Raw genomic sequence first — 72,089 nt, 5'->3', positions numbered from 1 at the left:
AGACAATCTCTTCAGGTTTAAGAAGATTGAATAGGGGCAACTGTTATACCCCAAAATTTGCCCGCATCTTTTTTCAAGAAAACTCCAATCTGAAAATTAAGAGTCTCATATAATCATGGATTTTTATTTCAACAAATATCCTGACATATGAAATACTTAGTTTTTAGAATTTTTCTTATACAGTAATTTGGCTTGCAGTTGAATTTATTCTTACGCAAACGCCAAATACTGTTTATTACTTCACACATGCTATTTATTTATTTACAGATAAATAGCACTCACACAATTGGTACAGAGTTAAATCTTTTTGCAGGCGCAGAATCAGGAAACTCAGACTGTACTGGTAACAGTCAGTCGACAGTCAAACTGCTGGCAGTACAATTCTCAGTGTTTTGTACCATCAATCAAATCAATCTTTTACAATTCAAAATTCCAAGATTTTTGTTCTAGAAGTCTTCTGAATATCACGCGATTAGCAGAGACTCAACACTGCACAAAAATCAGGTACGCTTAACTATCTCCTACACAAACAGTCCCTGACTAGGGTTTTCTTGTTTTAACAGGAGAAACAAGTTTTTGAGACCTCAAATGGATTTCATGCACATCCATATATCTCAAAGTACCATCATTCAAATTTTCAAACTTCAATTCACTTAGACGCACCGTCAGCAGCTCAAACAGTCAACAGACGACCCGTTTGACCAAAAAGTCAACAGACAGTCAAAAATGAATTTTTTTGTCAAAGTCCATATTTTGTCAAAGGATTCATCATTTGATCATTGGATGATCATAATTCATCAAGGAAAGATCAAAAATCAACAAAACCCTAAGATTCAAAATTAGGGTTTTTGCCTGAAAAGTCAACTCAACTTTGACTGGTCATAACTCTCTCATCCTTCATCCAAAAAATTCAAACCAAAGCTCATTTTGAAGGAAATTCAATTATCTTTCAAATGCAATTGATCCCATGGTCATTGCATTCACCATTTGAAAAATATGACCAAAGACATTACAGGTCATTTTCAAAGTCAACAAAAAGACACTTTTATCAAAAGGACACACAAGGAGCATCAAAAATCATTTTGACATGAGACCAAAGACATTGGTTAGAGGACTCTTTGAGGTTTCCAAAAAGTGCAAGAACTCCTTCAAATGACAAAAATTGAGGGATTTACACCTTGTTGAAGTTGGCTAAATTTTAGAAAATGCATAAAAACAACATTGCTCAAAAATGCATTTTTTCCAAATGGGGCCAAGTTTTCATGGTTCAAACATCATTACCATAATATTATGGGCCTCCCACGACCAAGACAAGGCCCACTCCATTTTTTATTCATTTTTGGTTTAATTTTATCACATATAAGATTAAATTAAAAAAGAAAAATGGATGGATAAAGAATAGCTTACAAACCAAGCATGACTCATCAAGAGAATCATTCAACTCTGCCCCAAGCCAAGTACAAACAGAAGGAGGGTGGAAAATCAAGCCATGGTGGCTTAAATGCAAAGCTACTCATGTTGAAAAAGTCAAGATTTCACAAAGCTAATGAATGCTTCTTAGCTTCAATTCTAAGCAGCTCTTGGCCTATAAAAGAGCTATCATACTTCAGCAATAAAAGGAGACACGAGTTCATAGTCAGTAGAATGCTTGTAACATATTTGTAACAACTTGAATTTTTCAAAGAAATTTAAAATTCGAATTTTAATTTCTAGCTTGTTTCAGTTCAAACTAAACACTTAAATACAATCCTCAATCATCATTGAACATATCCCAATCAGTTTCAAGCCTTGAAGCACTCAGAATCATCTATTATACCTCACGGTTTGTTCAAACTAAGACCAACTTATATCTCATAACACACGCATATCTAGCAAGATGTAGATATATATTTGAACTTAGTGTGGTGTGTACATCGTTTCTGGAAGTTTAATTGAGCTTTGGATGCTTGTATACGAATCTACCATTTTAGGGTTTTCCAGCTCAAATTTAGGGTTTTTAGTTAGAGCCAAAATCAGAACAAATTAAGAGCATGGTTGAATTCAGTGGAACAAGACGAATCGAATGGACATATCGCGCCAAATTTCTTTTCAGGTTTACCCCTATTCGCTATTTTGCAGGTCTGAAGCTCATCAATTACAGCGCTTTTTTCATAAAAGCGCTATTAAAGGTCCTGGAGAGAGGTTGAAGACGATGAGGTGTCCTCACCTCATTGGACAGCACGCGCGCGTTTTTTTTAAATTAACCTTTGGTTTCAGTGTTTGCAGGCGTGTCACAAGTGGTGGACCCTCACAATCTGAGCCATCAGATCTCATTTATTAATTCATCCAACGCATCAGAATGAAGCCCTATACCATGGACTATTTAAATACCACACTGGATCATTAATTATATATTTCTATTTTTATTTTAATTTCTTTGCAAAATTAATTAAAAATAGTTTCAAAAATCCAAAAAATACACAAAAAATATTTTTAAGTTTCTAAAATAATATTTTGTTTTCTGAAATAAAAATATTTTATTTTTCTTCATAATTTCAATATTTTGCATAATTAATTAATATAGATATTAATATATTTGCTTTTTAATTATTCTAACCAATCAAAAAAATCATAAAAAAAATTGTTCTTTATATTAAATATTGTTTATATATTATAAACTAATTTTGTACATATTTAGGATACTTTTCTCTTTAAGTTTTAATTATTTGTATAATTATTTGCATAATTATGTCTTAATTAACTTAATAAACTTCAAATCAATTTCAAAAAATTCCAAAAAAATTAGTTTTGTTTTAAAATTAATTAACAAGCACATTTGAACATATTTTTAAGCTTAATTTCTAGGTTTAAATTTATTTTCTTTTTCTCATTTTAATTTAATTAATTATGCATTAATTTTAAATTAAAATCAATCATAAAAAAAAACCAAAAAACATGCATTTCTCTATTTATCTTATTGCAATTTAAATTCCTAGATAAATGTATAGGTTGTCCAAATCATGTAAATAGGCTTAGTTTACATTTCCTGCATAATCGATGTAATAGCGTAGATTTACTTCCGCACTTTACATTTCCGCATTTTAATTTCCAGCAAATATAAACTGCGTGTATGTCAAAGATAAAATTGAACCGTTAGATCACTAACTTCAAAGATAAAATATCTGAATCCAATCACAATCACACTTGCACCTTTTAAGGTAATCCCTTCTCACTCTTTTCAAAATCAAAAATCAAAATTCTACTGTTTCGAGTACAAAATCGAACCTTTTGTTTGTATCCGGTGAAAGGATAGATTTTTAAAGGAAATAGGATAAAGACCTTACAACTCAGGGTAGACCTCCTAGTTTGCTTGCTCAAATCAAAACAAACAAAATTCTCATACACTGTTGTTTTTCAAAACAAAACTTTCCAAAAAGACAATATTTTGTATACATCCAAACACGGATCATTACAAAGTTAACGTTCTCTTCAAAACATCTTTCGAAAGATAAACAAACATTTTGTATACATCCGCACAAGGATCATTACAAATTCAATTTACAAAGGTATTTGAAACCACATATGAGCATTCTAAAGCAATTGAAAAGTGATCGAAAAACAAGTGAGCTAAGCAAACTTAAGAGCCCATGGATAACCATGGATACAAAGGGTGCTAACACCTTCCCTTTGTATAACCTACCCCCTTACCCAGAATTTCTTAAAGGTCTTTTTTCTGTTTCTTTTATAAACCTTTCCTTAATTGGATAAAATAAAAGGTCGGTGGCGACTCTGTGAATTTTCAAAAATGCGAAAGCATAAGCGATAAAAAAGAGTCAGTTCACGTATCTCTCCCGCTCAGAGGTATGGCCCGAAAAACGGAGGTCCACAGAACTGGCGACTCTGCTGGGGAGATACCTTCAAAAAACAAAATGTTTTCAAAAGGGGTTACCTTAAGAGAATAGATCACTTCGATGTTTTCAATGATTTGACTTGATTGCTCTATTTTTCAAAGGTTTGTTTGGGTATTTTGCTTGTGTGAAAGATTCTAACCCGAATCTCGAGATACCTTAAGTATATGACAATAGACCAAGGAAACTGTACGGCATGTACCGATACGGTTGATCTGGTAGTCATCGTTAGTGCGATACTTTGGTTTATACTGATGTCCCTTGAAAACGATCAAGGAGTATATTAGGCTTCCGAAATGTCATTAAAAACTAATTTGTCTTAGAACCTTTTTAGTTGAACTTGACTTATGGCCTATTAAGTGGCTAGCTTTGAAATTGATCGAAGTTAGTTATCCTCGAGGAATATTTTGATCGGCCGCTCGAGCGCCGTATTGAGATGTTACTTCCAAGGATCATAGAACCCGAATACTATTCTAGGACAGGTTTTAACCAACTCAACTTCAGTGGGGAGGGTATCACCTATCAGCTCCATGAAAGCCTTTAAACCTAAGGCTATTGTTTGATTTGTTTTTGTGTGCCACATGTTTGCATCATAAGCATATCATTTTCTCACAAAACACTTCAAGGATCAAAGAGTTTACCTTTGTTTTTGCAGGTAATGGCTCCCGCCACCCGAGATTACATCCGAATCAACATCTCAACGGTACCATCTGAACTAAAAGACTTAGTGTCAGAATTCCCCAGGAATGTTCAATTCACCGAAAGGCATGGTCACCTACTCCATTTGGTTACCTCAAAATTTGAAGAAGACATGATACGGGTCCTGTTCCAGTTCTTTGACCCTGAACATCATTGCTTTACCTTTCCTGATTACCAGTTAGTACCCACTTTGGAAGAATTCTCTGAACTTATCGGATTACCTGTTCGAAATCAATTACCTTTCACTGGTTTAGAAAGGATTCCAAAACCTGAAGTCATTGCTACTGCTTTACATCTGCGAAAATCAGAAATCGAGTCCAATTGGGAAACAAAGAGTGGAGTTAAGGGTTTGCTTGCCAAGTTCTTATTGGAAAAGGCTCGACTACTGCTAGAAAACAAAAGTTATCCAGCTTTTGAGGAGGTTATGGCCCTTTTGATCTATGGGTTGGTTTTATTCCCAAATCCCGACCAGTTCATAAGTGTACACATCATCAACCTTTTCCTAATCCGTAACCCGGTACCAACATTGCTGGGAGACATTCTACATTCTCTACACACTCGTACCATGAAGAAACGAGGAACTCTCATGTGTTGTATACCACTACTGGCTAGGTGGTTTACATTTCATCTTCCCCGATCAATGTTGAGAAATGAACAAAGAATGCAATGGTCTCGCAGGATTATGTCTTTGTCTCATTCAGATATCCGGTGGAACAACTTCTTTCAAAGAGACATTACTATCATTGATCATTGTGGAGAGTACCCTAATGTACCACTCCTTGGCATCAAAGGAGGCATCACTTACAATCCCTCTTTAGCTCTACGCCAATTCGGATATGCAAGGAGCAACGGTCCTCATGACATGATTATCCGTGGCATTGTGTTTGATTACGAGAATGATTCTCATAGACACTGACGAAGGTTCATACATGCATGGGACAGTGTCTATAGAATAGAAAGCAAAACTTTGGGGCAATGGAATTCTATCCCTATGGAACCTTACCTTAGATGGGTCCGCACTCATGCTCAGAAACTCATTATGCCATATCACGCCATTCTACCTGTGACTATTGAGCCAGAGGTCGAAGGAGACGAACCCCAAGTTATTCTACACCCGGATATACCAACTGACCTAGAAGAGTTGCAAAAATCTTTGGTTCAACTAAAAGAGGAAAGAGACACCTTCAAAGCACACTGTCAAGACTATGAGAGAAGGATATTGGAGCTCACCGGACAGCTTCAAGAAGAACAGCAGATCAACACATTCCTGGGGGCAAAGAGAAAGCGTCCATGGGAGACCTGAGGGATCATTCATTTCCTTTATTTCTGTTTTGTAAGCCCAAATGAGGCAAAGAAAAAAAAAGCAAAAAAAAAAAAGAAATAAATTGTTTAACTAATGTTTGTTTCTTCTTTGTTTTAACAAATCTAAACTCTAAGATCCTTGAAAACATTGCACACACATTGCATTCATATACATTGCATTCATTACATTGCATATACATTGCATCCATTCATACACATTGCATAACAGGTTCACATGACGGATTTCTCATCTTCTCGCTGTTTATTTCAGTCAGAAGAGATGGAATCTGAAATGAGCATCAAGAATCTCGAAGCACAGAATGCCCAAGTTCAAGTGGCAATTCTGGAACTGGCAAAGGGGCAACAAGAACTGAAAGCCCTGATAATCAAGAAGAAAAAGAAGCCCAAAGGATCTGTAGGCTTGAGTCACCTGAAAAGGAAGATCAAAATCCCAGTCAAAAAGTTCAAAAAGCCACCGATCCCTGAAACAGTCGGCGATGATGAACAAGGAGACAATCAAAGCAACCAGGGTTCTGCTAAACCCTCTCTCTCTTCAAATGAAGAAGATGATCATTCTGGGGACGAATCGGATGATGACAAGTACCAACAGCTGGAAGACCGTATGAAAGCTATGGAGATACAAAAAATACCTGGCTTAGATTTCAATGATCTGGGACTCATCTCGGATGTTGTCATCCCTCCAAAATTCAAAGTTCCTGTCTTTGCAAAATATGATGGAGTTTCTTGCCCGAAACTAAATCTGAGATCCTATGTGAGGAAGATACAACCTCATACAACAGATAACAAATTGTGGATTCACTTCTTCCAAGAAGTATGTCGGGTACACAACTCGAGTGGTACTACCAGCTGGAAAATACCAAGGTTCATACTTGGGAAGAATTAGCTGCTGCTTTTTACAAACAGTACCAATACAATGCTAATCTTGCGCCAACCCGTACTCAACTAAGGGGCATGTCTATGGGACCAAAAGAAAGTTTCAAAGGATATGCACAAAAGTGGAGAGATATGGCTGGAAGGGTTCACCCACCCTTATCTGATCGCGAACTAGTCGACATGTTCACGGGCACTTTAACTGGCCCTTTCTATAGCCATTTGCTGGGAAGCTCATCATCAGGTTTCACTGACCTGATACTGACCGGAGAACGTGTCGAAAGTGGCATTCAAAATGGAAAAATTCAAATAGGTTCCTCCTCTGGTACTACAAAAAGGCCCATCAGCGGGAGAAATGAGGTCAATGCAACACAAATTCAGAAAAGTCGCAAAAGTGAGCAGCATCAATCTGTAGGGGCAGTTCTGATCTCCGCATCTGCACCTCAAAAAGATCAGCAGCCAAAATATACGCATCGACCAGATGCACCAAGAAGAAATTTCACCAGAATCAACATGCCAATCTCACAGGCATTGCAGCACTTGCTAAAAGCAGATCTGATCACATTAAAAGGTCCTCCAAAGAATGTCAACACTTCCTCTCCGAATTATCGCCCTGATGCGACATGTGCCTATCACTCAAACTGTCCAGGACATGACGCAGATCACTGCTGGGCCTTGAAAAATAAAATACAAGATATGATAGATGCTGGGGAAATTGAGTTCGATCCTCCAGAAACTCCAAATGTCATCACTGCACCTATGCCAAAGCATGACAAAACTGTTAACGCTATCCTGGACACTGTTTACATCTATGATGTGAACGAATTATCAACTCCACTCTGCGAAGTCAAAGGAAAGCTAATCCAAGCCGGTTACTTTCCAGGGTGTGACCCCGACTGCTTTTATTGCTCATACCTGCCCAATGGTTGTGAAAATATGAGGATGGGAATTCAAAAGTGGATGGATCGCCGTATCATTATGTTTGAGAGGCTCCCTTCTATGGACGTGCTGTGCGAAGTCTTTGCAAACGGGATGAGAATAGAGGATGCCTCAGTGATATCCAGCTTACCATTCAAAATCTCTGCCAAGGCTCCATTCAAAATTTCTGCTACACTCAAAGTGGCATCAGTAGTCATTGCTAGTCCAACTCCATTTCCATACTCCTCAGACAAAGCTGTCCCATGGGGATACGACACTAATGTTTATGTTCATAGAGTTAAGCAGGGTACCTCAACTAAAGAGGCCGCAAAGTTAACTACTCCAACTGTGGGTAATATTGTGGGTACCAGCAAGATCACGAGAAGTGGAAGAATCTTTTCACCAGAAATTTCTCCAAATGTTGTTGCTGGTCCAGTCCGAGTCCCAGTTCCTAATCAAGATAACAGCGCTCGAGGAAAAGAGCCACAAGTTGAACAAGTTCAAACCCCGGTGGAGATCACTGCTGAGGATCCATCAAAGCAAGAAATGGAGGAAATATTGAAAATCATCTACAAGAGTGATTACAATATTGTTGAGCAACTAGGGCACACCGCTTCAAAAATCTCAATGCTATCTCTGCTAAAATATTCAGAAGCTCACGCCAAAGCTCTGATGAAGTTCCTTAAAGCTGCGCATGTGCCTCAAGAGATCTCAGTCGACCAATTTGAGAATTGTGTTGCCAATCTAACCGTGAACAATGGTCTCGGTTTCTCTGATGTGGATCTAACCCCTGCTGGAAAAAATCACAACAAAGCCCTACATATCTCCATTGAATGTAATGGCACCACTTTATCTCATGTGCTAGTAGATAACGGTTCTTCTTTGAACGTGTTATCGAAAACAGTACTAGAAAAGCTTGACTTCGAAGGAATTGTGTTACAACCAAGTGATGTTGTGGTAAGAGCCTTTGACGGGTCAACAAGAACGGTATACGGAAAAGTGAATCTCCCAATCAGGGTGGGTTCTCAAATCTTCGATTCTATCTTTTACGTAATGGAAATTCACCCAGCCTACTCCTGTTTACTTGGACGCCCTTGGATACATGGGGCAAACGCTGTAACTTCTACCCTGCATCAGAAGTTAAAATATCCAGTAAAAGGAAAGATTGTCACAGTTTATGGCGAAGAGGAATATGTGGTTAGTCACCTAAGCAATTCCAAATATGTTGAGTTGGAGGATGAATTCATCGAAACTCCATGCCAATCATTTGAGGTGGTCTCCCCAGATGTCTCTACCACCAAGCATATTCCTGCTACTCCAACTACAACTATGGCTTCTCTCAAAGATGCCAAAGCCATGATTGAACAGGGTGATTGCACAGTATGGGGACAGCTTCCCGATATACCCTACAAGTCTGACAAGCTAGGCCTGGGCTATGATAGTGAAGATCAAAAGAATGATCAAGGTCCTCGTTCTGGAGGATTAATGTCACACTTCGTCAGCCAAGAAGTAAACGCTATTGAAGATGAAGGAGTGTTCTTGAACCATATCATTCAGCCATATCCAGATGAGATTCCACCCATTTCCATGGGAATGTGGGATGTTGTGGGAGAACCAAGTGACGGGTATAATTATCAGTATACCGCACCTCAGAATTCTTATGTTGCTATGGAAGACATTACCCTGACTGGATGGGGTGATCAAATTGAAAATGACAAGTCCCGTCACTGAGCAATATCAAAATCCACCCAAAGAAGTATGGGACACGCTAGGAGAACCCAGCGGCAAATATGACTATATGGTGAAATATTCCGCTCCTCCAAGCTCACAAATTGCTATGAAGGACATTGTCCCAACTGGATGGGATGAACATTACGATGACAATTTCACTTTTGAAGAAGCCAGGGAAATACCAAATAACGAGGGTTGCTTTCTGTCAGCATACACTCCTCATCAGGATGCACAATTCTCTATTCAAAACATCATCCCGACTGCATGGGACGGCCTTATTGAGCATCTTGCTCAGCCAGCAGAGATATCTCAGCCTGGGCTCTCGTATCCAGCAGAGTATATCACTTACCCGAAGGATCACCGGCTCATTTTCCCACTAATGAAATCAATGTTGTTGAAGATGAAGAAGACAACTGCAACTGGAACAGCTGGATACTCCCTGCTCACAACAGTGGATTGAACAACTGGAAAGCTGAGGATGTGATCTCCTTTGACCAGGAGTAAATGCCATTTCCTGTTTTCTTTGTGTATATTGTGCAAAGATAAAAATGGTTCCTGAACAATCGAACCATGAGCCTGAAAGCCGTGTGCCTTGCCCAAAGCACACTGGCCCTTCTATAAGGGCTTATCATATCATGATCATGTGCATTCAATAAAATCATGGGACGCTTGCATATTTAAAATTTTGTGATCCTTTTTCTTTCTTTCTTCGCTTTCAAATAGCTATGTTTTTTCTTCACACACACTCACATAACTAACATGCAGATTCACATACACTCTGGATCCAGTCAACAACGATTCTGCTATTGCCCGTCATGACTTTGAAAGTCCGATCTACCAAACTGAGGACGAAAGTGAGGAAGATTGTGAAGTGCCAAGAGAAATTGCAAGGCTGCTAGAACAAGAAGACAAGGCCATACAGCCTCACGAGGAGCCAATTGAGGTCATCAACTTGGGCAGCAACGAAGAAAAGAAAGAAGTCAAAATAGGGGTTGATTTAGAACACAGCATCAAGCAAAGACTGATTCAAATTCTGCAAGACTACGTCGAGATATTCGCCTGGTCCTATGAAGATATGCCAGGCCTTGACACGGACATTGTAGTTCATCGCCTGCCAATCAAAGAAGGTAGCACTCCAGTCAAACAGAAACTACGAAGGAGTAGGCCTGATATGTCAAAAAAGATCAAAGACGAGGTTGAAAAACAGTTCAATGCTGGATTCCTAAAAGTTGTAAGTTATCCTCCTTGGATAGCTAACATCGTGCTTGTACCTAAAAAAGACGGGAAAGTCAGAATGTGCGTGGACTACAGAGATCTGAACCGGGCAAGCCCCAAAGATGATTTCCCTTTACCACACATCGATGTACTGGTTGACAATACCGCACAATGCAAGGTATTCTCCTTTATGGACGGATTCTCAGGGTACAATCAAATCAAGATGGCACCCGAAGACATGGAAAAAACAACCTTCACAACACCCTGGGGAACCTTTTGTTACAAAGTAATGCCCTTTGGTCTGAAAAACGCAGGAGCAACCTATCAACGTGCAATGGTAGCGCTATTTCATGATATGATTCATCAAGAAATAGAGGTGTATGTCGATGACATGATTGCAAAATCCAACACCGAGGAAGAACATCTGGGTCATTTACATAAGTTGTTTGACAGACTCAAGAAATACAAGTTGCGACTGAACCCAAATAAGTGTACCTTTGGAGTAAGATCCGGCAAACTCTTAGGTTTCATCGTCAGCAGCAAAGGTATTGAGGTTGATCCCGCCAAGGTTAAAGCCATTTAAGAAATGCCTATACCTCGTACCGAGAAACAAGTCAGAGGATTCTTGGGACATCTAAATTACATCGCCCGATTTACTGCCCACATGACTACTACTTGTGTGCCGATCTTCAAACTGTTGAAGAAAGATCAAGTGGAAAGGTGGAATGACAAATGCCATTTAGCCTTTGACAAAGTCAAAGAATATCTCCAAAAACCTCCAATCTTGTTGCCACCTGTGGAAGGCAGACCTCTGATAATGTACCTAACTGTGTTAGAAGACTCAATGGGGTGTGTACTAGGACAACATGACGAATCCGGCCGAAAGGAGCACGCAATCTACTATCTTAGCAAAAAGTTTACCGATTGTGAAACAAGATACTCACTACTCGAAAAAACTTGTTGTGCCTTAGCTTGGGCGGCTCGCCGACTAAGACAGTACATGCTAAATCACACCACTTTCCTAATCTCCAAGATGGATCCCATCAAATACGTGTTCGAAAAACCTGCTCTCTCTGGAAGAATAGCGAGATGGCAAATGATCTTAACAGAAAATGACATTCAATACACTTCACAAAAAGCAATCAAAGGAAGTGTGGTAGCTGATCATCTGGCTCATCAAGCAGTGGATGATTATCAAGCATTGAACTTTGACTTCCCAGACGAAGACATTATGCTAGTCAATGACTACAAACAACCAGGACCAGAAGAAGGACCCGAGCCAGGATCCCGGTGGACTATGGTTTTTGACGGAGCTTCTAATGCACTTGGCAATGGCATCGGAGCTGTGATCATTTCCCCCGCAGGAGGTCATACACCATTCACTGCCAGGTTATGCTTCAATTGCACTAACAATATAGCCGAATACGAAGCATGTATTCTGGGTCTTAAAGCTGCAATCGATCTAAGAATCAAATTCCTGGAAGTCTACGGAGACTCGGCCTTGGTAATCTACCAAGTCAAAGGGGAATGGGACACGAAGCACCCGAATCTAATTCCTTACAAAGAATATGTGCTGAGTTTGATTCCTTACTTCGAAGAAATCACTTTCGAACACATCCCACGCGAGGAAAATCAACTAGCTGATGCTTTAGCTACCATGTCATCCATGTTCAAAGTCAGGTGGGACAACGAGGCGCCTATGATCACCATTTACAGGCAAGATGAACCATCATATTGCAATGAGATCAATACCGAGGGAACAGAAGAAAAACCATGGTTCCATGAAGTAAAAAGATATCTCGAAGCTCAGGAGTACCCTGAAGGGGCATCCATTAACGACAGAAAGTTTCTAAGGAGATTTGCTGCCAAATTCTTTATAAGCAATGGAACCTTATACAAACGCAACCATGACTCGACTTTACTTCGCTGTGTAAACAAGAAGGAAGCAGAACAGATCATGAAAGAAATACACAATGGTGCCTTCGGTACTCATTCCAGTGGACATACAATGGCTAAAAAGATCCTTAGAGCAGGTTATTACTGGTCTACCATGGAAACAGACTGCCATCATCACTCCCGAACATGTCACAAATGCCAGATATACGCTGACAAAGTACATGTACCTCCAGTTCCATTAAGCGTCCTGACGGCTCCTTGGCCTTTTGCAATGTGGGGTATTGATATGATTGGAGAAATCAAACCTACTGCCTCCAACGGACATCGCTTTATCCTGGTCCCTATTGACTACTTCACAAAGTGGGTAGAAGCAGCTTCATTTGCTCCTGTTACCAAGAATGTGGGGGCCCGGTTCATCAAATACAATCTCATTTGTCGGTACGGCATCCCTGAACGGATTATCACGGACAATGGCACAAATCTAAACAACAGAATGATTACTGAACTTTGCACACAGTTCAAGATCAAACATCATAATTCTTCTCCATATCGACCAAAGATGAACGGCGCGGTGGAAGCTGCCAACAAGAACATCAAGAAAATCATACAAAAAATGACAGTAACCTACAAAGACTGGCATGAGATGTTACCTTTTGCTCTTCATGGTTATCCCACATCTGCGCGTACTTCAACAAGGGTAACTCCATTCTCCTTAGTCTATGGTATGGAGGCAGTTCTTCCAATTGAAATTCAGATTCCTTCCCTAAGGATTATGAAAGAAGCCAATCTAGACGAAGACGATTGGATTCAAACACGGTTGGACCAGATAAACTTGATTGATGAGAAAAGGCTCGCAGCTATTTGTCATGATCAACTATACCAAAAGCGTATGATCAAAGCCTTTAACAAAAAAGTCAAAAGTCAAGCATACCAAACTGGTGGCTTGGTTGTCAAACGCATCATCTTACCACAAGATGATCCCAGAGGCAAATGGACTCCCACCTACGAGGGACCATTCATAATCAAGAAAATATTCTCCGGCGGCGCCATGTTGCTTACCACCATGGATGGCGAGGATTTCCCACACCCTGTGAATGCTGACATAGTAAAAAAATACATCGCTTAAAAAGAAAAAAAACAGCTCGCTAAGTTGAAAACCTGAAAGGGCAACTTAGGCAAAAAATGAGCGTCTCGGTGGATTGAAAACCCGAAAGGGCGGTCCAGGCAAAAATTAGAGACTAAACAAATACTATCCCGGTAGGCTGAAAACATGAAAGGGCAGCCTAGGCAAAAGTTAGGGAATGAAGCATACAACTATGTTCCGTTCAGCTGCCTACTCACCATCAAGATTCAACACCTCAAAGACACCGATCAGTCCAATCACTTTCTTCCAACAAGTGAGGGATGAGATGCTCGAAGACAGATTGGCAATAGCGGAATTGAAACTTGACTGGATTGTTTTCACATAGCTATTTATCTTTATAAATATTTTCCAAAACTTTATGATTGTTTCCTACTTCTAGGATTGTTGTCTCCCTGTGCTAATCAGCCTATCATGGCTCTTTTTCAAAAATCAATGCAGCTTAGGCTCAAAAATCACTATTTTCACTTTTTCTGTTTTAAATACGTAAACGTCCCAATGATAATTCTGAATGAACATGTGCATTTGAATATGATTGATGTTTACCAGGAAAAACAGGAATAGCATTCAGGAAATGTCCCAATTATCTGGATATCATTCCATCAGAAGAAAATCCCCAAGAGAAACGCATTTCTCAGCTAATCCCTCAAAAAGATTTTCTCTTCAAAAGAAGTCTTATCCCCCAGCAGGGTTGTTCCAGATTACTATCTTCAGAAGGTGTGATCCCCGCACCCGGACTTGGTCAAATAGTGCATCGGAGGATTATGCATCTTCCTCATTCCCATTTGAAAGGGCATCAGAACTTCCAGCTACCTTTCATTCCCAAGTGATAGTCAAAGATCCTTCAACAGAGTACCATGGTTCTCAAAGAATTTCCCCAGCCGAGGGTACTCAAACAAGACAAAAGATCATCAACAATCACAATATAGTCATATCCAGATGACTGACGGAAATTTATTTTCCCAAATAGAAGCTTGACATCATATTCATACATCACATATTCATATTCATACATCACACATTCATATTCATACATCACACATTCATATTCATATTCATACATCATACATCATACATCATGCATCATGCGCATATTCATACGCATATTCATACACAACATAACATGCCTATTTCTCCTTTAGCTCACATTACATGCATCATAAACATTGCATATCGCTAACTTGATTTTTTCAGGTAGACAGATATCTTCAACAAAGATATTCTCAATCACATGCAGTATTCACCTGAGTTCAATGAACGATTCTCTCAGATATAATCAAGCCGAAGATTCATTCTGATCACTTATCAACTCAAAAACAAGCATCACAGATCTAAGTCGATACCTCAGACGGTTCCAGAACGATCTAACATCGCAGATCTAAAGTTGATACCTCAGATGGTTCCAGAACGATCTAACATCGCAGATCTAAAGTTGATACCTCAGACGGTTCCAGAACGATCTAACATCGAAGATCTAAAGTCGATACCTCAAACGGTTCCAGAACGATCTAACATTGAAGATCTAAAGTCGATACCTCAGACGGTTCAAGAATGATCTAACATCAAAGATCTAAAGCTGATACCTCAGACGGTTCCACAATGATCAACTTTCAAAATCTAAAGCAGAAAAAACTTTGGACAAGTTCCGTAGCAATCATCCTCCTAGACTTAAAGCGGTAACCTTGGACGGTTCCGAAACAGTCAACACAAAGACTTTCAAATCCTTCATCAAGATATAATCAATGGATTCATTCTGATGAACAAACCCTCAACCCATTTACCAGGTGGTGATCGGAAAAATAGCAAGTGTACTATTTTCACCGGTGTAGTTATAATGGGTTTTACCCCAAGTATCGATCACGAGGATTGCGTAGGAAACACAAGTTATTTAAGTCAATTAAACAAAAGAGCAAATAGGTGTTTTGTTATAATGCAATAAGTAAATTTAAATAAAAGAAATAATAAAAATAAGCTGAAATTAAAGTTTGACTTTTAGATATAATTTGAGGTAATGCCAGGGTAGGTGTTTGATCTTCCTTATAATGACGCTGTAAAAAGATCTCTTCAACAAGTTCATAGAATGCAACTATTTGTTCTTAAGGGTGTTTCCCTAAGTCCTTAGTGGAAAACCTTTTGGTTTGCAATCCTATTGCCTAAGTCCTTAGAAACAAAGGTTTGCAAACCAAAGATGTAAATAATCAAGAATGTTCAAATAACCTTTCGGTATCCCTAGTCCTAGGTGATAACTACTAGATCAAATTGTTTAAAAACCTTAACAACCGTAGTCCTACAAATTGTTAACCGTAGATTAATCTTTGTTTTTCCGACAAAGAAGGCATAAAAACATTAAACAATCAAATTGCATAAAACTAATACTTGATTAAAGAAATACGGAATTCAAAAGTCATTACAATTCAAATCAGGGACACCCCCCTGGCATTGGGGGGTTTAGCCTCTCATAATATTCAAAAAACCAAAATCAGAAAGTTTAGACATTTACAAAAGATTAGGAGACTTCTGATCTTCAATGGTTTCCACTGTTGAATCTCTTCGTCTTCCAACACCTTGACGAAGCTATCTTTCTCTGCTCTGGAATTCTATCGTACGAAAAAAAGTCCCTTCCCCTTGTCTCTCAAGCCTCTTTTAATCCCTCTAGGTTTTTAGATTTCAGCCACAATGCCCAAACTGCCCCCGGACTTTAAAAATTGGAAAAACCACAAATTTAGAAATCCTGCCCGCACCGCTGACACGGCCGTGTCCCTTGACACGGCCAGACCGTGTCCGCTTCAGGTCTGGGAGATAAATTCTTCTTGAGGCCTGACACGGCCGTGTCAGGTGACACGGTTAGACCATGTCCGCCTCTGCCCATATGCTTTTTTCTTGCTTTTTGCTTCTTTCTTCACACCTTTTGGCCACGCGATCTTCCATCAATCTGAAGCTAACCTGAAACCATTACCAAACGAGATCAAAAGCACCTAATTGACAATGAAAACGACATAAAAATACATTGCTCATAGAATAACTAGAATTAGATGAATTAAAGAAAAACACTTAAAAACAACCACAAAGAGTTACCAAGTATGGTGATCCTATGCCGAATGTATGACGAAATTAGGTAGAAATGGTGACCGATCACAACCCCAAACTTATCTCATTGCTTGTCCTCAAGTGATGCAAGAGATCAAACAGAGGTCACCTTAAACTTTTCTTTGCCACAACATAGTCGATGTCTTTCGCAACTTACTTCTCTTTCTTGATTAGGCGTTCGGGCTTATCGAACCTTGTTGTCCATCACACTTCACAACAGAGTGTATTTCACCTGCAAACTTTTCACACTTCTCACATTGTCTCTCAGGGTTAGAGTATTTTTTGCTCAACATCACGATATGCAATATCAACCCTTGACTTTGCATGCATCCTACTTTCACTACACAAAGAGAATTCACACACTTTTGAGGACTTTTTAGGTTGTAACGGGGCTGAGGTGAAAGGAAGGATAAACAAGAGATTGATATGCAAATGGTTTATGAACTAGCACTTATGTTATTTTTTCTTGTCTTTGTGTTCGATTTTGTGTGAGGGGGTTTCTTCTTAGACTCTCCTTTTTACCTAATTACCGGGTAATCAACATCGTTCGAGTCTTTCAAATCTTTTTAGGCAAGTGTTTCAAACTTTTTTTTTTCTTGTGCTTTACACACTTTTCTTTTCTTTTTTTTTTCATATCACACTTGCCCTTTATTTTTTTTTAAGCACTACCCCAAACTTACAATTTCACACAGATTCAAAAGAAACAATAATTACACAAGTGCCGAACAAAGATGATAGAATGATGGTTAAGGATGACATGTGTGGGTTGAAACAAACAAGGGGGGATGGCTCAACAGGTTTAACGAGGGATAAAACATAAATAAATGAAGGACGGAAAGGCTCTGGGGAGAACAAACAAGTGCCTTAGTGTGTGATTTCATATTTGTACTGTGTCGGTAGGACAAACGCAAAATTAGAGAGATAAAGTCATACCTGATTTTACTCTCATGATGATCTTTACATGTGTTTGGCTTTTTATGTTCCTCACCATGTAGGCTAAGTTTGCAACTTCAACACACCCTTTATGTCATGTGACTTTCTTTTCCGGCTCGATTTCACCACTTACCTTCTCAGTCCAGTTCTTCAAGTTGCGTCCGACACTTTCGACTATGTCCACTTCCAAAGTACCTCGAGAGATTAAGTTCAGGTTGCACCTTTCATCCACTAACTACCATTCATCATTCATTCAACATCCATCACTCAATCTATAACACAATGTCAACACAACACACAAACAAAAACAAAAAATGGAAATCAACTAAAAGCAACTGAAAAGAACCCCTCCCACACTTGAACTAAACATTGTCCTCAATGTTTTAGAACCAGCCTCGGAGAGGTTGCTTACAGAGGTATTGCATTCCAATGATCATTTCCTAGCTTCCACTGGAGATGCTCTCTTTTATTTCCTGAAAATAAGACAAACAACCAGAAAGATTATTATTAAAACCGTGGGTTGCCTCCCACAAAGCGCTTCGTTTAACGTCGCATGGCTCGACGGTCCATTACCCTCTTTTATGGAGGGTATTTCCTTTTCCAAACCTTGTTGCTTGCCACTTCCGCAACCGCGAACTCATGAAGATGAAAAGCCTGGATAACTTTTCTCTTCAATTTGCTTCCCACATTTTTCTCGATTTCCTTAGCTTTCTTAGGACTTTTGGCGGCTACATAAGTTGGTTCCAACAGAGAGGCTATGCTTGAAACTTTTTCTTGGAGATTTTTAAGATTTTTGTCTTCTTGTTCACCTTCCGTCATACCAGTTGAAGTTTTCTCATTCACATCTGACCTATGTTTCCTGACTCCTAACATCTTCAAGGTTACCTCTTCCTCAAATGATTTCAGCGTTAGCGTCCCTTTTTCAATGTCAAAATTACAGCGGCCTGTCGACAAAAAGGGTCTCCCAAGAAGGATAGGAGTTTCTTCATCTTCCGGAATGTCCATGATGTGGAAGTCAAAAGGGAAAACAAACTTATCAACTTCCACTAGTACATCTTCAGCTACCCCATAGGATTTCTTAACGGTGTGATCGGCGAACCTTAACTGTGTCTTACTTTTATTAATCTTTTCTAATTCAAGCTTTTTGAAAATGGATAAAGGCATTAAACTTACACTAGAACCAGAATCGAGGAGTACCTTTTTAAATGCTATATTCTTGATAGTGCATGGTATCGCCACCGGCCCAGGGTCTTTCCTCCTAATTGGGATCTTTCTTGCTGAAGAGACTATACCACACTTCTCGATTACAATTTTTGGTTCTCCTCCTAGTGATCTCTTTTTCGCCAACACCTCCTTCATAAATTTCTTATACAAAGGCATGTGCTCAAGTGCTTCAAAAAAAGGTAGATTCACCTCTAACCTTTTGAACAATTTAGTGAACTTCTTAAAGTCTTTCTCCTTTGAATTCTTCTTTGTTACTCTTGAAGGGAAGGGTAGTTTAATTTCCGGTTCAACGTCTTTTTTAATTTTTTCTTCAGCTGGTTTAACCGGTGGTATCACCACTTTTGGCTCTCTTGGGTTCTCTCTTATTTCCAAATCTACCTCTATCACCATAGGGTCATCTATCTCTTCTTTTTCCTTTTCCGATTCTAACACCTTTTTACTCCTTGTTGTAACAGCATTGATCTTCTCTAGATTTTTTTGATCTTTCACAGTTTCGTTCGGAAAGTTTCCTTGTGCCTGTAGAGTGAGATGTTGTGCTATTTGACCCATTTGAACTTCAAGATTTTTGATTGAAGCCGTGGTGTTCCTGAGGTTGGCTCTTGCCTCTTCTTGAAACTGAGAGTTTTGGGTTGCCACTTTTTCAAGAGCGATCTCCCAATCTTCTTTCTTTGGTACCTGTTGTTGAAATTGTTGAGGATGATGTTGGAATTGTTGTTGATATGGAAGTTGTTGTTGTGGAGGTCTGTGTTGTTGTGAGTGCGCTGGAGTTTGAAATTGGGTTGATCCTTGCTTTTGGAAGTTTCCTTGTTGGTCCTTCCATGCGAAATTAGGATGATTTTTCCAACCCGGATTATAAGTATTGGCGTATGGATTATTTTGCCTCAACATATGAATCTGTTCCACCTGTTCCTGCGTTTCCACACAATGCGTAGCAAAATGTGGTCCACTACATATTTCACATACAACTGAGGCAGCTGGTTCAATTTGTGCTACCTTTTGTTCACTAAGATTCATCTTTTTCAGTCTTCTTTCTACTTCAGCTGCAATTTGGTCTTCCATTTTAACTACCTGATCAGCAAGCTTCAAATCAATTTTACCTTCCGGTTGGCTCATTTCACGGTCATATAACTCGATATGCTCATTAGCAGCAATAGCTTCTATGATCTTCTTGATACCCGTGGCTGTTGAAAAATTAGTTGAGCCACCGGCAGCCGTATCAATAAGCTGTTTTGTCTTAATTCGGAGACCATTTACGAAAGTCTGCATTTGCTCGGTTGGGTCCATATTATGAGTAGGACATGCAACCAAACATCTCTTGAACCTTTTGTATGCATCCCCCAACGATTCCCCTTCTTTCTACTCGAAGTTTACAATATCATATCTTTTTTGGATGAAAACTGATGCGGGGAAGTATTCGTTCAAGAAAGCGGTTTCCATCTGTTGCCATGTTGTGATGCTTCCAGCTGGAAGTGAGTAAAACCACTCTTCTGCATCTTCAGATAAGGTAAAAGGAAACATTACAAGTCTCTTAGCTTCTTCAGAATGACCTTCAATCTTTAATGACGTCGTCGTGGTGAGGAATCTTTGTAGATGCTTATTTGCATCTTCATTGATTCGTCCCGCAAACGGCTTGCTCTCCAACTGTCGGATAGTTGAAGGATGAAGTTGGAAGTGTGCAACATTGACCGGTTGGTTTACAATGGTCATTCTTCCAAGCGGTGCATTGGCCCTTCCATAATCACCCAAAAGTCTCTCTGGAGGAGGTGGATCAGCTGCCATAGTTTCAGGCTCAGAATCTGACTGCTCGGACTGAATAGATATTACTTCTTCGTCTTCTGATTCTGAAACTACAGGGGAGTCTTCTTTCGATGCCAGTCTTTTTCGCTTGACTTCTCGGAGTCGTGCTCTCAATAGTCTTTCTGGTTCTGCGTTAAAAAGAAGTTCAGCTGAGGCCTTACCTCGCATACAAGATTAGAAATCGATTAGTAGATAAGTAAAAAAAAAAAAATTAAAATAAGCAAATAAAAATTTCAGCAAAAAGAATTTTAATTGCAGAGCAATAAAATTTTAATTGACTGAATAATAACTTATATTTTGGCAATCCCCGGCAACGGCGCCAAAAACTTGATCGGAAAAATAGCAAGTGTACTATTTTCACCGGTGTAGTTATAATGGGTTTTACCCCAAGTATCGATCACGAGGATTGCGTAGGAAACACAAGTTATTTAAGTCAATTAAACAAAAGAGCAAATAGGTGTTTTGTTATAATGCAATAAGTAAATTTAAATAAAAGAAATAATAAAAATAAGCTGAAATTAAAGTTTGACTTTTAGATATAATTTGAGGTAATGCCAGGGTAGGTGTTTGATCTTCCTTATAATGACGCTGTAAAAAGATCTCTTCAACAAGTTCATAGAATGCAACTATTTGTTCTTAAGGGTGTTTCCCTAAGTCCTTAGTGGAAAACCTTTTGGTTTGCAATCCTATTGCCTAAGTCCTTAGAAACAAAGGTTTGCAAACCAAAGATGTAAATAATCAAGAATGTTCAAATAACCTTTCGGTATCCCTAGTCCTAGGTGATAACTACTAGATCAAATTGTTTAAAAACCTTAACAACCGTAGTCCTACAAATTGTTAACCGTAGATTAATCTTTGTTTTTCCGACAAAGAAGGCATAAAAACATTAAACAATCAAATTGCATAAAACTAATACTTGATTAAAGAAATACGGAATTCAAAAGTCATTACAATTCAAATCAGGGACACCCCCCTGGCATTGGGGGGTTTAGCCTCTCATAATATTCAAAAAACCAAAATCAGAAAGTTTAGACATTTACAAAAGATTAGGAGACTTCTGATCTTCAATGGTTTCCACTGTTGAATCTCTTCGTCTTCCAACACCTTGACGAAGCTATCTTTCTCTGCTCTGGAATTCTATCGTACGAAAAAAAGTCCCTTCCCCTTGTCTCTCAAGCCTCTTTTAATCCCTCTAGGTTTTTAGATTTCAGCCACAATGCCCAAACTGCCCCCGGACTTTAAAAATTGGAAAAACCACAAATTTAGAAATCCTGCCCGCACCGCTGACACGGCCGTGTCCCTTGACACGGCCAGACCGTGTCCGCTTCTGGTCTGGGAGATAAATTCTTCTTGAGGCCTGACACGGCCGTGTCAGGTGACACGGTCAGACCATGTCCGCCTCTGCCCATATGCTTTTTCCTTGCTTTTTGCTTCTTTCTTCACACCTTTTGGCCACGCGATCTTCCATCAATCTGAAGCTAACCTGAAACCATTACCAAACGAGATCAAAAGCACCTAATTGACAATGAAAACGACATTAAAATACATTGCTCATAGAATAACTAGAATTAGATGAATTAAAGAAAAACACTTAAAAACAACCACAAAGTGTTACCAAGTATGGTGATCCTATGCCGAATGTATGACGAAATTAGGTAGAAATGGTGACCGATCAGGTGGCATCTGAAAGCCCATCTCAGGTAATGTTTCAATCTGCCAACAACATTTCGCAGACGACATTCAAATGCAACTTCCAACATCTCTTCTGATCAAGGTAAGTGCAAATTTTTAGGGCATCTAAATATTCAATCATCTTCTACCTTCAGATTTCAGACAATCTCTTCAGGTTTAAGAAGATTGAATAGGGGCAACTGTTATACCCCAAAATTTGCCCGCATCTTTTTTCAAGAAAACTCCAATCTGAAAATTAAGAGTCTCATATAATCATGGATTTTTATTTCAACAAATATCCTGACATATGAAATACTTAGTTTTTAGAATTTTTCTTATACAGTAATTTGGCTTGTAGTTGAATTTATTCTTACGCAAACGCCAAATACTGTTTATTACTTCACACATGCTACTTATTTATTTACAGATAAATAGCACTCACACAATTCCAAGATTTTTGTTCTAGAAGTCTTCTGAATATCACGCGATTAGCAGAGACTCAACACTGCACAAAAATCAAGTACGCTTAACTATCTCCTACACAAACAGTCCCTGACTAGGGTTTTCTTGTTTTTACAGGAGAAATAAGTTTTTGAGACCTCAAATGGATTTCATGCACATCCATATATCTCAAAGTACCATCATACAAATTTTCAAACTTCAATTCACTCAGACGCACCGTCAGCAGCTCAAACAGTCAACAGACGACCCGTTTGACCAAAAAGTCAACAGACAGTCAAAAATGAAATTTTTTGTCAAAGTCCATATTTTGTCAAAGGATTCATCATTTTATCATTGGATGATCATAATTCATCAAGGAAAGATCAAAAATCAACAAAACCCTAAGATTCAAAATTAGGGTTTTTGCCTGAAAAGTCAACTCAAATTTGACTGGTCATAACTCTCTCATCCTTCATCCAAAAAATTCAAACCAAAGCTCATTTTGAAGGAAATTCAATTATATTTCAAATGCAATTGATCCCATGGTCATTGCATTCACCATTTGAAAAATATGACCAAAGACATTACAGGTCATTTTCAAAGTCAACAAAAAGACACTTTTTTCAAAAGGACACACAAGGAGCATCAAAAATCATTTTGACATGAGACCAAAGACATTGGTTAGAGGACTCTTTGAGGTTTCCAAAAAGTGCAAGAACTCCTTCATATGACAAAAATTGAGGGATTTACACCTTGTTGAAGTTGGCTAAATTTTGGAAAATGCATAAAAACAACATTGCTCAAAAATGCATTTTTTCCAAATGGGGCAAAGTTTTCATGGTTCAAACATCATTAGCATAATATTATGGGCCTCCCACGACCAAGACAAGGCCCACTCCATTTTTTATTCATTTTTGGTTTAATTTTATCACATATAAGATTAAATTAAAAAAGAAAAATGGATGGATAAAGAATAGCTTACAAACCAAGCATGACTCATCAAGAGAATCATTCAACTCTGCCCCAAGCCAAGTACAAACAGAAGGAGGGTGGAAAATCAAGCCATGGTGGCTTAAATGCAAAGCTACTCATGTTGAAAAAGTCAAGATTCCACAAAGCTAATGAATGCTTCTTAGCTTCAATTATAAGCAGCTCTTGGCCTATAAAAGAGCTATCATACTTCAGCAATAAAAGGAGACACGAGTTCATAGTCAGTAGAATGCTTGTAACATATTTGTAACAACTTGAATTTTTCAAAGAAATTTAAAATTCGAATTTTAATTTCTAGCTTGTTTCAGTTCAAACTAAACACTTAAATACAATCCTCAATCATCATTGAACATATCCCAATCAGTTTCAAGCCTTGAAGCACTCAGAATCATCTATTATACCTCACGGTTTGTTCAAACTAAAACCAACTTATATCTCATAACACACGCATATCTAGCAAGATGTAGATATATATTTGAACTTAGTGTGGTGTGTAGATCGTTTCTGGAAGTTTAATTGAGCTTTGGATGCTTGTATACGAATCTACCATTTTAGGGTTTTCCAGCTCAAATTTAGGGTTTATAGTTAGAGCCAAAATCAGAACAAATTAAGAGCATGGTTGAATTCAGTGGAACAAGACGAATCAAATGGACATATCGCGCCAAATTTCTTTTCAGGTTTACCCCTATTCACTATTTTGCAGGTCTGAAGCTCATCAATTACAGCGCTTTTTTCATAAAAGCGCTATTAAAGGTCCTGGCGAGAGGTTGAAGACGATGAAGTGTCCTCACCTCATTGGACAGCACGCGCGCGTTTTTTTTAAATTAACCTTTGGTTTCAGTGTTTGCAGGCGTGTCACAAGTGGTGGACCCTCACAATCTGAGCCATCAGATCTCATTTATTAATTCATCCAACGCATCAGAATGAAGCCCTATACCATGGACTTTATTTAAATACCACACTGGATCATTAATTATATATTTCTATTTTTATTTTAATTTCTTTGCAAAATTTGAAATTCTGGACTCAGACACATGATGTCTAACAGGATGTCACGACATTACTATCTAAACGTTTTTAAACAAAAGAACAAAGAGTAAACAGAAAAACAACACAGGAAAGTTGTTAACCCAGTTCGGTGCAAACACACCTACATCTGGGGGCTACCAAGCCAGGGAGGAAGTCCATTATAAGTAATATCAATTAAAGGTAATACAAATCAAGATTACGCCTTTCACTTAATATCTACCCAATGCAACTTCAATCTAAACAACTTAGACCAGAGTTCCTACTTACTCCCCCTCAATCACAGCAGTGATGAAAACTAACCAACGAATAACAAAAGAAGACACTCTTCAAGGACACAACTTGATCTTGCTTAAAAGCTTTGATCAAGTACAATAGTACTCTTGCTTAAAAGCTTTGAGTACTTCTTACAACTCAAAACAAAACGCCTAGACCAAGACAATCATCATGATGATTGTTTGGCTTACAAGAAAGCTACAACGAAAGACTTAAAAACAAAGAACTCTAAAAGTTTCTCAAACAAAAACCCTAACGTCAACAGCAGCACCTGCGTGGAATAAATAGCCTTCATACAATACAGCAGCTGGGCCTTGGATCCACAAAATAGTTTTAACCCTAATAAAACTAATCTCCATAAATCAAGGAACTAATAATAATAATCATCCAAGACGTCCTTGAAACAGACCAGAATCCATCATTACCAAATAAAGCGCATAGGATCTTATCAGATCACATAACCATAAATAGTAATAGAAAAGAACGAACAGCTGCGAATGTCATGACATCGGCCTTGACATCAGGTAAAGGCCTGCATAAGGAAAGACTTCACAACAGCAGAATGCATGTCATGACACCAGTTTTGACAAGATAGAACCACAACTAGTTTTACCAAAAATTACAGCCAATCAACAACATCTACAAACTCCCCCTTTGGCAAATTTTTGGCTAAAACACTAATAGATGTAAACAGATATCAGAGCATACACAGCAACCAACAACAGAAAAATAAATTCTGTAACAGAAAAATAAATTCTGACAGCAATTTGATTAATCACCAGAAAACCAGAAAACATCTACTTAATCAACTGTTATGGAAACCACTTGTCATTGTCAGGGAGAACCAGAGAAAACCCAAAATAAAGAAAACCACAAAACAACCATGTCCAAAAAAAACCAAGAGATCACCAAAATAACAGAACAACCATTACAACTACACTACCACTACCAAACCACTACCAAATTACTCCCCCTTTTTAGCCACAAAAGGAGCCAAAACATATTCAGCTCAGCAGAGCTAATCATCAGACCCATCACTGTCTTCATCACTAGAGCCACCAGGATTGTCATCACTTGAGCTACTAGTCCATTCAGCAGCATCACTACTCCCACTCTCAGCACCCTCAGCCTCTTCCTCAGCTTCTTCCTCAGCCTCTTTGTCTTCATCCATATTGTCACCACCCTTTTCACCATCCAGATCATCATCTGTAGACTGCTCAAGACTGTGGATGAGATTTTCAAGTTTCATCTTCCTGTTGTCCAACTCTTGACAAGTCTCTTTTAGCTCAGCAATAAGAAGAGCTTTGTTCACAGATTTGCTGGGTTGTGATGTCCCAGCAGATGTCTTGTCATCAGACCTCTGCAGCAGCTTGTAGTGAAAAGACAAAGCACTCTCCCTCTTACATACAGAATCTTTACTTTTCAGAATTCCAGGGTGTTGCTTGAGGATTATTCCACATATCAGAGATGGGAAAGCAATGGGAAGCTTGGTAGCAAAGGTACCAACATGCCTCATAGTTTGATCAAATATGTAGGTCCCATAGTCAAATTTTTTCTTGGTTCCCACAGCATATATGAATCTTCCTAGGCCAACAGCAATGGTGGAAGTGTGATTGGTAGGCACCCAGTTAGCAGCACCAATTTTGTGCAGCAATGCATACCTGACATTAAGAGAACTAGCAGACAGTTTGCTCTTTATGGGCCACTTCTTAACCTTACCACCAGTGATTACCTTGCAAACCTCATTATCAGTCACTTCAAGCTCAGGTTGAGCCTCAGCATCTCTACCTAGATATAGGTTGATAACAGCAGGGGAAAAATCTATACACTTTCTTCTAACATACACCTTATGAAAATCATCAGTTGTTCCATCACCACAATCTTGAGACAAATTCACAATAAATTCCTTCACCAGCATTTCATAACACTTTGAAAAATGAGTAACAGTTTTAATCAAACCTGCAGCCTTGATGAGCTTCATGACCTCTTGACATTCCAGAGCATCATTTGCTAATTCTCTTTCCAGAGCCAGCCTTCTTTGATAGACAAACTTCCACTGGATAGCATTTGAAGCATAGTGCAAGTAAATGTTATCCAAAGGAACATCACGAACCTTTGTGGAGGACTTTGTGACAGCAATCTTCTTCTTGGATGGGATGTCAGGGACATCACTTAAGACATCATCTTCTGGGACAGAAACACTTCTTTCTTTCCTCTTCTTCACAGTAGCCTTGCTCCCTGTGGTTGAAGGTTCAGCAAGGACCTTCTTGACCTTCTTTATAGTGACCTTCTTTTGAGGAGTAACCTGAGGTTTGGAGAAATCTTGATCACAAGCCTGTTTGCCCTTACGAGTCTTGACTCTATGAGAGATGCTAGAGATGAGTTCATCATCAGCAATGTCAATAGAATCATCCAGATCATTCAGATTCACAACATCATGCACAGTAGGACCTTCATTAGGGGTTTCTTTAGAAGCAGCAACAGGAACCTCTTCAGCTTTCTCAGGCTCAAGAACTTCAGCATCTTTAGTACCAGATGTTTCAACATTAATAGCTTCAGATGTCTCAACTTCTTTGGCACCTGGGTTCTTCTCATCAGTGTTATCAACCGATGTCTCAACATCACCCTGATCTTTGCTAGCATCATCTTGACCATCTTGATCATCTTTGCTGTTCTCAGAGGCAGACATCTGGGCTAGAGGAACAGATATCCCATCAACCTTGTGCCCTTCATTCAAGATTCTTGTGACAATACCTGCGATCGCATTGTGAACATAAGCAGAACCCTCTCTACCTTGAACAGAAAAGGTTTCAGGAACAGGTCCCCCAGTTAATTTTCTTGCATGCATCTTTCTTGGTGGATTACGGACAGTATCGGTAGCAGGAACAGAGTTCAATGGCACAACATCCAGCACAACATCTTGATCACTCACAACATTTGGTGCCCTAGAACCTGATGCTGTTTCAGAGGTAGGAGAAGATTTCTTTGAGGGAGAACTCTGAGACATGGTGAGAGAAAGTGGAAATCTGGGTAAGGGATTGTGAATGCAGCAACACAGAGAGATAGCGTGAGTGTGGAGGAGAGGTTTTGGAGGAATGGAAACCGTTTGTGTAACTTGTAAAAGGGGGGGAAAATACACTTTAATGTGTAATGATATCAAAGATTTGGAGAGAGAAATATTGCTGGCCCCACACCCAATTAATTGCTATAATCCTTCACAAAGACAAATGCCTAGTTTGCTTCTTAGATTTTCAAATTGATTTGCATCCAAGGCTTTTGTGAAAATGTCAGCCAATTGAAGGTTTGTAGCAACATGTTCCAAGGCAATTATTTTATCTTCAACAAGATCTCTAATGTAATGATGTCTAATATCAATGTGCTTGGTCCTGCTATGCTGAATGGGATTCTTTGAAATGTTAATGGTACTTAAGTTGTCACAATATAATGTCATGACATCTTGTGTGACATTGTATTCTATTAACATTTGTTTCATCCAAACAAGCTGAGAGCAACTACTTCCTGCTGCAATGTATTCTGCCTCTGCAGTGCACAAGGACACACAATTTTGTTTCTTGCTGAACCATGAAATAAGATTATTACCCAAGAAGAAACATCCTCCTGAAGTACTTTTTCTGTCATCAGCACTTCCAGCCCAATCTGCATCACAATATCCAGTGAGAATAGGTTCACACCCATGAGAGTAGAGCATTCCATATTCACAAGTACCATTCACATATTTCAGGATCCTCTTGACTTGGTTGATATGGCTGATCTTAGGATTTGCTTGATACCTAGCACACACCCCAACAGCAAAAGCAATATCAGGTCTACTGGCTGTGAGATACAGCAGACTTCCTATCATGCTTCTATATAAACTTTGATCAACACTGGTTCCCTTTTCATCTTTGGACAACTTTAAGTGAGTAGGAGCTGGTGTTCTTTTGTGAGAAGCATTTTCCATTCCAAACTATTTAACAATGTTTTTAGCATACTTACTCTGAGAGAGAAAGATTGAGTCTTCCATCTGTTTAACTTGCAGCCCAAGAAAATAAGTTAATTCTCCAACTAGACTCATTTCAAATTTTGATTGCATCTGATCAACAAAATGTCTAGTCATCTTGTCTGACATCCCCCCAAACACAATATCATCCACATAGATTTGAGCAATCAGGATCTTTCCTCCTTCATCTTTAACAAAGAGAGTTTTATCTATTCCTCCTTTCCTGTACCCATTACCAGTAAGAAACTCAGTTAGTCTCTCATACCAAGCTCTAGGGGCTTGTTTTAGGCCATAAAGAGCTTTTCTTAGTTTGTACACATAGTCAGGATGATTTGGATCAGCAAAACCTTTAGGTTGCTCCACATAAACTTCCTCACTCAGGTATCCATTCAAGAAAGCACTCTTCACATCCATCTGATATAGTTTGAATTTTAGAATATAAGCAACTCCTAGCAGTAATCTAATTGACTCAAGTCTAGCAACTGGAGCAAAGGTTTCATCAAAGTCAATTCCTTCAACTTGAGTGTATCCTTGAGCAACTAGCCTTGCTTTGTTTCTGACAACAGTTCCCAGTTCATCTGACTTGTTCTTGTAAACCCATTTTGTTCCAATGACATTAGTACCTTTAGGTCTTGGTACCAGCTCCCATACTTCATTCCTTTCAAACTGGCCTAGTTCTTCCTGCATGGCATTAATCCAGAACTCGTCTGTTAAGGCTTCCTTGACATTTTTAGGTTCAATTTTTGACACAAAACAAGAGTTTGAAACTACTTCCCTTGACCTTGTAGTAATTCCACTGTTGAAATCACCTATAATAAGTTCACTAGGATGATTTTTTTGAACTCTTATTGATGGACTCTTGTTAGGAAGTTTAGTCTCAGATTCTGTGATAGTAGGACTGCAATCATCTTCTCTTGTAGATCCTTCAGCTGTAATATCCCAGAATGTTCCGACATCTTCTGTGACATCTGCTTGATTGTGGTCATCATCAACCACAACATTTATGGACTCCATTATTATTCTGGTTCTTGAGTTGAACACTCGATAGGCTCTACTGTTCGTAGAGTAGCCCAGAAAGATTCCTTCATCACTCTTGGGATCCATCTTCCTTCTGTGATCTCTATCAGCAAGAATGTAACACTTACTACCAAACACATGGAAGTATTTGACAGTGGGTTTTCTTCCCTTCCAGATCTCATATAGGGTGGTAGAGGTTCCTTTTCTTAAGGTAACTCTATTATGGACATAACATGCAGTATTCATGGCTTCAGCCCAGAAGTAGATAGGAAGATTCTTAGCATGGATCATGGCTCTGGCTGATTCTTGAATAGTTCTATTTTTTCTTTCAACAACCCCATTTTGCTGTGGAGTAATAGGGGAAGAAAATTCATGATGTATTCCTTCAGAGGAGCAGAAATCAGCAAACTTTTGATTCTCAAATTCCTTTCCATGATCACTCCTAATTCTCACAACACCATTTTCTTTTTCTCTTTGAACTCTTTGACATAGGTCCTTGAAAACATCAAACACATCTGATTTTTCTCTGATGAAATTTACCCATGTGTATCTGGAGTAGTCATCTACCACCACATAAGCATATTTCTTTCCTCCAAGACTTTCTATTTGCATTGGTCCCATCAAGTCCATATGTAGCAGTTCAAGAACTCTGGAAGTAGTCAGATGTGTAACCTTTGGATGTGACATCCTGGTTTGTTTTCCTACCTGACATTCACCACATATTCTTCCTTCATCAATTTGTAGCTTAGGAATTCCTCTCACAGCTTCCAGAGAAATAATCCTTTTCATACCTCTTAGATGAAGGTGACCAAGTTTTTGGTGCCACAGCTTTGCTTCTTCTTCCTTAGAGCATACAGTAGAATAGCTGGATTCATGAGACACCCACAAGTAGCAGTTATCTTTGGATCTGACACCCCTCATTACTACTTCCTTTTCTTCATTAGTAACCACACACTCAGCTTTAGTGAAGTTGACTTGGTATCCTTTGTCACAGAGTTGACTGATGCTTATAAGATTAGCAGTCAGGCCTTTGACCAACAAAACACCTTCTAAATTTGGCACTCCTGAACAGTCTAATTTTCCAACTCCTTTGATTTCTCCTTTAGCTCCATCACCAAAGGTTACATAACTAGTAGAATGACTCTTGATATCAACAAGCAGATTCTTGAGTCCAGTCATGTGTCTGGAACATCCACTGTCAAAATACCAGTCTTCTTTGGCTGAAACTCTAAGAGATGTATGGGCTATTAAAGCCATATTTTTAGGCTTCCATTGTTGCTTCTGGATGGGCATGATCTGCTTAGGTTTGTAGTAAGGAGCTTGATCTGGGTATCCATATAATCTGAAGCAAAAAGGCTTAATGTGTCCAAATCTCCCACAGTAATGACATCTCCGTCTTTGAAACTTTCTCTTCATTTCACTTTTCTCGTGATGTTGAGTCACATGTTTTGACATCGGTTTCAACATCTCAGCTTCAGGTTTAGTTCTGCTACTATCTTGGGAATGTTTCTTTGCACCAACAAATCCTATACCAGACATATCTCCTGAACTTTTTCCAACCTGCAAAATCTCCTCCAACATATCCGTGCCACTGTTCAACATTTTTACAGATTTTGACATCTGATCAAGTTTGGATTGTAACATGATAATTTAACTATTCAGTTCAGATATAGTTTCACTAAGCCCTTTGTTATCAGCCTCCAACTGAGCTATGTATTTCTTCTGCTTTTCACCTTGTTGACACACTTCAGCACTTCTGATACACAGCTTTCTGTAGGAGGTTGCCAGCTCTTCAAAGGATAGCTCATCTTCACTAGAATCTTCATCAGAATTGCAAACTCCAGTAAGGGCTGTGACATGTTTGGCTGATTCTTCTTCAAAATCACTCTCAGAATCTTCATCAGACCAGGAGACTGACAATCCTTTCTTTTGTTTCTTGAGATAAGTAGGGCATTAAGCTCTTATATGTCCATACCCTTCACATCCATGACATTGAATCCCTTTGCTGTGATTGTACTTTTCTTCTGGTTTAGCTCTTCTGCCAGAGTCATAAGATCTATTGATGTCTGATGAGATGTTCTTGGCATTAGGTCTTGGCTTCTGATCCATTCTTCTCATAATTTTGTTGAATTGTTTGCCAAGCATAGCTATAGATTCAGATAGATTCTCTTCTCTACTTTCCTCTACTTCTTCTTGAGAGTTGGACACAAAAGCTATGCTTTTGTTCTTCTTTTCATAATTTTCACTGATTCCCATCTCAAAGATTTGAAGAGATCCAATTAACTCTTCTACCTTCATTTTGCTGATGTCCTGTGCCTCTTCTATAGCTGTAACTTTCATATCAAATCTCTTAGGTAGGGATCTAAGAATTTTTCTCACCAGCTTTTCATCAGACATTTTCTCTCCCAAAGCTCCTGAGGTATTAGCAATATCCAGTATATTCATATGAAAATCCTTAATACTTTCATCATCCCTCATCCTTAGATTTTCAAACTTTGTAGTTAGCAGTTGAAGTCTTGACATCTTCACTTTGGAGGTGCCCTCATGAGTAGTCTTGAGGGTATCCCAGACATCTTTGGCTAGTTCACACTGGTGCACCAGTCTGAAAATATTCCTGTCAATTCCATTGAATAAAGCATTTAAGGCTTTAGAATTGCCAAGCGCCAATGCCTCTTCATCTTTGTCCCATTCTTCCTCTGGTTTAAGAGTTTTCTTGCCATCTTTATCAGTAATAACAGGATGTTCCCATCCTTTGTTCACAGCTCTCCATGCTTTACTATCCACGGACTTCAGAAAAGCCACCATGCGAGGTTTCCAATAATCATAATTAGAACCATCCAGAATGGGTGGTCTAATCACAAATCCACCACCTTCTTTGTCCATAGTACCAGAAAATACTGTCCCTAGATCTCACCCAGTAAAAACAGGCAGGGTGCCTGCTCTGATGCCAATTGAAATTCTGGACTCAGACACGTGATGTCTAACAGGATGTCACGACATTACTATCTAAACGTTTTTAAACAAAAGAACAAAGAGTAAACAGAAAAATAACACAGGAAAGTTGTTAACCCAGTTCGGTGCAAACACACCTACATCTGGGGGCTACCAAGCCAGGGAGGAAGTCCACTATAAGTAATATCAATTAAAGGTAATACAAATCAAGATTACGCCTTTCACTTAATATCTACCCAATGCAACTTCAATCTAAACAACTTAGACCAGAGATCCTACTCACTCCCCCTCAATCACAGCAGTGATGAAAACTAACCAACGAATAACAAAAGAAGACACTCTTCAAGGACACAACTTGATCTTGCTTAAAAGCTTTGATCAAGTACAATAGTACTCTTGCTTAAAAGCTTTGAGTACTTCTTACAACTCAAAACAAAACGCCTAGACCAAGACAATCATCATGATGATTGTTTGGCTTACAAGAAAGCTACAACGAAAGACTTAAAAACAAAGAACTCTAAAAGTTTCTCAAACAAAAACCCTAACGTCAACAGCAGCACCTGCGTGGAATAAATAGCCTTCATACAATACAGCAGCTGGGCCTTGGATCCACAAAATAGTTTTAACCCTAATAAAACTAATCTCCATAAATCAAGGAACTAATAATAATAATCATCCAAGACGTCCTTGAAACAGATCAGAATCCATCATTACCAAATAAAGCGCATAGGATCTTATCAGATCACATAACCATAAATAGTAATAGAAAAGAACGAACAGCTGCGAATGTCATGACATCGGCCTTGACATCAGGTAAAGGCCTGCATAAGGAAAGACTTCACAACAGCAGAATGCATGTCATGACACCAGTTTTGACAAGATAGAACCACAACTAGTTTTACCAAAAATTACAGCCAATCAACAACATCTACAAACTCCCCCTTTGGCAAATTTTTGGCAAAAACACTAATAGATGTAAACAGATATCAGAGCATACACAGCAGCCAACAACAGAAAAATAAATTCTGTAACAGAAAAATAAATTCTGACAGCAACTTGATTAATCACCAGAAAACCAGAAAACATCTACTTAATCAACTGTTATGGAAACCACTTGTCATTGTCAGGGAGAACCAGAGAAAACCCAAAATAAAGAAAACCACAAAACAACCATGTCCAAAAAAAACCAAGAGATCACCAAAATAACAGAACAACCATTACAACTACACTACCACTACCAAACCACTACCAAATTACTCCCCCTTTTTAGCCACAAAAGGAGCCAAAACATATTCAGCTCAGCAGAGCTAATCATCAGACCCATCACTGTCTTCATCACTAGAGCCACCAGGATTGTCATCACTTGAGCTACTAGTCCATTCAGCAGCATCACTACTCCCACTCTCAGCACCCTCAGCCTCTTCCTCAGCCTCTTTGTCTTCATCCATATTGTCACCACCCTTTTCACCATCCAGATCATCATCTGTAGACTGCTCAAGACTGTGGATGAGATTTTCAAGTTTCAGCTTCCTGTTGTCCAACTCTTGACAAGTCTCTTTTAGCTCAGCAATAAGAAGAGCTTTGTTCACAGATTTGCTGGGTTGTGATGTCCCAGCAGATGTCTTGTCATCAGACCTCTGCAACAGCTTGTAGTGAAAAGACAAAGCACTCTCCCTCTTACATACAGAATCTTTACTTTTCAGAATTCCAGGGTGTTGCTTGAGGATTATTCCACATATCAGAGATGGGAAAGCAATGGGAAGCTTGGTAGCAGAGGTACCAACATGCCTCATAGTTTGATCAAATATGTAGGTCCCATAGTCAAATTTTGTCTTGGTTCCCACAGCATATATGAATCTTCCTAGGCCAACAGCAATGGTGGAAGTGTGATTGGTAGGCACCCAGTTAGCAGCACCACTTTTGTGCAGCAATGCATACCTGACATTAAGAGAACTAGCAGACAGTTTGCTCTTTATGGGCCACTTCTTAACCTTACCACCAGTGATTACCTTGCAAACCTCATTATCAGTCACTTCAAGCTCAGGTTGAGCCTCAGCATCTCTACCTAGATATAGGTTGATAACAGCAGGGGAAAAATCTATACACTTTCTTCTAACATACACCTTATGAAAATCATCAGTTGTTCCATCACCACAATCTTGAGACAAATTCACAATAAATTCCTTCACCAGCATTTCATAACACTTTGAAAAATGAGTAACAGTTTAAATCAAACCTGCAGCCTTGATGAGCTTCATGACCTCTTGACATTCCAGACAAACAAAATTCTCATACACTGTTGTTTTTCAAAACAAAACTTTCCAAAAAGACAATATTTTGTATACATCCAAACACGGATCATTACAAAGTTAACGTTCTTTTCAAAACATCTTTCGAAAGATAAACAAACATTTTGTATACATCTGCACAAGGATCATTACAAATTCAATTTACAAAGGTATTTGAAACCACATATGAGCATTCTAAAGCAATTGAAAAGTGATCGAAAAACAAGTGAGCTAAGCAAACTTAAGAGTCCATGGATAACCATGGATACAAAGGGTGCTAACACCTTCCCTTTGTATAACCTACCCCCTTACCCAGAATTTCTTAAAGGTCTTTTTTCTGTTTCTTTTATAAACCTTTCCTTAATTGGATAAAATAAAAGGTCGGTGGCGACTCTGTGAATTTTCAAAAATGCGAAAGCATAAGCGATAAAAAAGAGTCAGTTCACGTATCTCTCCCGCTCAGAGGTATGGCCCGAAAAACGGAGGTCCACAGACGCCATATAGGCAATGTCACCGCTGTAACTCATCGCGAATGGGGTGCCACTTAGGACTCATTCGTTCCATCGTGCAGTGTGCCGGTACAAGTTTCTTGATGCGATGCACGGGTGTAACTCATCGAGGGTGTGGATTGCGTAGCCTAATTAGCGGGCTGTAACTTACTCATGAATTCCTCGTACATGGGTACAGGTCTGCATATTTGCTTGTTTGTTGTATGGTTCCAGGCTTATATGTGTTACATTATGAGTAACACTTATCTGGGATGAGCAGTGCCACTAGTAAGACTTGCCTGGGGTAGGCAACGTGGTTCGTCATGTAGTATTGGTGTGTAAGTCTTATCTGGGATAAGCAGCGCGCCTGTAAGACCTACCTGGGGTAAGCAGCATGGGCCGCCATAAGTCATAAGTCGTGGAACTGTACTTGTTTGTTGTTGGCTGTGAGCCTGTTTGTTGTTGTTGCCTCATTGGATAGTTATGGGACTTCCAATGGTGGTGTATCCTTGTTTGTACTTGTACCTGACCGTGAGGAAACCTGGATTCTCGGTGAATCCGTTTGTTTGCATGCACCTTGTAGAACCGAGCGAACCCGTAAGATAGGGGAACTCACTGAGATTTAGTAATCTCACCCCAATCCTCTTAATATTTTTAGGAACAGGTTAGAAGTAGACGGATTGCTTGATAGACTGCTTTGAAGAGTGTGGACAAGTAATTGGCCGGAAGACCTCGTCAGACGTTATCTTTCCGCTGTGCATTGTTGAAGACAAGCCAATCAAATACGTTTTCAGTTGCATATTTGAATTGTATATGATTTTAATTTCTTGTCTTTATCGCTTATGTATGTTTCTTGTACCATTTATAGCATCACCACATATTATTCTAGACATATATGTACGGGGTGTTACAGTTGGTATCAGAGCAGATCGATTCTTGTCCCTGCCATGAGACATCAATAGCAATTCTCTTCTTCCTCACATGTGTGTGTTGCTCGCCCGATTTCTACTATCATAGTATTCATTCGTTGAGCCTGGCCAGCTCACTGACTATATATGCGATAGATAAGATCGCGGTGGAGCCACCACGAGGACGCGTAAGACCTAAGTGACTCGAGCTAGAGTGGTAGAAGCCAGTTAAGTAAAATGATACATTGGGATTGTCAACTATAAGAGGAGTGTTGGTTGAGGAATCATGTACAACCCAACTGTCGTAGTAAGGTTCAGACGACTGGAAGTTCCAAGATTCCGATTGGACGGAGTGAACCTTCTTTGGATCCTTGTAGTAGTGGGGGAAATCCATGAAGCACCAGAGTAGGAATGGAGTAAGGGAATTATGTGATAAAGCTCAGCTTGTGGCAGTTAAGGGATTTGTTACTCGATCATGGTGTCAATAGCATACATGGATAGAGAAACGGTTGAATGGAAGACTTATGGGAGTTTGGACAGGGATATTGGATCTTTTAGTTACTCTGGCCTGGGCAGTACTTGGATGGATAAGGTGCTACACTCTGACTCGTTCTGGTATACTATAAGTAGTATGTAGTTACCTAGTGAAGGGTTGATAGAACAGTGGAAGTGGTGACCTCCATTAGGGAAAGTCTTGGGCATCTATTCTGATGGAAGGAATTACTGCATCTCCATGCCCATTCTGAAATGCGTGAGTCCTAGAACTACGTTCAGAGGCAGCTGAATGAAAATGCAGAGTGCAGTAATCCATGTTCCATACTAGTTGTGATTCATCTAACCCCGAGTGAAGTCGTAGAACTACGCTAGGTGTTGGGTGCTTAGGGGGATTGAACTAGTTGCTATCTATAACAATGGCAAGCTGACCACAGTGTGTGGTTGTTATTGTAGTCATGATTTTCCTATATGATGGGAGTTATCTTTGGAAATTTCTTGTGTGTTCCTTGTGTAAATGAGTACACACCCGACATATGAACTCGAACTGAATTCTTATCAAGTCAGATCTAGCTTGTTACGTTTAGAGGAAGTTAACCCCGAACGTGTAACACTCTTAGGTTTCAGCATCCTAAGAAGTGTGACTGGAAGGACTTGAGGAGCAATAACCCTAGTGGGAGACCTGTCTAGTTATTGTCGGTCGTGGCGATAGGATACGAGTGGAGATCGTTATATGCTACTAGGTAAATTTACTTGAATGCATGGTCTTGGAGTTGGACCACCATGTCAGTACTACCAGACAAGTATGACGCCACATTATCGTTGTCGTACACGGGATGCATGAGTCATCTTTTCCGATAGATATGAGGCAGTGTTGATCTGAAACTCGAGGTAGGATCCTGATTTGGCACTCGTGAGAGAGGAATCCGAAACTCTCATAAGGTTGGTGAGATAAGGATCCATATGTCACGCTCGATGATTCAGGATTATACGAGCGGGTGACAATGAGATGGATTAGATTCTAACGCTATGCTTATAAGGAGACCTTGGGTGGTTGTGGTCACGTGAGAATTTTAGGTTTCTACATCATGGATGTTTTCTAATATGTCAGATAGGTGAACCTTTGTGTGTGTTAGTATCCGAGATAAGATATGTGTAAACAGTGTATCCTAGACAACACAATGCGTGGCTATTCTCTAACCTTGGTGAATAGTGTTGGAGTGGATGAAATGTATCTTGGATTAGCTCGATGTGGGGGTATACCTAGAGGAGTATCTGTAGATCCTCAGTAACATGGACAATGCCGAACTTGGATAAGTAGAGGCACATTAGTTTTGGGAGTGTCGTGGAATTTCGAAAGGAGATGTCCAAGGCACAGAGTATGATCTCTTGTTTTGTAACTACACCTTAGCAGTTAGAAATGTTGCATTAGGGAACACAACCGAATGAATCATCTTTGTTTCAGATTTAGAGACGAAAGGAATTGGAGGACTACGTGATTGAAGTACGACTGAGAAAGGATTATTACATTAGTCAATTCGCGTGGGTTATTATAAGTACTGTCACACCAACGGTATGAGGTCGTATGGTTGGGGAGAGTTATCGTGGAAGATATAAGATGTGGAAGTTGATAAGATAAGGCAAACTCGTAATCAGAGAAAGTATTTGGCTTTAGGAGCTCTGGAACCGAAGCATGTGGACCAAGTTATGTTCACGTAGACCTAGTCCATAGTAATGGAAAAGTTAGTGACTTGATTTTGGGGATTACTCAACCTCGGAGAGTAGTGGGCGATGAGTGTGTTTAAGGTTCTGGCACGTGTTATATTTGGACGAATGCCGAGAAGAAACTGTTGCTACTGAAAGACTAAGTATGGTGTAGTAATGAAACTAAGTGGACCATGGACGAAGTGTGATTCAGAGGATTCCAATGAGTGTGTGACCGGTAGAGATCAGAGTAGCACAACGGATAGGCAGAACCAGATAAGTATGTAGTGGGGTGGACGGACTACTTGTAGGATTTTACGTTGGAATGTGGATATCTTCCTAAGAGAACCCGCTAGAGCAGTGTTTCGTTTGCTCCTATCTCCCAATGATCCACCATAATCTCGAGAGGTATTGTTAATGTAACAACTTAGAGGAGGCTTCATGATTGATGTATGATCAGATGTCCCCCTGGTCGATGGTCGAGCTTGTGAATATAGTGACCATGGGAATGATGAAGTCAAGTAAAAGATGTTGCTTGAAGAAGACTCATGTCTTGTGCACTTATGAGCGTGCGTGAAAACTTGGGCGATGGTTGTAGGACCGCTGTTAGAGTTCACCCTTTGTCTGTTGAGCTACATGCGAAGTTGTCGGATATCAAGATTGTAGTTGCGGGATTCTACTCCCTTGTGGTTTGTAGTGGCAGTTATGTGATCTAAGACTGAATGAAGGATATTTTTGGAAGTGAATATGGAATATCGTCATTGAAGGAAAGTTTTGGTAAGATTTCTTGGAATGACAATGTTTCCAGAAACCAAGGGGGAGAGTGGTAAGTCTGTGGATTATGTTAAGTAAGGATGAGTTCGGCAGATATGAGGTACGATGAATATCCAACTAGGTATGGATTGCCATCAGTTCCAAGGCTACAGGCTCAGTATGATGAGTAGAGGTTGGGGACCTCGAAAGAGATGCGATGTGTAAGGGCTAAGACTCCTAGTCAAGAGTATTTGGACGCGAGTGTATAAGTGAGTTGTTCTCTTGGATGAAATTACCTTCAACGAAAGTCGTGAGGGTATCCAAAGGAGGAATGTAAGGAACATTCATCCCCTCGTTGGAGGAGATGTGAGAAGCTTGTTATCATGGTGATTGGAAGGAATTCGAGGGCGAATTCTATTTAAGGGGGGAGAATGTAATATTCTATATTGTCTAAGCATGTATATTTATATACTATGAAGGATTAAAGAGAATTAGTGGAATCTACGGGCTTAGTTAGAATAGAACTAAGTGGCATTTGTTGTAAATACCACTCAGTTAAAGGGCATTTTGGGCCAAGAAAGAATATATCTTTAATAAGGGTTTGTTTGGCTTAAAGAATCAGAATTGGAAAGAATAAGAGAGAGCTTAGAGGCATGGGAGAGAAGAGGAAGACTCGTGTTCATTATCTTCATCCTCCATTTTCGCAACTATGGTACAACCCTCACTAATCAAGTAATAACTCTTCACTCGTAACTCCGATTGAGCTGATTCTGGTCTTGTTGGAAAGCTTACGAATTTCTCTACAATTTGCATATATGGATCACCTCTTGCATGTTATTTATCATGGAGAAAAACGCGTTTGAAGAAGAGGAGTTGATGCTGACTTTTAGGAAAGTCATGCATGCGGGTTTGACAACATTGGAGGTAGAGTTTTGATCAAAGGAGAACCTTGAGAGCACCATTATCATCCTCTTAACCTCTTCAACTCAGAATCTTCATGGAATAAGGTGAGTTCCATAGTTAGAACTTGGGTAGGAATTGGGATTTTGTGACATGACATGATTAAGGGTTTAGATTGTGATCAATGCCTTGCATGTTAATTTGGTCGGTGAAATATGTGCTCTTTTGATGAAAATATATGCTATGGACTGTTAATATATGATGAAATTCGTATTTGGGTTGTTGGGTAATCTAAGAATGAGTTAGAACACTATTGGAATTGGTTTTATGCAAGAAAAATGTGATTTTTGCTTCTGGTTCAGTAAGTAATCGATTGCAGGGGTCAAGCAATCGATTGCACTGTGAAAAATTGACATTCTACGCTTCTGGTTCAGTGAGCAATCGATTGCACACTGGTGCAAATCGATTGCACCTGACAGAAAATTATCCCTTTATTATTTCGACAATAACTTGAGTTCTACAACTCAAAACGAAGCCCGGTCGGAAGCGTGGGAAAGGTATTTTGATGCTCTATAATAATATGCTTAAATCTAATGCATTTAGTTTAATTATTTAATATGGTAAGTGAATGCTTAATGGTAAGATATGATCACTAATGCTACTAGTATGTATGTATGTATGCAAAGGAGGTGAGTTATGTTGAGAATACATTATATGATGAATGGTAAGATATGACCACTTTATGGTACTAATATATGTATGAAACATGTATTTATATCGATGTTCCTTTATGGAAATTATTATGTTGTGATTATGCATGATTTCTCTTTTGTTCTGGTTGAACATTCAGAGTTATTTTGATTGTATGGCTCTATGAGCATGGTTGTTATGTATGCTAGAGTCGGAGTAGGCCTAGGCTATTAGGGGGTAAATTGCTTAGAACATTGATACCGTTGCGATGTGCTTGTGAGGGCCTATGGGGCCTATCCCACTCGACGTTAACTCATCGGCGTTCTCGGTATGTTCTACACACCTGAGCTACCACTGCGATATGCTTGTGAGGGCCTACGGGGCGTATCCCACTTTACGTTAACATATTGGCGTGCTTGGTATGGTGGAGAAGTAATGACATGTAGGGAATATTACTTTTGATTCACCTCTAGTGATGCCACGTAGGCAAGATCACTAGGCTTTCGCCCGGTGGGCTTGTGTTGTCAAGATCACGTTTTTGTACTGAGCTGGCTGGGTCCTTCATACGTGCATTTTGATGGTTGGCGAGCCTGTGACGCCATATAGGCAGTGTCATCGCTGTAACTCATCGCGAATGGGATGCCACTTAGGACTCATTCGTTCCATCGTGCAGTGTGCCGGTACAAGTTTCTTGATGCGATGCACGGGTGTAACTCACCGAGGGTGTGGATTGCGTAGCCTAATTAGCGGGCTGTAACTTACTCCTGAATTCCTCTTACATGGGTACGGGTCTGCATATTTTCTTGTTTGTTGTATGGTCCCAGGCTTATATGTGTTACATGACGAGTAAGACTTATCTGGGATGAGCAGTGCCACTAGTAAGACTTGCCTGGGGTAAGCAGCGTGGTTCGTCATGTAGTATTGGTGTGTAAGTCTTATCTGGGATAAGCAGCGCGCGCGTAAGACCTGCCTGGGGTAAGCAGCATGGGCCGCCATAAGTCATAAGCCGTGGAACTGTACTTGTTTGTTGTTGGCTGTGAGCCTGTTTGTTGTTGTTGCCTCATTGGATAGTTATGTGACTTCCAATGGTGGTGTATCCTTGTTTGTACTTGTACCTGACCGTGAGGAAACCTGGATTCTCGGTGAATCCGTTTGTTTGCATGCACCTTGTAGAACCGAGCGAACCCGTAAGATAGGGGAACTCACTGAGATTTAGTAATCTCACCCCAATCCTCTTAATATTTTTAGGAACAGGTTAGAAGTAGACGGATTGCTTGATGGACTGCTTTGAAGAGTGTGGACAAGTAATTGGCAGGAAGACCTCGTCAGACGTTATCTTTCCGCTGTGCATTGTTGAAGGCAAGCCGATCATATACGTTTTCAGTTGCATATTTGAATTGTATATGATTTTAATTTCTTGTCTTTATCACTTATGTATGTTTCTTGTACCATTTATAGCATCACCGCATATTATTCTAGACATATATGTACGGGGTGTTACATATGTTGAAAAGTGTGCTATGAAGACCTGTAAAATAAGAACCGGTTAGATAATCTGAGACGCGCTGATCGCGCTGTCCTTAAGGATTTTTCGCGTAATTCGCTAATCCCCCAGGATTTAACAGATTCTTCTCGGTAAGCCGAGGATTCAGAACTTGCAAGACCAATCTTTTTGAGCTACTAAATATTAACCCAGCATATAAAAAATCAAAAAATAAAAAAGTTAAGAAAACATTTCTTTTTAATACGTGCAGAATATATTTTTTCTCTGTTCATCAAATTCAATAGTAACCCATATTATACTAATCAAATCCATATAGTCTTAGTCAATAAAATCTAAACATTAATGTCATTACTATCCCATTAATTAGAATATCACATTGCTTTGAATCAATATTTTGTAACGTACATAAAACGGCATGCACAGTAAAACAGTAATAATAAGTAATAATAGTAATAACGATAACATGCACAATATTTTTGAAAGCTTAATTTAAAAACTGAAAGATGTTATACACATTAAATGATAATTCAATTTTAATTACATCTTAGTCAAAATAATATTTTAATGGTGACTAATAAATTAATTTTAAAATAAATAAATAAAATATAATTTGTTTGTTAAAATATTTTAAATTATAATAATAATTATTTTTTAAATAAATAACTACAACAACATATTCAATACAATATGAGAGAGCTGTATATCTAAAAAATGATAGTACGCTGTTAATGTAAAGAAGTATTACCCAAATATTCAATTATATAATTTTAAAGTGATAAATCATACAAGAAACATACATATTTCTTTCATAGATATTATGGATTTTATGGATTTTATAGATATTTCTTTCAATCCTAATACATCATTATTTTTAAAGCCAACGATCCGAATACATTTGGGGGGTAAAAATTGTTGTTTTGCTCACGTACCATTTTGCGTACCATTTTGCTTGAATGTATGAAGAAAGTATACGTCAATGAGCCACCCAAAGTTCCTAATATAGGCCACTCCAAATCTTTATATTCATGGTGCACAATAGTTGAGCTTAATCTTTCTGTTGGATTCATTGATGCTCTTATAGCTGCTCTTGTAAACGGTCTGTCAAAAATATTTTCCCTCATTAGCTTAACATCTTTCATAAAAATATGTAACATATTTAATGATATATAATATTAATGAGGTTTTAATATTAATACCCAACAAATAACATGCTTAGAATAATTGTCGCCCCAACTGCAAATCCAACCAATTCACTAATCTGCATAAATAAACAAATTTACAAAAATTAAAATTAAAAAAAAAACATTTGCATGATCAATTAAATATTTAAACATAATAATCATTAATTTAATTATAATTATTAGAATAATTTATAATAATACATAAAGGCAACACCTTATTTTGGTGTAGCTTATTTTCTTGTCTATTTTACCCTTTAATTTTGTATAAATATTACTAAAAAATAATAAAAGGTGACAAGTAAAAATTGATTATCTTATTTTTAAATGAATAACAATTAACATTTCAATTACACAATTAATAACTTTTTAATTGCAACCCCTTTAACTTTAAAAAAAATGTTAAAAAACTAGAGCAGAGTTATTCTTACTTCAAGAGTAAGTTATTACAACTTACTTTACGTCTAAACCATTAATTTTTTTCAATCTAATAGTTAAAAATAATAATTAATTAAATATGAAGAGAGAAAATTGTTACTAATTATTTTTAGTCATTAAATTAAGAAAAATTAATTATAAGGATATGGAGTAAGTTGTAATAACTTAAAGATGGGATAAGAATATCCCTTTCTAAAAAAAAAATTATTTCATACAACATATGCATACTAAAAAAAGGGACGGACAAATGCTCATCTCAACACTAATAATAATAATAATAATAATAATAATAATAATAATAATAATAATAATAATAATAATAATAATAATAATAATAATAATAATAAATCAATTATTTTTTATTAAAAATTACCAATCTATTTTTGCTGGAGACTTTAGAAATGATGAGCATAGTATAGAAAGTGATTAAAAATTCCATAATGAATGCTCGGAGGTTAGAACCAGTCGAAAGAATTATCAAAAAACGATTTGGTTTGTCACCAAATATTAATTGGAGAGCTTCAAATCCAGCTATTGATCCAATATATTGAGCAAATATATATGCTGGCACCTACATGTTGAAACTAAATTAATATTAATAGCTGAAGAAAAAAATGTAACAATAAATATATTTTCTTATATTAGATTGCGTTTTGTAATTCACCTGCATCATTGGTAATCTTCCGGCAAATGTCCGAAAAATTGTAACAACTGGAATGAAATGGCCACCAGAAATGCAACCAAGATAATATAGCAATACCACACCTATAAGTCCCCAAATAATTGCAATTCCAGGAAGTATCACTCTATTCTCATTGATAAGATTTGTAATTGCAATCCCAAAACCTGACAAACACAAAAATGAATGTTCCTACCGTCTCTAATACCAACTATATAAAAAAAACACAATCAGTCATAATAAATATAAAACAACATCAGTTTGTTTAAACATCATAAAATCTACCTTATGCGTAAGAGACACAGGATCTGCCATGATTGAGTTTCTATTGCCTTGCCTAGACATTTTCTCCCTAAACTGTCTGATTCTTCTGTTAAAAGCGAAAAAATAGCTACATCCTAATATTAATTAATGGAACAAGATAATATTTAAAATTAAAAAAAAAAATTAAAATTGAAACTTTCTCCTTATTCCGGCATACAAATAATTAATAATTCTAAATTCATGAGTTATTTCATATTTAATTTTGCATAATGATCACTTTCTTGAAGAAACTCTTGAATAATACTCTTCAAATTTTTTTAGTGTACATCAATTTTTTTCTCTTTACGTATATATTAAATTTTTTTGTTTGGTAGGATATGGCGAGCCAAACCAAAAGCTTTATGATTCAAAAGTTGTTGTTAATGTTTCAAGCATCATTCCAGAAACAAACCTCGTTCCTCACTAACCATAATGTCCATAAAGTGGCGAGCCAAACTACTCCTACTTACTTTCTTTAACCTTATGAAACTGAAAAAACAAGTGTCAATCCAATAAATGCCATAAACACTTATCCTTCATCCTATCCAATTTACCAACCCAACAAGCTATCTCGCTCCATATCTTCCTAACCACCAAGCAATTAAAAAAGGAATGATCTCGATTCTCCAAAATTAATTTCACAAAAAGTACACTTTAAATTTTCTAAAGGAAAAGAAATACCTCTATACACCAAAAGGTCCTTTTCTTGGAAGTCTATTGAGAAAAAGCCTCCAACCAAAAGCCTTAATTTTAAAAGGCACATCCAATTTCCATACTAGTCCAAAAGCTCCATCAAATTTGTTAGGAGGACCAGATGGAATTTGAAATCTACCATAAAAATCATAACACGATAGATTATGTGTCGTTCGAAGCATTAGGAAGCTAATGAAATTATCTACATGATAGAACTAGAATGGTTGACACTTGATGAATTAATTATGACGTTGTTGTGAGAATAACATGTAATTATGTATATGTGAGTTATGAATCGATGAATTGTGAATAACATTTGTTGATATTATATGTGGTATGATATTCATGATGCGTGCCAGTGAATATATGCTATTTGAATGTAATTGTGGAGAATGATTACTTGATGACTTAGTTGTTATGTGGTTGTGTAAATGACATGTAATTGTGTATGTCGGGGATTAATGTTAATTGTGGATAACATGTATTGGTATTTCGTAGTATGTGTTAATTGTGATATATGGAATTGTTGAATGCTAATTGTATGCATTGTTGTGATTGTTGTATGATAAATATGTTTTGTACAATTGGTGAATAACTCAATGTGTTGAATTTTGGTGATATGCTTGGATATTAAGATTATATGGATAATTCTTAATTGTATAGGTTTTTGATAACTGTATGTATACATGATGCTTAAATTTAGCAAATGTATACGTTGTTTTTGGTGATTGTTGAGAATGACATTGATTGGCTTGTATGATATATGTTATTGTGATTGATAAATGGTATGAGTTGCATTTTGGTTGTAATAACCTATTTTCCAAATATAAGAATGTATATATGGTAAATATATGGTTGGATTAGAACTAAGTGGCATTGTGGTAAATAAAGTCTAGTTGGGGGGTGTTTTAGTCTTTACACCTAATAATAAGACTTAAGGGTTGTTTGGCTAAAATATCAATTTCATTTTTATTGGAATAAAATAGAATTTTGGAAGAGAAGAGAGACGTGAAAGAAGAGCGGAGGAGAAGAAGACTCAATCCATATTAAATCTTGCATGCACCTTCAACCCATCAATCTTCATCAACAACCTCTAATTTTTGTAGCCCCTTCTTCAGCTTAATCAGGTGAGTCTCATAGATAGAGACTTGGGGTGGCTATAGGGTTTGTATGATTTTGTGGTTTTAGGGATTTGAGTGATAAATCCATGATTCTTGATGAACCCATGATTTTGTTGTTGATTAGTGCTTGAGGATGATATCTACTGTATATGTGTGTTATTAAGTGATACATGCAGGTAGTGGAGAGGGGTGGAAGAGCCTCAAATGCAGGCCAGTTGTCAGCTGCATTTTTCTGCAAAATTGTCATCTCGCTAAGCAAACTCAGGTCGCTAAGCGGGTGCTGTTTGTATTTTGTAGAAATCGCGAGCTCGCTAAGCGGACCTAGCCCGCTTTGCGAGATTGTGAAACGTGAACCCTTCGGTTTTATGTCTCAGTTAGCCAGTTAGGACTTTGCTGAGCGAGCCGTGTGTTGCAGAATTTTATTTTTGGTTCCCTTGAGTACATAATCGTTCCGTAATGGGAATCAATTTCCTCCTCGACTATTATAGCTTGCCTAAACATTGTATAGTGGTGTATTACCATGTGTGTAGTATGAGTTGTTATCCCATGTTTATATGAATTGAATATGCTTGTATAACATGAGGTAGTCTATTGAATTGTATATGCTTACTTTAGAAATACTTTGTTAATGCACTTATGAGATGGAATTCGGGCATGGTACCGATTATGCTTGTGCCTATGGAATAGTTAGGTTGTGATCAATGCTTGATTTTCATTTTTCTGGTTGAACATTCGGAGTTGTTTGTTGGTATGGCTCTTCGAGCGTGACTTGTGATATATGCTAATGTGACACCCCAAAAATTTCCCAATCCTCATTCATCACTCATTCTCATTAACATCCACATATAGCATTTGGTTTTGTTTCGGAGGATTCTCAATTGTGGCTTAAAGCATGGGCATGATGGTTTGACCAAGAATTTAGGGTTTTATTCATCAAGGATTGGTTCACCATTTATTCAAGGCTTCATTGGTAATGGATTGGTTCATGCAAGTTCTATTCAAAAGCTTTTGCCCCCTGTCATACCCCAAAATTTGCCCACATATATTTACGATGGCCACTTTATTACGAATAAAAGTGATAGGGCGTTTGGTAAGAGTGTAAGGTTTGCGAGTGCGAGCTCCCGAGTTCGATTCTCATTTACTAACATTTTTTTTCTTTCTGTTTTATTTGGTTGCTAAATCTAGTTTTAATTTTAATGTTTTCATTTATATTAAAAAATCAAAAAAATAAGTTTTTTTAATAATTTAATTTTAATTTTCGTATTTATTAATTAAGCAATTTAAAAAATATTTATTTTTTACTTTTTGCCATTTTATGCACTTTTTAGTCAAAAAAAATCCAAAATACAAAAATACTTGATTGATTTTATTTTAGGACAGTTTTTATCAAAATAATTATAATTTGAAGATCAAATCAAATTTGATTTCAAATTTTAATTATTATTGATTTTATCTTATTTTAAGTTTAACCTAATTTTGTCTTATAAATACTAATCTTATTCTCTAACCTCTCGGGGGGGAACAATCCTAACCTATTTCTCTTGTACAAACTTTCACGTACACCTAATTTTGAACCCTTGGTCTCTCTTAAGTAGAAACAAAATCCGAACCAACACTTGGACGTACATACTTCCGCCGCCGATGTTGTTTTCTGTATATACACTACAAAAGAGCACCGTTTTGTTATTTGAGTCAACACAAACTACACACCATACAAATCAGAAACCAGTAAACTAAGCCTCTCCACCATTCAACCTCTATCACCATAATCACTAACAGCAACTTGTAGATCCAACCACGATATAAACCACCATAATACCAAAACACAAGCAGTACTAATTATATAAATTTTCTTCTCTTTGTTTTTACAGGAAAATAGCAAGACACACAATTGGAAGCAATTCAAAGCGAAATTGAAAACGACTACGAAAAGAAGAGAAACTGTCCGCACCGAATCCGCCGGCGAATTCACCCTCCACGCCGCAGCAAGCAAGCACGACCGTCATCCCTCCTCTGATACCGACTGCGCACCAGTTCAAATCACACCACCGCGAGATTCACGCTCTCGACGCTGATGCCGTCACCTGCAACCATCACGCGGCCAACCTTCGAACACCAACTCGACCGTCAGCCGCGAACTCAGCCTGATTTCAGATCCTACCACCTTCCGCGAGCATCACTCACCGGCTATGAGCTTGGAAGCCACCGCAAGTGCCGCTAAAGATCTCTCAGCCCTTTCATTCGGCGCCGAAAACAGAGAGCACCACACAGCCGACGATCTTTGACGCCACGACCGTCATCTTCCTTGTCGCAGCGGCATCAGACTCGATTGGTATACAGATCCAATCAAGTTTCTCTATCGGTAACGTTCCGCTTCCGTTTTCCTCTGTTCGAATAGTTGATTGTTGTAATTTCTTGTATGATGCATTCCATGTTGGCCTTTCAATTGATTTGTTGGATTTCTGTGCGTTTGATTGTGAGTAAAGAGGAACAGAGGTACGTTTTTGTTCATTCTAGTTTACTGGTATTATTGTATTACCTTTTGTTTTGATTTTCTTTATCTTTCTAACTCCACGACACATGTCGTAGCACCATTGGACCCTTATTTTTGAAAGGTCAAATTATGTTTTTTTTACTGTGTAACATGCTGATTGAACTAATAAGGGCACCGCCCCTTTGTATTTTGTTTATAGATAATTTTCAATAATTATTTACTAACCTATAGATTGATACAATGTACTAACATAAGGGTTATTATTATTTAATTTCACTTAAATGGATAAGATCTTAATTAAAGTTAACCAACGTTTGATTAAATTTTAGCTAGATAACCAAAAGAAAGTCTTCATGCTAGCAATTTGTTCTATCATTTGTATTGTTTCTAAAAATTCAAAACAATAAACTCTTCCTTAATTTAGTCTCTTTATTAATTTTGTTAATTCTCTTTTAACTGTTCATTTTAACGTTTGTTCATTTTTAATCTCTAATTAGGTAATATAGAAAAATACAAAATAAATGTGTAATTAAACTTTCTTTTTCGTATTAAAATAAAAAACAAGTTTATGTAGAGTTTATTTATTCTTATTTTCTCTCATATATTAAAAGAATACAAAAAATTTGTTTCACTTAAGTTCGTTAGAATTTAATTTGAATTCTTAGATTTTTCCGTCAATTTTAATTAACTTTTTATTAACACTTTCTTGTTTTTGCGAGGTACTACCATCGTGAGCATGGAATTGTTTTGCAAAATTCATAGCTTGTGCATGCTTCAGAGTTCCTCCGACTACGAACCACATCAGATCAAAGCTAAGTTCCCGGTTCTATTTCTTTTTACATTTATTTCTGCCCTTTAATTCAATTTAATTATTCTGCCTTTTAATTTCAATCATTTAATTTTTATCCTTTTGATCAATGAGCTGTCCATACACTCACTCCTTTTTTCTATCCGCCTTTGCTTTGCCATTTTTCAGGGATAACCCCGAGGCTTTCCGCCAACCATATCAGATCAAATTCGAAGCTAAGTGTCTTTTATTATTATTTTATTTATTAATTTCATTATTTTTACTTTTATGGTTAATAAAGTTCGCCTTCGAACCGATAATGCACTCACTCTCTGTTTTCTATCTCTTCTTTTGCCTTTTCAGGGTTTGTCAAATGCCAAAGCTACGTCGTTGGTAACCCTAAACCCTATTTTATTTTATGGCTTTTATTATTACTTGTGTCAAACCCTGTTGAATCCGCTGGTTACAATTTCCCTCCCCCATATCTGTTTTGGTTATATTATTTAAATGCGTGGTTAGTAATCCTAGGGAGTGCAACCTTTGAATTGAACATAGAATCACTAAATTTACAAGATAATATATTTGAATATAATCACATGATTGGTGCACACACGCACGCTTTTGGGTAACCTCTCTGTTGCCTTGTTGCCTGTTGCCTTGTTGCCTGTTGCCTTGTTGCCTGTTGCCTTGTATTTTGTGCAGAATAGCCAGTCCCTCGAATACGAGGATACCTCAGCCATGTTGCCTCGATAAAAGGTCATGAGACCCTAAAATGATGCTGCCTTCGATACACTAACATGACCCTGACCCTCGGAAGTTGCCCACAAAAAAGGCTGAGGTATCTTCTGGCTGCCTACGAAAGGCTATTCTGATCATTCCCTTAGACTACCTGCCTCTCTATGGCATGGGTCAGTCTTATGGCGAATGATAATGCGATGACCCTTCAAGCTCCAAACGAAAGGCTTCCTGCCCTCTTATGGCAAGGATAGATCCTTTCATCCTGAAAGGCTAAAAAGAGACCTATCATCTGAGTTTAAGGTAATTGCCCCTAATTGCCTTGCAATGCTCAATTTTCATATTCTTTCTCACGATTCTTCAAAAACTGGCTACGCTCATTTACGAGCTAAAGTCCCTATCTCTTTCATCTACATTTTCTAAACAAACGAGCAAGCAAAGCAATTAAGAGCCCATGGAAAACCATGGATGCAAAGGGTGCCTTACACCTTCCCTTTGCATAAATTACCCCCCGAACTTGGATCTCTTTAAAGGTTTTTTTCTGTTTCTTTTTGCCTTTCCGAATTTGTTTGGATAAAATAAAAGTCGGTGGCGACTCTTGCTTACCGCGACATTCCGATTAATAAAAAGTCAGTTCACCGTATTACAGAACTGGCGACTCTGCTGGGGATAAATTTCGATAAAAGAGGGGTTACCTTAAAAGTTTAGGATTCACTTTAAATGTTTTCTATTGTTTGTTTTGCTTGTTTTAATTTCCAAGGCTGTTTTGGGAATTCTGCTGTGTGAAAGGTCCTACACCCGGATCTAGTGTACCTTAAGTATGTGGCATGAGACCAGGAAAGCTGTACGACATGTATCGTTATGGTTGAACTGGTGGCCACCGTTAGTGCGACGCTTTGGTTTGTCCTGATGGCCCTTGAATCTGATCGAGGAGACATTTGGCTACCGCGTGGTGTCATGAGCACTAATTCGCCTTTAGAACCTTAGTTGAACTTGACTTTGGCTTATAAGAAGTAGCGAGATGGCTGGCTTCGGATTCCTGACTGGAGCCGGTTGATACTCGATGCTACACTCATTGAGATTGGACTCAAGGGATGCTTTTGGCTGGCCGATTGAGTGCTATGTTGAGACAATGCCCACGAGAAAGATCAGGGATATGAGCACCATAGAACCTGGTTACTTTTTAGAACAGGATGAACCAACTAAACGAAAGGAAGAAGGGTACATACCTCTGGACCACGTGCAAGCCTAACCATAAGGCAAAATTGTGTGACTTGTGTGACCTGCGTGACTTGTTGGTGTTTGCTACTAACCTTCGTTCTTTGCAGGTTTTGTTAAAAGGACTTGTTTGTCCTTACAATCTCACACTATGCCTAACAAACTTTATTCGCATAACATCATGACATCATGATATCATAAGCATAACATGATTAACTAACCCTTTCAAGGATCTTAGGAATTTAGGGCGCACAATTTCATGTGCTCTTATCAAGGACTGAATTCCTATCTAGGGGCAAGAGGATTTATTTTCTTCTGGCCACACACCTCCCAATTCAAAGACACCGTACCTATCAAGGGGCAAGAAGATTTATTTTCCTCTAGCCATGTACCTACAAATTCAGAGATATCTCGAATCAGAGGCGATGACCCATTCGATATGGTGAGCTTGATTCTCAAAGAAGGATGTTCCAAGACGAAAGTCAGAGTTCTTCAGACAAGGATGCGACCAATTTAATGTCTAAATATTGCAAACTAAATTTCCTAAAGATCCTTGAAAACATTGCATCTGCATTCATAACGTCGCATAGCAGGTTTCTTACAATAGGTCTCTCATCCTTCCTCGCTGTTTATTTCAGCATCATGAATCTCGAGCAATCAGTTAAAAATCTTCAGGCTCAGAACAACCAATTCCAGAGAATAATCTTTCACTTGGCCAAGGGGCAAGAAGAATTAAAGCCACTTATGTCCGAGAAGGAGAAGGACCAACAAAGGGAGCAAGGTGTGCAAGATAAATGGAAGTCCAAACCTAAGCGTTCATTCACTCCGTTACCCATGCCGCTATCTCAAGCTCTGCAACAACTGCTCAATCAGAAATTGATAACTCTATTGCCTCCATATTCACTTCCTACTAACCCCGCTCCTGGGTATAAGTACCATGCGAGATGTGCTTATCATTCGAATAGTCCTGGTCATGATACAAGGGATTGTTGGCAACTGAAGCACAAGATTCAAGACTTAATTGATGAAAAGATCATTGACTTCAACTCATCTGAAGAACCTCACTTGACTAATGTTGTGCACAATCAGAAAGGTCGCGATGAACACAACCAATCTGTGAGGACAATTCTGATCTCTACACCAGTTCCGCAACAAAGACACAAGTCGGATACACCTAAGCGTCAATTCACAAAGATCAACATGACTCTGGCCGAAGCATTGCAACAATTGCTGAAGAAAGGGCTAATTACTTTGAGGAATCCTCCTATAAAGCCCAACACTTCCGCTCCTAGCTATAAGCCCGATGCGAGGTGCGCATATCACTCCAATAGCCCTGGACACGATACGAATGATTGTTGGCCATTGAAGAACAAGATCCAAGATATGATCGATACTGGCGAAATTAAATTCCCTCATCCCAAGACTCCTGTAGTGATCACTACTCCCAGGCATAATCACGACAAGACTGACTAATGTCTGAAGTGGATGAACTTTTAATCATTAGATTTACTTTCATTTGCAATTTCTATTCTGTTTGTTTAAAACATCCAAATTATGATAGACATTATCAGTTTTAATAATTATCATCAGTGCATTGCATATGTTTGTCTTGAATAAATTATTTCGCTATCACTCATTTTAAGTTATGTCTTTATTCTGCATATGTTTTTGTGATACTCAACTCCTGCTAAAGTTGTATGCCTTTTAAGGGAGGATGACGAAAACGATACCGCAACCTCATACAATATGCTTTTGAGTGGACTATGCTGACGATGTACAGGCATTGTTTCAAATCCTAAACAGTGGAGATATAAGGATGTTAATCCCTCGTCAACCCCTTTGAGATTAAGAAGTAGAAGTTTCTTTCTTGTACTAATTAAAACCCTTGATCATAACCTGAGGCAGGGTAGTTCTCAGTTAATTTGCCTGTGCATTCTATTTTAAGAGAATCATTCAGTACACCTTTCAACAAAGGTTTCAATCACAAACGTTCAACCGCACACATCAAAGAAGTGTTGGAAATGTCAATCAAAAGACAATGACGGTTCATCAATCACCAAACAAGGCAGTCAATATCTTTCAAAAAGAAAAAAAATGAAAAAACATATATACAAAGAAAAGCCTGCTAAGTCAAAGATCAAAAAGAAGACTTAGGCAAAAATCAAGGCATCCCGCTGACTGTGAGCTCAAAATAGACAGTTCAGGAAAAAGTTAGGGATATCAAAAAAATGAAAAAAGAAAGAAGTCAACAAATTCCTGAACAACACAAAGTTGTGACTACCAAAAGGAAGAAATGATTGCCATATCAAAAGTTCTCATTACTTGCGAACCATCAATATTATCGAAGGCGCAAATCCATAGATCTCTTGGAATTTGAATGCATAAGTCAATTAACTGAGCTTAGGATCGAAGTACATCACGAAGAGGGGTGGGTACAATCAAATTTTGAGCCTTTATCCTTTGTTTCTTAAACCGTGAACCAAGCCACGTTACAACCCTTGAAAGTCCTAACTGAAGCATGGTTAGTTCGAAAGCATACTGTCACCAAAAAGGTATCCCGACTCCTTAAGGTTTACTAAAATGCTGAGTGGATATTTCGCTTCTACAAAAAATAGCATGTTTTACAAATATCACGCTTTTACATCTCTTGTTTTAATGTTTTTTTAAAAACTCAAGACAAACGTATGCATTGCATCTCATGAATTCATTATTAAACATATTCTGCTACGTAATTTCAAATGTTAGCATCAGAATAAATTTGCACAGGGTATGGCTAATGACTGAAAGTTATCCCGACAAACAAAATCACTCCAAGAAGCCATGTCTCTTACGTATACAAGGGGCATGACATGTTTTGCCCAATCAATCTGGGGCAATCAAGTCAAGATTCGAAGAATCTCTCAAAATGCCAAAAGTCAAAGGCATTCATCCCAAGTGGACTTCAAACTATTTCCCGATCAATCTGGGGCAATCAAGTCAAGATTCCGAGAATCTCTCATGGATGCTCAAACAATCAGGGGCATACATCCAAGTATATCTAAAGCTAGTCCCCAATCAACAAGGGACACTGTCTTGAGCCTATGATTACTGGGGGCATATCGCCCATAGTGTACATCTCATAAAGCCCTCGCGAGGCGAATCTTTCCAAAGTTCCTACTAGCAGGGGCAAATCTATGCAAGTCTAGTTTTACATCTTTATCAAATACTCAGTGGCATGTCCTAATCAAATCCAGGAATGGTAGTCACTATAATACTGGGGGAAATATTCAAGGCATCCATGCCTTCCCGCAATTCCGATTTCACAAAATCATCTCCCCACAGAGCCAGAAGATCATATCCCCTCAGAGTAATCATTAAGAAGATATCTTCAAATGTGCTCGTCCCGACAAAGACATGACTCCCCAACAGAGTTTACATCTTCGACACTATTATTTCTCCAACAAGTTGCTCTTCTTCAATATGGTCCATTTATATCTCTAAATCAGGGTACATCAAATTACTGATCATCCCCAAGCAGAAACCGTAAATCCCCAGCTGAACATCTTCAAAGATACAGAGATTTATTTTCTCAATCAAGACAACATGAATCATATTCACATATCACATGTCATAAACATATTCATACAATTGCATACACGTTCATACATAATACATAAAACAGCGCGACAATTGCATACATAACATACGAGGTCCTCATTTATTTTGAGAATCCCGTCACACAAACACATTGCATGCATCATGACATGGCATAAAGAAAACTAACCTCTACTTTTCAGGATACCACTATCTCCATTTACAAGAGTTAAGTCGACACCTTTGACGGTTCCTTAACAATCTATTTTCAAGTATTAAGTCGATACCTTTGACGGTTCCTTAATATATCAAGAGTTAAGTCGACACCTTTGACGGTTCCTTAACGACACACTTCAGATATAAGTCGACACCTTTGACGGTTCCTTATACAATCTATCTACATATCTGAGTCGATACCTTTGACGGTGCCTCAATGATATGCTTCAAAGTTAAGTCGACACCTTTGACGATTCCTTAACAACACACTTCAGATATAAGTCGACACCTTTGACGGTTCCTTATACAACCCACATCAAGAGTTAAGTCGACACCTTTGACGGTTCCTTAACAACACATTTCAGATATAAGTCGACACCTTTGACGGTTCCTTATACAATCTGTCTGCATATCTGAGTCGATACCTTTGACGGTGCCTCAACAATATGCTTCAAATTTAAGTCGATACCTTTGACGGTTCCTTAAATAACCCAACACAGACTTGAGTCGACACCTTTGACGGTTCCTCGACATTCAAACAAAAAAAAGAAGACGACAAAAGCAGAAATTTCGCAGCAATCCATACTCCAACAACTACCCGATGGCATCTACAAGCCCATCTCCGACAAAATGTCCCTACTGCAAATAGGGCAAATTTCTTGGTATTCTAGTGTTCAATCATCTTCCACCTTCAGATTCCGACTGGCGTACAAACCACTCTACATCTTCAGGTTTAAGATAATTGAACAGGGGCAGCTGTCATACCCCAAAATTTGCCCACATATATTTACGATGGCCACTTTATTACGAATAAAAGTGATAGGGCGTTTGGTAAGAGTGTAAGGTTTGCGAGTGCGAGCTCCCGAGTTCGATTCTCATTTACTAACATTTTTTTTCTTTCTGTTTTATTTGGTTGCTAAATCTAGTTTTAATTTTAATGTTTTCATTTATATTAAAAAATCAAAAAAATAAGTTTTTTTAATAATTTAATTTTAATTTTCGTATTTATTAATTAAGCAATTTAAAAAAATATTTATTTTTTACTTTTTGCCATTTTATGCACTTTTTAGTCAAAAAAAATCCAAAATACAAAAATACTTGATTGATTTTATTTTAGGACAGTTTTTATCAAAATAATTATAATTTGAAGATCAAATCAAATTTGATTTCAAATTTTAATTATTATTGATTTTATCTTATTTTAAGTTTAACCTAATTTTGTCTTATAAATACTAATCTTATTCTCTAACCTCTCGGGGGGGAACAATCCTAACCTATTTCTCTTGTACAAACTTTCACGTACACCTAATTTTGAACCCTTGGTCTCTCTTAAGTAGAAACAAAATCCGAACCAACACTTGGACGTACATACTTCCGCCGCCGATGTTGTTTTCTGTATATACACTACAAAAGAGCACCGTTTTGTTATTTGAGTCAACACAAACTACACACCATACAAATCAGAAACCAGTAAACTAAGCCTCTCCACCATTCAACCTCTATCACCATAATCACTAACAGCAACTTGTAGATCCAACCACGATATAAACCACCATAATACCAAAACACAAGTAGTACTAATTATATAAATTTTCTTCTCTTTGTTTTTACAGGAAAATAGCAAGACACACAATTGGAAGCAATTCAAAGCGAAATTGAAAACGACTACGAAAAGAAGAGAAACTGTCCGCACCGAATCCGCCGGCGAATTCACCCTCCACGCCGCAGCAAGCAAGCACGACCGTCATCCCTCCTCTGATACCGACTGCGCACCAGTTCAAATCACACCACCGCGAGATTCACGCTCTCGACGCTGATGCCGTCACCTGCAACCATCACGCGGCCAACCTTCGAACACCAACTCGACCGTCAGCCGCGAACTCAGCCTGATTTCAGATCCTACCACCTTCCGCGAGCATCACTCACCGGCTATGAGCTTGGAAGCCACCGCAAGTGCCGCTAAAGATCTCTCAGCCCTTTCATTCGGCGCCGAAAACAGAGAGCACCACACAGCCGACGATCTTTGACGCCACGACCGTCATCTTCCTTGTCGCAGCGGCATCAGACTCGATTGGTATACAGATCCAATCAAGTTTCTCTATCGGTAACGTTCCGCTTCCGTTTTCCTCTGTTCGAATAGTTGATTGTTGTAATTTCTTGTATGATGCATTCCATGTTGGCCTTTCAATTGATTTGTTGGATTTCTGTGCGTTTGATTGTGAGTAAAGAGGAACAGAGGTACGTTTTTGTTCATTCTAGTTTACTGGTATTATTGTATTACCTTTTGTTTTGATTTTCTTTATCTTTCTAACTCCACGACACATGTCGTAGCACCATTGGACCCTTATTTTTGAAAGGTCAAATTATGTTTTTTTTACTGTGTAACATGCTGATTGAACTAATAAGGGCACCGCCCCTTTGTATTTTGTTTATAGATAATTTTCAATAATTATTTACTAACCTATAGATTGATACAATGTACTAACATAAGGGTTATTATTATTTAATTTCACTTAAATGGATAAGATCTTAATTAAAGTTAACCAACGTTTGATTAAATTTTAGCTAGATAACCAAAAGAAAGTCTTCATGCTAGCAATTTGTTCTATCATTTGTATTGTTTCTAAAAATTCAAAACAATAAACTCTTCCTTAATTTAGTCTCTTTATTAATTTTGTTAATTCTCTTTTAACTGTTCATTTTAACGTTTGTTCATTTTTAATCTCTAATTAGGTAATATAGAAAAATACAAAATAAATGTGTAATTAAACTTTCTTTTTCGTATTAAAATAAAAAACAAGTTTATGTAGAGTTTATTTATTCTTATTTTCTCTCATATATTAAAAGAATACAAAAAATTTGTTTCACTTAAGTTCGTTAGAATTTAATTTGAATTCTTAGATTTTTCCGTCAATTTTAATTAACTTTTTATTAACACTTTCTTGTTTTTGCGAGGTACTACCATCGTGAGCATGGAATTGTTTTGCAAAATTCATAGCTTGTGCATGCTTCAGAGTTCCTCCGACTACGAACCACATCAGATCAAAGCTAAGTTCCCGGTTCTATTTCTTTTTACATTTATTTCTGCCCTTTAATTCAATTTAATTATTCTGCCTTTTAATTTCAATCATTTAATTTTTATCCTTTTGATCAATGAGCTGTCCATACACTCACTCCTTTTTTCTATCCGCCTTTGCTTTGCCATTTTTCAGGGATAACCCCGAGGCTTTCCGCCAACCATATCAGATCAAATTCGAAGCTAAGTGTCTTTTATTATTATTTTATTTATTAATTTCATTATTTTTACTTTTATGGTTAATAAAGTTCGCCTTCGAACCGATAATGCACTCACTCTCTGTTTTCTATCTCTTCTTTTGCCTTTTCAGGGTTTGTCAAATGCCAAAGCTACGTCGTTGGTAACCCTAAACCCTATTTTATTTTATGGCTTTTATTATTACTTGTGTCAAACCCTGTTGAATCCGCTGGTTACAATTTCCCTCCCCCATATCTGTTTTGGTTATATTATTTAAATGCGTGGTTAGTAATCCTAGGGAGTGCAACCTTTGAATTGAACATAGAATCACTAAATTTACAAGATAATATATTTGAATATAATCACATGATTGGTGCACACACGCACGCTTTTGGGTAACCTCTCTGTTGCCTTGTTGCCTGTTGCCTTGTTGCCTGTTGCCTTGTATTTTGTGCAGAATAGCCAGTCCCTCGAATACGAGGATACCTCAGCCATGTTGCCTCGATAAAAGGTCATGAGACCCTAAAATGATGCTGCCTTCGATACACTAACATGACCCTGACCCTCGGAAGTTGCCCACAAAAAAGGCTGAGGTATCTTCTGGCTGCCTACGAAAGGCTATTCTGATCATTCCCTTAGACTACCTGCCTCTCTATGGCATGGGTCAGTCTTATGGGGAATGATAATGCGATGACCCTTCAAGCTCCAAACGAAAGGCTTCCTGCCCTCTTATGGCAAGGATAGATCCTTTCATCCTGAAAGGCTAAAAAGAGACCTATCATCTGAGTTTAAGGTAATTGCCCCTAATTGCCTTGCAATGCTCAATTTTCATATTCTTTCTCACGATTCTTCAAAAACTGGCTACGCTCATTTACGAGCTAAAGTCCCTATCTCTTTCATCTACATTTTCTAAACAAACGAGCAAGCAAAGCAATTAAGAGCCCATGGAAAACCATGGATGCAAAGGGTGCCTTACACCTTCCCTTTGCATAAATTACCCCCCGAACTTGGATCTCTTTAAAGGTTTTTTTCTGTTTCTTTTTGCCTTTCCGAATTTGTTTGGATAAAATAAAAGTCGGTGGCGACTCTTGCTTACCGCGACATTCCGATTAATAAAAAGTCAGTTCACCGTATTACACCCCCATTGGTGCATTTAAGTTAAAGTTGGATTCAATTTCAATTTTTAATCTTAGGCTAATAAATGGAAAATTGGAGATTAAGTGAATTGGTCAATTGAAATCATATCAACACTTTATAAGGGGCCAAAATTCATTTTTGTTAAAGAATTGCAAAGGTGATGACATCAATTTTTTATTCAAGAACTCAAAAATGGCAATTTTGTTTCAAATTTGACAAAGTTACCAATGTTATTGTTCATTACAAGTGCACATTACAAGAGGATATCATTTGGCTTACAAAGGAGAATTGACATGCTTTCTACATAAAGTCCTAAGGTCTAGAACTAAGAACCAAATTTCTTCAAATTTCCAATGGAAGAAAATTGAACTTTAGGCTTCATTTTCAATGAGCAGTCCTTTGTCATTTTTGGCTCGGTTTATCCATGCTTCTTTGCTCCAAGCTTCCATCACCCAACATTCTCCACAAGACCTTTAATCAAGGAAAGAAAAAAGAATGGACCAAAAGTGTTACTTTCCTAAACCAACAAAAAAATCACAAGAAAAGCATAAGAGTTTACATTGAATCAAAGAAAGATAAGCACCAAACTTTCTTCACAGAACTTTGCAGCAATCGAAACACAAAACACAAAATACAATATTGAATCCACACCATAAAATCAGAAAAATACTAAAGATTCACAACAAGCCAACATTTGAAAAGTTGCAAAAGAAAACCAAAAAGGACAGTGGCTCAACTCTGCTACGCAGCCCCTTCACCTCCACTACACTGCTGTGAAATTCAAAACCTCTGCACTCTCCAAACCAATCTCTAATCCAAACCTAAACTTCCCATCCAACCCTAGAAATCACTCTGAACCAACCCTCTATATAAATTGTTTTACTGTTTCATTGAGGGGGGAAGGAACAATAGAAAAGAAATATGAGCAGCCCCCAAAACCTAACAGAAAAACTCTCAATCTAATCCTCACTCACCCTTCACCAAAGCTCAAAATAACACCCTAAAATTCTCAGAATTTCACACTGAAATTCTGCAAGTTTGAGCTAAACATCCACGTATAAACAACCTTAAACAGATTCTCAAACTCACTACAAACATCCTCTCAAACCTCATTCAGTTACTACCTCCCAACAACCCTAGCCAGTTCATCAACTGGGAACCAAACCTTCAATATACTCACAAACCTCTGCCCTAACAACCAACATCACAACCTCACCTTCAACTTCACTTAAACCTCCACATAAATCACCTTCATCGGCTTCGACCGAACCTTACTCATGCGTCTCCTTCATCAACCAAATCCATAGCACTTTGCATCCTCAAAACGCCCTTAACCTACTGCATACGACCTCCAACTGTAGTACCCTCCGAATGAACAATAATCACCACTCAACGCATTGACCTCAGCGTCCTCCTCAGACACACAAACACACTCGATCAGCAGAGCAGTAAACAGATAAACAAGACGCAATAAAGCATCAAATGTAGATAACACAGAGCAACACGACGATCTAAGAAGAGAAATAAGAGAAGAAGGGAGACTAAAATCAAGAGCAGACGAGAGAGCGTAATCGCTTTCAAAGCATACCTGAACTCGTCGACCACGACGGAATTAGATTCGCCGAACTAGCTCTAGTCTTGTAAGTATCTTCATCTTTTCCTTGATCTATTATTACCATTTTGTTCATCTTGATTTTTTGATTGAGAACCCATTGCCAATTGTATGAATCATTGTTTGTTTGCCATTTAATCTTACATCTAAGAACTAGGTTTTCTATTTTAAAATAAAAGACACATAATGTTAATTTTGGTTGAGAAGATTTAAAGATTATTTTGGTGTTGAGAAGAGAAAGATGAACTGGTTGGTGTTTTGAGTTTGTGTTTTAGTGAAGTTTTACGTTGAATCATGGTTTTAAATTGCGGATGCGGTTGCGGATGTTGCGATTGCGGTCATTGCGTTTGTTGCGATGCGCATTGCGGCCGTTGCGGCGTGAATTTTTAAAAGGAAGTGTTTGAAATATTATATTAAAAAATACTTAATGTTATGTTTTTTCATTATATAAGAAGTAAATTGAGTTTTAGAATTCTAATATATTGATTTTTGATGAAAATACTTAAAAAAACACGATTAAAATTGTCCGATGGGGTTCCTAATACATCCGGAGGCGAGATTTCAAAATCACACCGCAATTGCGGTCCGATGCGGTTGCGGAGGCAACCGCATCCGCAATATTGCGGGTGCAATTGCGGTTGCGGACCGCAATTTAAAACCATGCGTTGAATCGTTAATGCGGTGATTTTGTTTTTTTTTTTGGAAAGGCAAAAAGTAGTTAGATTAAATAACAGGTCAAGGCATAAGAGATGCCAAGACCACAAATGTTACACATAGAGAGTTCAGTAAATTAGGTACATCAAAAACCTAAGCATCAGTATCTAAGAAACACCTGAAACAGTAAAATGGGAAAATTCATTAACACCCAATTGCACCAGAAAAAAACTAATTGATAATGTTACTAAAACACTGCAGACACAGCCAGAGGACCAAATATGCTACAGATCTGCAAATAGCCTAGAAGCTCAACTTGGAAAATACACTATGCCGACAAACAAGGAACCCTTATGCGGCGAGCGAACCCCGCGATCCAACCATCGACTGCTATAGTTCAAGCAACATTTAATGCCTCAATACTGAACCTTGTTGACTGAAACCGGTTCCTCCAACCTGAAACTGAGCGTCTGAGATTTTGATCACCGATAAGTCTTGAACCTCGCACATTCCACTTAATTTTCCTTGAACCAGAGCCTGATTTGTTAAAGAATGGCAGCAGTAGAACTGTAGGATGCTTGAATAGAAATGGCTGCCGAAAGGTGAAGAATACACTGCAGGTGAATTGCCACGGCATCGGATATGCACCTGAAAAACAAGTGGCTAATAGAACTATCCAAGAATAATTCTTGGATTCAAGAACCATTGAGATAAATTGCAAGTTGCTTCTTTGTGTTTATTGCTCAGCCAGTTTCATGACAGTCTTTGAGTATATTTGAATAGTTGCTCGATGGGTGTGGCCTTGTTCTTAACAACTATATTATTACGAGCTTTCCAGATACTCCAAATGCTCGTGAACCAGATAACTCTGACTCTATTAACAAATCTACTGCCTCCTTCCATGAGAGCTCCAAACTTCTCAAAGTGATCCCAACAGTCTTTAGGGAGCACCGCCAGTATTTTGATCCACCTGATGACATAATACCATAAACCTGCGAAATGAGGGCACTCAAAAAAAGATGTGAGGCCGATTCTTCCTGACCGCAACCACCCCCACGCTGATGATTATCCTGGTTTATGAAACCTCTTCTAAAAATATTGTCTCTAGTTGGAAGTCTGTTGTGGAATAGCCTCCACGCAAGGCATGAAACCTTTAAGGGTACCGATTTGTGCCATACGACGGACCAAGGTCTAGAGGACTCTATCCTATCTGCCGCACTCAACCGCTTATACATTTCCTTTACTGAATATTCTTCTGATTATTCTCGGTCTCCTATATCTAAGTGACATATATCCCTCCACCACAAGGAATTATAGACATTGCTCGACCTATTGACTCCGTCATTTCCACCGTATCTATCTTTCAGAATTTTATACCATAACCCCGTCCTCTCCTTCTTGATTTTCCACACCCACTTGCCTAGTAGTGCTAAGTTGAAAACTCTCAAATTCTTTATACCCACCCCTCCCTTCTCTAAAGGTCTGTAAATTTTTTCCCATTTGATCCAACAAACTTTTCTCGCTTCTTCACTACCCCCCCCCCCCCCCCCCAAAGAAAATGTTTAAATAAAGATTCGAGGTTAGCGAGGATACCTGAAGGTGCTTTGAAGATGGATAAGAAATAGACCGGGATTGATGACAAGACATATTTTAGCATTACCACTCTGCCTCCAATCGAAAGGTGTTTGTGTTTCCAATTGGACAGTCTTGATCTCACGACTTCCAACACCATTTGCCACGTCTTCTTCGATCTTGGGTTAACACAAAAAATACAACTTTTCTGGAAGTTGACTTTCAGCCCTGACATCAATTCAAATAATAACAAATTTGCCTTTATGCTCATAATATTTCCCCACTTCTTTCCTCTAATGATTAAAGTGTTGTCGGCATACTGAAGGTGTGTGATATTTTCCTTTCCATTTTCGAATTTTAAAGCCAGAATAATTTTCGCACTCGACTGCTTTATTCATGAGTAGATTAAAGCCTTCTGCTACTATTAAGAATAAGAAAGAAGACAAAGGGTCTCCTTGCCTCAACCCTTTACATGCCTTGAATTCTTTGGTGGGGCTTCGGTTCACGAACATTGAAATCATTGAAGTTTTCAGGAATTCTAAGATCCACCTCCTCCATCTCTCGTGGAAGCGCATTCTAGCCATCACGACTTTTAGAAAATTCCAGTCAACTGAGTCGAACGCCTTTTAGAAATCCACCTTGAACAGAACAGCTTCTTTTTTCTTTCGTTTTGCTTCGTCCATAACTTCGTTTGCGATTAATATGCCATCCAGAATTTGTCTCCCCGTTATGAATGCGGTTTGAGTTTATGATATGATTGAGCCCATCACTTTTCTCAATTTGTTTGCTAATACCTTAGCAATTACCTTGTATATACACCCAATCAAGGAAATAGGCCTGAAGTCGTCCATTTTTGTTGGATTCTGCTTCTTAGGAACTAGCACGATGAAAGAAGAATTTGCCCCTTTGACCATCCTTCCATGTCTATGGAAATCTTCCATGACTCTAATGAAGTCTCCTTTGATGTCGATCTAAAATTCCTTGACGAAACCTAAGCTTACACCGTCGTGGCCCGGGCTTTTTGAGTTGTCGCAGTCCCACACTGCTCGCCGTATTTTTTCTTCTATGAATTCTTTAATTAGTTCTTCCTTCTCTGTATCGGTGATTTGTTTGAAGTTTAAATTTTCATATATACTTCCAAAACTCCTCGCCAAAAATTGATTTTGAAAATGATCGAATACGGCCTGTGAATACAAGATTACACTCAAAGATGTTTTTGATTCATGGCAAACTCAAATAAGCATTCAAACAACAAGACGGAAGCAGAAAACTTAAAGAAAAGCAAGCATTGATCACTCATAGGTCAACCCATTATGTTTATATGTTTAAAGGTTGACTCAACACAAGCAAAACAAGAAGAATGCAGAAAAGCAGCAGTTAGGTCGACCTACCATCAACCCAGGTCGACCTAAAATGGAGAAAAATTCATATACTCCTGCTAGGTCGACCCACACATCATTTAGGTCGACCTAAATTGATGAATTTTACATACCAGCCTGTTAGGTCGACCTACACATCAACTAGGTCGACCTAATCTGTGAAAATGTCCCCAGAATGCATCAGAAGAGGATTCTGGTCGACCTACTCCTTCAACAGGTCGACCTAACTGGGAGCAAAATTCTGCAAGCTCTGTTAGGTTGACCTAAGCACTACAAGTGGTCGACCTAACTGATCAAGAAAGTTCAAAAATCAGTTTTTCTTGGTTCTAACTGTTATGCAATCATATATATTGTGCAAGGGTAATTATTCAAGTAACACCAACGACTGAAAGATACACAAACGCTTCTCATCTTCGTTCTTCATCATCTCCAACACAATTACACATAATCATTCTTGCGTTGCGGGTTAGTGATGAGTTCGATAACGTCCATGGAACGGAATTGAAGATTCCTAGTGGGTGAAGGTTTGTGGGGTTTGTTGGTGAATAAAATCTGCGGGTTTTGTCCTCCACGACGGGTGGTTCTTGGGGGTTTTTATCAAGAGGCGTTCATTGAGGATTCGGCTGAGTGTAACGATTGAGGAACGGGGAGTTCAAGGAATCAAGACACTGTAGAAGGGAATCAAAGTGAAGCTCTTGGATAACCTTGATCTTGATCAAGATTAAGGGGGAAGAAGATTCAAAGGATCGACATAATTGGTTTATCGTTTATCGCTTTGTTATCTTCTTTGTATATATTGCTTTCAACATTAATGAAAGATTACCCAATTTCAGTTTGGAATTGGGGGCAGACGTAGTCGTAGCGAGGACGATCGACGAACTGCCTAAACAAATATCGTGTTCTTGTCGCTTTTACTCTTTCATTTACATTCTGTTCATATTTGGTTATAATAGCAAATTGATCAACGATTCGAGTGTTAAGATTGTGAATTAAGTTCGTTCATAAACATCACAATCCATCACACATTGAATTACCGTCAATTTGATCATTATCACCAAGTGTTTGTATATTTGTTTCTATCACTCTTACTGCATTGCAAACATTGTCCATCATACAAAAAGTTAATCTGATTTTCATAAGAGAAACATCTTGATTCTGCGACATATACTCTTATCATTTACTTCAAGTCTTTGACTGGTTTTTTAAAACACATATATAATCGTTTCGATAGTGGTTCGGAATAGACGCGAGTCGATTCAGAATTCACTTCCGCTGAAAAGTCGTTTAAATCCGTAAAACTGTGAACGATCTATTCACCCCCCTCTAGATCCTAAGGCCAGCGTCTAACAAGTGGCATCAAGAGCTCTGGTTTATTCCGTGCTACGTGAAACACTTATTGGAAAGATGGCTTCCGGACCTAAAGGGGCTCATAATAGAGCTCCAGTTTTCAACGGCGAAAACTACGGCTATTGGAAGGATTGTATGTGTGTCCATATCAATGTAATTGATAGGAACATCTGGACAGCTATTGTCAATGGTCCATTTCAGATCACCATGACAAATGCAGCTGGTGCAGTTGTTCCAAAACCAGAAGATACTTGGAATGCTGAAGATGAAAAGAGATATGCATACGATTGGAAAGCGAGAAACATTCTAATCTCAGCTCTAGGAGTTGATGAATACTATCGCGTTTCCCATTGTAGATCAGCTAAAGCTATGTGGGACACATTGCAAGTTGCCCACGAGGGAACGGATGATGTCAAACTAGCTAGGATCAATACGTTAACTCAAGAGTTCGAACTCTTCCACATGGAAGATGGTGAATCCATCGAAAACATGCAGAAGAGATTCGTTCATCTGAAAAATCGATTAAATTCTCTTGATAGACCTGTTTCCAATGCAGTTGCTACTAACAAAATCTTAAGATGTTTGAACAAGGAATGGCAACCTAAAGTTACAGCAATTAAGGAAGCAAATGATCTCAACACTTTAGACATTACCACTCTTTTTGGTAAACTAGAGGAACATGAACAGCATCTTAAATGCCTTGACATGCATGAGAAGAGGACAAAGAAAGAAAAGAACATGGAGAAAGAGGTAGAGAAGAAGTCAATAGCTCTAAAAGCTTCGAGCTCCAAGACCTCAAAACGAGAGCCAAAGGATAGTGACACAAGTGATGACGAAGACTCCGATGATGAGGAAATGGGGCTGTTTGTGCGAAGATACAACAAATATCTAAAGAAAAATGGAGCAAAACATTCCGACAAAGGCTTGATCAACTATAGAAAGCAATCAAACATGTTCAAACAAGATGACGACAACAAAGGAAAGATCAAAGGTCTTTGCTTCAATTGTGGGAAAGCCGGTCACTACAAACCGGATTGTCCATATCTTAAGAAAGAAAAGGAGAAGAACCAAAGCAAAGGTCATAACAAATCTAAAAGAGCTTACATAGCATGGGAAAGTGATTCATCTAGTGAAAGCTCATCAAGCGATGAAGAAGAATCAGCAAACCTATGTTTCATGGCTCATCAAAACAAGAAAAAGAAAGCTGTAAGTCATCTTAAACCTGAACTCGTAGATAAGGTATCTCATTCTCAACTAAAACTTGCTTTTGAAGAATTACATAGAGATGCAATTAAAGCTTTCAAACTTTTGGCCTCAAATAAGAAAATATTTTCATATCTTGAATCAAAAGTTGAGAAAACCGAAAAGGATATGGAAGCTTTAAAACAATCTATGCTAGACATTCAAAAGGACAAAGTTGAAATAGATCCTACATCATGGTTTGGTTGTGAGACATGTCACATTTGGCAAAAAGAAGTGAGAGATCTAAAAGCCAAGTTAGACAAGGCTCTACAACCAAAAGTGACTTTTGCGGTTGATCCAAACAAGTTCAAAAGATCGTATACTCCTTTATATAGTAAATACACTTTTGTACCAAAAGTATCAACTAGCAAAACTCCATATTCTCATCATATTACCTGTCATTATTGTTGCAAAAAGGGACATACCATTGAAAAATGCAAATTTAGGAGAATTTTAGTTCCTAAAGGAGTATTTCAATGGTTGCCTAAGTGCAACAAATTGTGTACTCACCATCCAGGACCCAATGAAGATTGGGGACCTTCCACTTTAAATTAATCTTGCAGGAAAAGTGTCTTGACATTGCCGAAAGGTTGTGGTTCCTTGATAGTGGATGTTCAAGACACATGACTGGAGACCTATCTCTTTTCGTTGAGTTTCAAGCAAAGAAAAAAGGGGTATGTCACCTATGGAGATAACAATCGGGGAGCCATACTTGGTAAAGGAAGTGTAGGTAACCGTTCTACCACTACTATAACTGATGTGCTGCTAGTAGAAGGTCTTAAACATAATCTTTTAAGTATAAGTCAATTGTGTGACAAAGTTTTTAAAGTAATGTTTACAAATTCTGGCTGCACAATAGAACATACTAAGAAAAGAGACATTATGTTTAAGGGCTTAAGAGTAAACAACATCTACATGCTAAAGCTGATGAGGGCATATTCCTTGGTTACTCACAATCTAGCAAAGCATATCGGATATATAATAAGAGATTACTTATAGTAGAAGAGTCAGTACACGTGTCTTTTGATGAATCTTATGCAAAATATGTCGAGAAAGGTCTTTCATTTAATGGTGCAGGTCCGTCCACTGAAGACATTGTCAAGGATAAGGAAGACGAGAATGAAAGTATTGTAAAGAAAGATGCTGAGAGAGAGAAAGATGAGTCTCACAATGAAAATGAAAAAGAAAGCATCTCAAACAATGAAGAACTTCCCAAGGCCTGGACAAATGTGAAAGACCATCCAATTGACAATATAATAGGAGACATCTCAAGGGGCGTTACAACACGCTCAAAGATAAGTAACTTCTGTCATCATTTTGCTTTTGTTTCACAAGTTGAGCCGAAAAACGCTAAGGATGCATTACTTGATGAGCATTGGCTAATGGCCATGCAAGAAGAATTAAACCAATTTAAACGGAATGATGTTTGGGACTTAGTCCCTCATCCGGGAGATCATCAAGTAATAGGCACTAGATGGGTTTTTCGTAACAAACTTGATGAAAACGGTGTTATTACTAGAAACAAAGCTAGATTAGTTGCCCAAGGTTATAATCAAGAGGAAGGTATTGATTATGAAGAGACATACGCTCCTGTAGCACGTCTCGAAGCTATTCGCCTCTTACTTGCTTATGCTTGTTCTAAAGACTTCAAACTATTCCAAATGGATGTTAAGAGTGCCTTTCTAAATGGCTATATTAATGAAGAAGTCTATGTTGCTCAGCCACCCGGCTTTGAGAATTACATGTATCCAACTCATGTCTATAAGCTGAAACGTGCTCTATACGGTCTTAAACAAGCCCCTCGGGCTTGGTACGAACGTTTGAGCAAATTTCTCCTTAGTCAAGGGTACTCTAGAGGTAAAGTTGACACTACTCTCTTTATTAAAAGAAAAGATGAGGATATTCTCTTAGTCCAAATTTATGTAGATGATATTATATTTGGGTCGACTAATGCAAAACTTGTCAAAGACTTTTCTAAGCTTATGCAGAGTGAATTTGAGATGAGTCTCATGGGTGAGCTAAATTTCTTCCTTGGCCTACAAATCAAGCAACTCAGTCATGGAACGTTTGTGAATCAAACTAAATATTGTACGGAGCTGCTCAAAAGATTTGGAATGAGTGAAGCAAAGGAAATTGACACACCTATGGCAACAAATACAAATCTAGACAAAGATGAGAAAGGTAAAGAGGTTGATGTGAAATTATACCGAGGAATGATAGGTTCACTATTGTATCTTACTGCCTCAAGACCAGACATTATGTTTAGTGTGTGTATGTGTGCAAGATATCAATCTTGTCCAAAAGAATCTCACTTGAAAGCTGTCAAAAGAATTCTACGATACTTACGTGGAACTACTACATATGGCCTATGGTATCCAAAAGGAAATGAGTGTCATTTGGTAGGATTCTCCGATTCAGATTTTGCCGGCTGCAAATCCGATAAAAAAAAACACTAGTGGAACGTGTCATCTATTCTCAAACTCATTGATAAGTTGGCATAGTAAGAAACAAGTATCAGTTGCATTATTCACTGCTGAGGCAGAATATGTAGCTGCTGGAAGCTGCTGTGCACAAATATTATGGCTCAAGCAACAACTTCTTGACTTTGGTATTAAGCTTGATCGCATACCTATCATGTGCGACAACACAAACGCCATAAACTTGAGTAAAAATCCTGTCTTACACTCACGTACCAAACATATTGAAATAAGGCATCACTTTCTACGAGATCATGTAGAGAAAGGAGACGTTACTTTTGAACATGTAGAAAGCAAGAAGCAACTAGCTGACATCTTCACCAAACCTCTAGCAACGGAGCAATACTTCAACATTCATAGGGAATTAGGGATACTCGATATCTCTAATTTGGGCTAATTACGTTTGTTTTCTCTTAATATTATTTCTTTACTTTATGTATATATATATCTTTCTTGCTAACATTTTTCTTAGCATAAAGGTAGTTCATCATCAAGCCAGGCGTCATATTGAAAAAGCGGTAACGTAATAGTTGTTCACTTCCAAAAATAATATTGATACTATAATATGCTATCAATTAACATGCTTATAGTGACTTCATGCATAAAAACTGCTCTTGCTCACATATGTGTCTCATGCTATCATTAACTACCTTTTATCTACTATACTGTACATGCTAGCATTGTTATCTATGGTTCTCTTGTTACTCCTCTATTCTCTTGTTTTCTCTTTTTGATGTTGACAAAGGGGGAGATAGATGCTGGATGTACGGGGGAGCTTTGTTGAGAGATTGCCCTGTTGAGAGATAGATGCTGGATGTACGGGGGAGCTCTGTTGAGTCTTTATCATTTACTACCAAAGCTTAGACGAATGGTTTGCCATCATCAAAAAGGGGGAGTATGTGAATACAAGATTACACTCAAAGATGTTTTTGATTCATGGCAAACTCAAATAAGCATTCAAACAACAAGACGGAAGCAGAAAACTTAAAGAAAAGCAAGCATTGATCACTCATAGGTCAACCCATTATGTTTATATGTTTAAAGGTTGACTCAACACAAGCAAAACAAGAAGAATGCAGAAAAGCAGCAGTTAGGTCGACCTACCATCAACCCAGGTCGACCTAAAATGGAGAAAAATTCATATACTCCTGCTAGGTCGA

General features: G+C 38.2%; 3 protein-coding genes across 3 annotated transcripts; all 3 read right to left on the bottom strand.

Annotated features, from left to right (window-relative positions):
- Positions 1–26,143: 26,143 nt before the first annotated feature.
- Positions 26,144–27,973, bottom strand: LOC131594709 (uncharacterized). Its single transcript, XM_058866909.1, has 2 exons — positions 27,293–27,973; positions 26,144–27,031 (listed from the first exon to the last, which is right to left on the bottom strand). Exons 1-2 carry the CDS (start codon positions 27,971–27,973, stop codon positions 26,144–26,146), a joined length of 1,569 nt encoding a protein of 522 aa, XP_058722892.1.
- Positions 27,974–34,401: 6,428 nt separating this feature from the next.
- Positions 34,402–35,289, bottom strand: LOC131594702 (uncharacterized). The gene has a single exon (XM_058866896.1). The coding sequence runs from the start codon at positions 35,287–35,289 to the stop codon at positions 34,402–34,404; it is 888 nt and encodes a 295-aa protein (XP_058722879.1).
- Positions 35,290–43,647: 8,358 nt separating this feature from the next.
- On the bottom strand, positions 43,648–45,322 carry LOC131622433 (aquaporin NIP1-2-like). Its single transcript, XM_058893464.1, has 4 exons — positions 45,102–45,322; positions 44,811–45,008; positions 44,018–44,079; positions 43,648–43,919 (listed from the first exon to the last, which is right to left on the bottom strand). Exons 1-4 carry the CDS (start codon positions 45,108–45,110, stop codon positions 43,676–43,678), a joined length of 513 nt encoding a protein of 170 aa, XP_058749447.1. The 5' UTR covers positions 45,111–45,322; the 3' UTR covers positions 43,648–43,675.
- Between the last annotated feature and the right edge of the window lie 26,767 nt (positions 45,323–72,089).

This window comes from Vicia villosa, linkage group LG1 (genome assembly GCF_029867415.1).
Source record: "Vicia villosa cultivar HV-30 ecotype Madison, WI linkage group LG1, Vvil1.0, whole genome shotgun sequence".
In the NCBI taxonomy this organism is placed as follows: Eukaryota; Viridiplantae; Streptophyta; class Magnoliopsida; order Fabales; family Fabaceae; genus Vicia; species Vicia villosa.
This window is presented reverse-complemented; position numbering and strand designations above follow the sequence as displayed.

Bases quoted from the DNA above. Each gene is read 5' to 3' on its own strand.
- LOC131594709 (XM_058866909.1), bottom strand. From the start codon at position 27,973: ATGCATGCAAGAAAATTAACTGGGGGACCTGTTCCTGAAACCTTTTCT. The intron at 27,032-27,292 runs GTCCCTGACATC...ATGCTGGTGAAG, and splicing joins AAGATGATGTCTTAAGTGAT to GAATTTATTGTGAATTTGTC.
- LOC131594702 (XM_058866896.1), bottom strand. From the start codon at position 35,289: ATGCTGGTGAAGGAATTTATTGTGAATTTGTCTCAAGATTGTGGTGAT.
- LOC131622433 (XM_058893464.1), bottom strand. The intron at 44,080-44,810 runs GTAATTTTTAAT...TTATTTATGCAG, and splicing joins TCTCCAGCAAAAATAGATTG to ATTAGTGAATTGGTTGGATT. The intron at 43,920-44,017 runs GTATTAATATTA...TATTTTTGACAG, and splicing joins CTAAGCATGTTATTTGTTGG to ACCGTTTACAAGAGCAGCTA.